This window comes from Labrus mixtus, chromosome 17 (genome assembly GCF_963584025.1).
Source record: "Labrus mixtus chromosome 17, fLabMix1.1, whole genome shotgun sequence".
NCBI classification, from domain to species: domain Eukaryota; kingdom Metazoa; phylum Chordata; class Actinopteri; order Labriformes; family Labridae; genus Labrus; species Labrus mixtus.
Window position 1 is genome coordinate 10,077,084 of NC_083628.1, and position 72,089 is coordinate 10,149,172.

A 72,089-nucleotide genomic window follows, 5' to 3' on the forward strand; every position below is an offset into this window, starting at 1 on the left:
GATTACATTATTTTCTGATGATGTACTGAAATACCTTTAGTTATGCCTTGATGTTTTATCTAGCTCCTTCATCAGGTCCATATTTTAATTCATCCATATCTTGGGTGTGGATCTTTTGGTGGTCTGGTGACAGGTTTTATTTAGCTGAAGATGTTCTTTGCGTGTGGTCATTGTTAGAAAATGTTAGCATGATTAGTTGCCTAACTTGATTTTGTGGATATGGTACACATCAAACTTGCCAAAAATTGCTACCATTGCGATGCTACCATTTCCCTAAAAGTATCCCAATCAGCCATAGCTGTTGTTGAATCAGAGAAACCGATATTTTAATCTATAGATGAGAGTTGGAAAAGAAACACATGTTTTGTTATTATTCGTATCAAGCATTTTATGTACAAAAATAATTGGATTTTTTTGCAGCAGTTTTCAGTGGACAAACAAGCCTGTAAGATTCTGTGTTTGTCTCATTTGACCCATATTCTTTAAACAGAAACTTTTTCATGCGTTTCTCTGTATCTACAGTATGAATTATTTGTGTCTCAGTTTCCATGAAATGTTTGGAGAAAAACAAACTTCCTGATCCTGCCTAAGAACTTTCATCACCAGACAATATCACAGAGCATAATCAATAGCATCATAAAAGGTTCCTACCATCATATTGATAGAGACATCGTCTCCGACTGATGAAAGGTTATAAAACAAAGCGTGTACTGGAATCAATTCAACACTGTCTTTGCTCCAATTATGCCAAGCCTTCTGGAGGTGTCACACCAGCATCTCCGAAGGCTTTGTTACTGAGTTTGTAGTATGCAGTTTGTGATAAGAAAAGAGACAAACTGAAACTGTGAGTGGCCTAATTAAACTGCCTCCCAGCTGTCAACTTCCTAAAGAAAAGTTTCCTTCTCCAACATGTCGAAGATACAATTAAACTCAAAACACAACGTGCCCTCCCTTTGTTTGTGCGGCTTTTTATTTCTATTCATAAGCTTATGGAATAAAACGATAATAATAATAAGATGTAATAGGAAGTGTGACTAAACACATCTTGGTAGATTCCATTCTTAAATTTCTGAACAACTGTGACATAGATTGCCTTAATACTTTCTACAACTATTCATGGTCCCCAGAGAGTGAATCCTACTTATTTGTGCAATCTTCTGCTTCCTCCTTTAGTGTCAACTTCAGGTTCACATTCGTGGTTTGAAGTGAATACTCTTGGCATCTACCCCTTATGTGTCATGCTGTGTTTTACAAGCATTCATGGTACCAAGAGGATGAACTGGACTGGTTGATGCCATGACTTTTACCTTGTAAATTGCTACCTGTAATCTAGGGTTTTTGCTTATTTTCAGTATAACAAAATGTCTACCAGATTGATTGGCAATTTTCTTTTATTGCTTGTGACAATTCCCATCGACTTAATTTACCCCCTGATGTTTTTTCAATGAGGTTAATATTTTTACTGGAAATGTCTAAAACTATCACATTTATTAAAATGAAGTTTTGGTAAAGCCATTTCATGTGCCTAGAGAATTAACTGGCTTTGGTAACTCCATGAAGCCTTTAGAATCACGATCACGTCAGAGTCATTGCATATCTTAATGTCTACCGAAGGCATTGCAAAGACTTTGTAAAGTGCTTTCCTTTTATTAAAAACTTCCCTGAGGTTACCATTTATTATTTTGGGTGACATGGGTGACTTTTTCATGTGATGCCATTTGCCATGAATCATCCATGTTCCCCTTGGGATGTGATAGAATTGATGGCTTCAGTATATTCAATACTATAGTTTATGGCTAAAATTGGCAAAATTAAGGTAATTTACATCAACCTAAACCTGAACTTTGTTAAATACAGCTCAGCAAATATGAACAATTTTACATGCTTGAGGTAAACATGCTAAAAAGTAAGTAATTAAAGTTTATTTGTATAGCACCTCACACACATTACATTTCATTAAAACGTATATATCTGCTGAGTCATTTTTGTTGTTGCTTTTTTATACATTATTAATTCAATTGCTGTAACATTCTGTACAAATATTGATGGTCCCTAGAGGATGAATCCAATTTACTCCTTTGCAATCTTCTGACTTCTCCTCCAGCATCAACTTGAGGTTCACAGTAATGATTTCAAGTGAATTAGCTCAACATCTTCAATTTCTAAGTTATGATGTTCCCAGAGCTTCTAGTCTAGCTGCATTGTATTGTTGTTATTGTTGGTTATTTTTCACCCAAAAGCATTACAACAATTCTCTGCAGTCTTTAAAAGTTTATTGCAGCTATTTGAACTTTTAACAGTAAGGTTATATTGGCTGAGCAAAATCATCTTAACCCTTACCTTAACCCTTACCCACCCACTGATTCAACGGTCAACAAATGCATCCTCCTGTACAGCAGCAGCAGCCCTGTGCTGTATAGAAATCTTCAACATGCCAACAGACTGAATATTGATTCAGAAATATGAATAAATGTGAGGACCTAGAGTCAATACGACATCTTAGACAGTTAATTTGCAGCCTGTTATATTCAAGCTCTGTCCGCATTGTGCATCAATACCGGAGGTACCTTTGAAGACTAATTCTGTATTTGAAGTTGTGCAAACAGCAACCTCGTGATGAATAATAAATCTGTCTTACAATCATTTATAGACGTTTTTTTAATTCTCTGTTAATACACCATCTACTTAATGTCATCACAATCACTCACAGAACAACTCCAGACCTCTATTAAAAACGTAATGGCGTTGAATTAAACATAACCAAGAGGCCATTACCATTAATATACCGAACTTAATTATCTCCACACTGCTTGAGATTATATTGAGTTTTTTTAATGACATTTTCTCAAAATGCCTTGTTCATTATTTGTTAATTAGGGTGTAAACATGGAATGGAAGTTGACAACATCCTTCATCCACTCATAGTAGCTTAGCTTCTCATATCTGTAAAATACTGATCTCAATGCTCGTGGCTCTGATGTTTGTGCCATGGCTAAATGCTCTTGTAAAATTATGCGGTAAATAAAGCTGAGATCCTCAGGCAGGAACCTCCTTACTGTTCCCACCTCAAACCTAAAAACCAAAGGAGATAGAGCATTTGCTGCTTTTTAATGTAGCAAGTACTGGGGCCAGAGGGAGTGATAAACAAAACTTCAGATTTGGAGCTGGTGAGCTGTAGATACTTTTTGACATCCAACCTTCTATTTTCTACTTGACAGGATATGTTATGTGAAAGATCAGCCAAGAGTTGAGTGACATTGGTGTAACAATGAAAGGCAATGCCGTGCCTACGTGGTATTAGACTCGGGGGCAGCATGTAAACTGAGAATAGGGACCAGAAAAAGCCCTCTGAGGGACCCAAAGAGGAGAACAAGAGAAATAAGCACCCCCAAGCATTACAGAAAATAAATGTTTGGCAGATAGGCCAGTGGTTCCAGCGGTTGGCCAAATAATAACATAAGGAGTGATTTTGTGGGTGATTCATTTAATAGATGTCTTAGCCTCATAACTGTACTTGAAATGTGAAACCAGAACCAGGAGGCGTTTAGCTTAGCTTAGCATTGAGGACTAAACAGCTAGCATTATTCTGTCTGGAGGGGAAAAATATAAACCCATTTGCAACACTTAAACTCACTGATGAACATGTTGGCAGTAACCAAACCAAAAGTTGTCTTGTAAAAATAACAATCTCTGGTTTTACTTGAGGTTTAGAACAATGGCTTCGTTTGATTCTTGTCACCATGAAGTTACAGGTTAGGGAAACCAGTCATATGGAAGTCAGTGCTACCAATAAAGAAACAGTCATGAGATGCTGTGTTAAGCTAACAGTACCCTGGCTCTAACTGCACATTTGGCGTACATACATGAGAAAGATTTATAAGGTGCTCAGAGAAACTCAGAGAGGAGAAGAAAAGTGACTACACAAAGTTAGCCAAGGTCCTGAGATTGTATAACAACGTGCAGACGTACGGGCACGAGAGACATCGAAACCAATTACATCAAGACTATTCCACAATGTTATTGGAGAACTTTGCTGAGGGCTATGATAGCAGAAGGTACTGCTGAAGTGAGCTGTGTTATATATCAAGGACTTCTGCTGCTGGAGTGGAGGGGGATGAAACAGGGGGCGTTGAGGGGCATTAAAGATTGATCATTTTTACTGTACATTCATTTTCCTCTTAAAACCAAAATCAGCACGCAGCAGAATACATGTTTGTGGTTATCTTCAACGTCAGTCACTCGAGCAAACACATTTGTCAATCCCTAAGAATATTACAGCAGAGCAGAGTGTAATACTGTAAGTGCTTTTTGTCCTCAGTCATTTTTCTTTGCCAACGTCATTGCAATGAATAACACCTGTTAGCGCAGCAATGTTTAATGCAGACAAAATGTGCTGCTGCCGCTTCCCTATATTTGCTTTGCCTTTTTTTTGTCATTGATCTCAAGATTGGCTTTCAAACCCAAATCTTTATTCTTTTGAGTGCACTGTACCACAGCTAATTCACAATGAAGCCCGTGCAAATCGTCAGTTCATTTCATGCTTTCTCTTACATTGTGTGGCTAACTTGGCAGAGATGCTGACAAGCTCTGTAATCACACATGTTGTTAGACGTTGCGCGCGCCATCTATTGTCAGATAAAGCAAATTTATGGATTTGATCCACTGTGACAAATGAAATGCGCACCAACAGGAGGGATTAAGCTGATCCCTACCAACAAGAAAAAGTAATGATCACAGGCATGAAAATCAAATTGGCCTACAGAACAGAAATCCCCATTTTCCCCCCGAGGCAAATCACACAAATACATGCTCACACATCACAAACTTCTATTGCTCACAACTATGATGGACCGCCCTGCACCTGCAGCTAGACTTGCTGTACTTAAGGAGGAACAGCAGCCTGTCAAAAGAGGCCATTTTGCTGCTGCCTTCCGGTCGTCTTTGCAGTTTCAGCGCATCCTCCCCCAGACACACTAGCCTTAATAACCCTCTAAGATGCTATGTAACGGCTCCTCCCATGAGAATTGGCTGCCAGTTCGAACTTGTGTGTGTGTGTGTGTGTGGGGGGGAGAGGGGAAAGGCCAGAGTATGTGTTCAGAGCAGAGATGTGCTTATCAGTACAGCAGAGATGCACTTCTCAGTAAGAGAGAACTTTCACAGAGAAAATACATTTTCTGCAAAACCTGTGTACCTGTCCGTGGATCAATCTAGCAACTTTATATCTAGGTATCTTCCAATCTGGCAAATTGTTATCTTCTTCTCTAACATTATAGATACCTATGTCATTGATACTTCTCGCTTTTTAGCTATAGCAACTTTTATCTAGCTATCTATATCCCTGTTCATCTATACCATTAAGATGTCGGGGTAGCTATCTTTTCAGTAATCTTGATATTCAGCTTACCTTCCATGTATCTGATAACAATCTATTTGATTAAGATGTTTTAGTTTTCAGGCCTTGTTTTCTTTATAGCATTAGCTGTTTGGCTATCTACCTTTAACATTTGGATTTCTAGGTCTAGGCCACTTCTATCTTTTTAGCTACCTTGGTATCTCGCTGTTAGGAGTGTAACGGTATTTGTATTCGTCACAGACCGCCACAATTCCGACATCACAGTTCAGTGCGTGCAGTCCATGATTAAGATGAATATGTCTGGGTGGGGAAAAAAGGCAATCACACATGACAGTATCCACATAACAATCAAGGTGGAGGTAATGTTTGTAACCCACCACTGTTAGACAATAAACGCAGAAGAAAAAGCAGATGCAACAGAACCACTAGAAATATTAGTAATATATTATGGTGACACATCAGAGCTGGAAGATTTGCCTGCTTCTTTAAATCAGTTGTGTTTGGGAAACTTTAGGTTAGCAGTTTGGTATGTCATTGGCAATACATCGAACACGCTTATGAATATTACTCAGCATCACACGGAGGTGCCAATCACTGGAAGAAGGAAAAAAGTAACAGGTTTTCCAACTATTTATTCCTGCCGTTTCTAAAAAGCTTTTGGGTGTGTAAGCAGAGAGTGTTGAACACTTTTGAGGCTATGCTCGCACATCCAGCAGTAGAAGACCTACCTCATTAGCACATGAACGAGTCCGTGGTCCCTGCCCTGTAATGGAATACAGGAACAGTGATTGAGCATGAGTTAGCCACTGTAGCCGCTGTTGCACCAACATCAAAGTGATGGACCTCGCGTGTCACTCAAAGCTCTCACATTGACCACACACTTCATCAACTTGAGGGATCATTGTGCGCCTTTTAAGAGGCGCATAATGATAAAAAAAAAATAACCTCACAGAAATCTGGAAATGTTACTCATTTCTGTGTTGCTGTTAATTTTGCATCATTTCATGTTTTGTTGTCCTCTCTGTAATGTTAAATACACTTCAGGCCGTAGCATCCATTGCAGATATAAACTATCTCTCTATCTCTATATCACTCAAGCTATCTCTGTAGCTTTCTTGCTATCTTTCGATTTACATTTTTCTACCTGATTCTCAAGGGAAACATTCATTTACATCGCCGAAGGGAAAATAAAACTCAAAATTAAGAACAGCAAAAGAATAACAAATGAATGCATTATTAAAACAGAGCTGTTCAGGGTTGCAGTATTACAAATAATATCTTGCTATCTTTCTTTTCTTTGTAGCTATCAAGGATTCTAAATTGTAGCTACCTTTCTGCACGTGTCTTTGCACCACACACATTTGAATCCAATTCAGTGGGGGGGGGGGGGGGAAATGACAAAAAACAACCAAATTAGAATCAACAGTTATTGTAACCAGTTCCTGTTTGTAGATGCACATTGATCATAATGATACAGAGATGCTTTACTCCAGCTAATGCACACACTTCACCGCCCCTTCAGACTTCAAAGAGAGCAGCTTCACACACCCCTGCAACCTCTCAATAATGGACCAGGGCCCCTTAAGTGATCTCTAATGGAAGCTCTTAGGGGAGGAGGCACTCATTCATATTCCACATTTCCTCCTGCAGTACCACCACTGCTGCAAATGGGTCAAAGAAAATGCCATTGCACAGAGGCTTTTTTACTCTCCAGGGAATTGTCGTGTCCAGAAGGGTAGATGAAGCTGCCAGTAATCCAGATTATATTGGGATTTTTTTTTTTTTACTCCCCCTCTGTCTTAATCTGCATTAATCCAAAACAAGCAATGTGTGGCATAAGAACATGCCAGTGTGTATGTGGCAGGAGTGACAAATATAGGTTTATAAATCATGCCCAGACGAGATGAGCTACTGTGAATCGTTTGACTTTAGGAAATACATTTCAATCATACCTCATGTTCATTCATAGCTGGTCTCTGTGCCAACTTGAATCCATTCATCTGGGTGACTCAAAGCGTGCTCCACAATTGGTGTATTATGCAAATCCTTTTTTATTCAGCATCAAACTGTAATTTTTGATGAAATACATCAACGTGGTTAGTGTGTAGCTAAAATCAGCTCATTGAGAATTATGACACGTGGGAATGGATCAGGGGAAGATTAGAGCAGAGATAAAGCTTTTCTAATTAGCCACCTGCAAACAGACTCACGTATCATCCTGCTATCGTTCCAACAATGTTGTGACTTGTTTCCCCCCATTAACCAGCGTGCCGAACATGATTCAAACCCTAATGCGTCATAATAGACAAAACCGCAGTGGCTGGTAGGCCAACATGACTTGCCAATGTCACCAGAATACAAACTATCAGAAAAGGGAAACATAGAGAGGGCATCAAATATTGATGCGCTTTACAACAACATCTGCTGTGTGCCATTTATGAAATATTCAGACATACACATGAAGGAAGGCAGTTACATGGTGGTTCGTCATGATCTGTTTGCTCCGTATTTTACAGTATATGTGCAGAACTGTGGAACAGAGCATGAACACAGGGCTACTGGAGTAGAAGAATGGAGGAGGAGGAGGGGGGGTGCTGTCGAAAATCCTCTTATTGCACACTGAATGTCTTGTGTGAGAGAAGAGCAGCAACAGACACATTAGCAGTAAGCTCTCAGAGGTAATTTGGGCCAAGAGTGTTGGCATTTCATCTGCACTTTAATGTGAACTTGGCTGAAGGCAGTGCTATAACAGTAAAGCCGGTAGTACAGTGACAAAAAGTCCAATATCTCTGTTGTGCTTTCGCCTGAAAATCCCTGTAACCCTTCTGTTTCTCTCCATTTCCCCTCATCCACCCTCCAGTCCCTCGTGCCTTCACTCCCTCCCCCACCTCCCTGGTTCCATCTTCCTCCTTCTCCCTCTCTCTTCCCTTCCCTTCAGAGTGTATTCTGGGACCCGTTAATCCAAAGACCGGAGCGGCACCTCATATCTGCGATCAGTCGGGTTTAGCCAAACTCCCTTAGCCTGTCGACACATCCCAAGTTCAAAGAAGACAAAAGGGAGAGTGGCTGTGGGAAGAGTCAGCACCCCCTCCCCTTCAACTCCCATGAATCTTTTAATCATGACACTGACAGAAACTATTTTTTCCCCTTCTATCTCCCTTGATTTGCCTGTAGTTTCTGCTATCCCGCCCTTTCTTCTCAAGTATTTAACATCCTCCTTGCGCTCCCTCTCCCTCGTTTTCTCTCTTCTCACGGACGTCTCACCAAATAGCCGCTCCCTCTTCTCCTTTGCCTCTCTGTTTGACAGCGCTTCCCCCTCTCCTCCCCTCCCCCAATTCGTTGTCTGCCTACTGTAGAGCCTTAATGAGTACACTGGCAAGCTCTGTAAATTATTCAATAACTGGGAGAAGAATCTCTGATTCAAACCCCCACCCCTGTTGTTATTCCTAAAATAGACCTTCTTCTGTTGGGAGTGAATCGTTCACAGCTATTAGGGATCCCGATGCCCGTTGTTCCACTTTGATGACGAGTAGAGCAGCAGAATTAACACGATATTGAAGGATGTTGGGGACGTCAATGATGATGTTACCTGGTATTTACTGACATTGGCATGCAATAGGAGAATGTGTTTTGGTGTTGATTGTTACATCCCCAGACATGGTAACGCATAGGCCTCTGTCTATCAAGATCAGTCTCTTGATATCTTTCTATCTTGATATATGTTTATTCTTGCCCATCTATTCATCTATCAATCTCTCTATATATTATATATATTGATATCAATCAAAGTCTATCTTAGTATCTCTCTACTGTAAAATCAATCTAAACTTATTCTAGCTAGATATCTATCCCTCTGTTTATCTTTTAGTCTAATCGTTATATCAATGTATCTTTGCAGATATCTATCTATCTTGATATCTGTGGACCTTTCTAGATACCATATAGTTCAACTAGATATATGTATCCATTATTATCAAAGTATTTTCAATGGAAAATAAATTGGCTTGTTACAATGCTGTCAAATATCACATGTTTACAGCCTCAGCTTTACTCACTTGGGAATAGCAGCATGCTCACACACCAATCGTTCTCCCTAAATATCAGCAGGTAAGAATTTTTATTGTCACATGTTTTCATATATGGAGCTAAATGATAATCTGTTGTCCTGTAGTTGCTACCATGACTGTAGACTCTTTTTTTTTAGAGAAAGCCAACCAACAGAAATACGTCTTCAATAACATCGCAGGAGGATAAAGGATGGTGTTGCATCATTTGGAATGTAGGACAGCAGAGTTTTTGGAGCTTGACTCTTACACGAAAGCAAAAGCGAGGATTTCTTTCCTCTGCTGCATTGATTTGTATCTTTTTATATTTTGAAATTGTGTCTTTTGACAGTCCACAAACGTCCAAGTGTAATGGTAAAGTGCTGCTGAACTCCCTTTGACTTTCAGGACTAATAAGCACGCAGATAAGATTGTTGGTGACCGGGGCAATCACACTTCCTCTTCGCTTCATTAAAGCTTCCTTATGCTTGATAGCACAAATATATTTAAATGCCCATTGTTGATCTATTCGCTGCTGCTCTACCTAGATTGTAAATTTTGTAAATGGACATAAAGTGTGCTGACTTTTCTGTTTACTTGTAGGTCTTTTTGCGGTCGTACACCTGAAGATTTGTTACTGTTTGAGTGTTGCTCCTTATTTCTGCTGCTTGATCTCTTAAAGGCAGCGCTCCTCAGTCAATTTGGATTACACCTGTAGTCACATGCTTTATGGTATTTATGGCTCCATTTCTTAATTGCACCTTTGTGAAACAGCAGAGATTTTTTTCTTTTTAATTTCTGGAACAAATTTAATGAAGCACATTATCTCATTATCTTAATGGATCATTTCAAACTGAAGTGGTCCAAAACGTCTTTCCTGATGAGTGTAAAATGATCTGGAGATTTAACGAATGATAATATGAGTAATTATGTGTGTATCTATTTCGGCTTTGCCTTTTAAGCGTGTTATTAAATAATCAAGATGTGCAGTATGACAATTTCATTCCTGGTCGATGGCAGCACTTGTGGTTCCGTTGGTAACATCAAGTGGGGTTAAGTACTGCAGAACAAGAGTAGAGGGGAATGTGATGAACTCATCAACAGCTGCTTTTTCAGAAACGTAAACAAATTACATATTCATCGACACTGCACTGCAAGCAAATTATGATTGTTTTTAGGTGTCATGCAGTATTTGGCGCCATTTTCCCACCAGTCCATGAGCAACTGTGATCTTATTTCCATTCAGCACATGGTGCAAGTCTGCCAACAGCAGGGCACCATGAAAGAGGTTGGCTAGCTTGCTGAGAAGCTGGAGGTGTGTAGCCCGTCGCCTGCAGCTCTTCATCTACAGCTCACCACGGAGACTCCTTCTTGTTCCATCTCTCCCAGCAGTCTTTCAAAAGGATTCACTGTCAAAAACAAAATGCTAAAAAAACGAACCTATGTTGTGGTCTTTGACGCATTTTTTGTGATTGATCACGATTAACGCTTACCAGACTGACACACATACTGTTTTTCTTCTGACTCAAGTCTTGTTTGAACGGATGTGATGATAAGCTTTAGTTGTATGACACGTTTGATTTGCAATAGCAGTAAATGAATACAGCAACACGTGGTTTAACGGCAAAGTGGGTGGACCAGGGTGTGAAGGTCAGTACTATTATACCTCACAATAATGATAGCAATGAAGGTGTTGAATGAATGCAGACAATGCATAGTATTAAGAGTATTAACATCAAAATGTTAACGATCATTAGTATTGTGGCGGTTTAGGATTGAAAAGTGCCGCACAGAGACTAAGTGGGTTTGTACATGTGACTCGTTCGTGTAACAATATAAAAAAGTCCAAAAGTCCAGATCTTTGAGGATTTATTAAACCAAATAGGGAAAAGGAAGTACATCTAAAGAAAAAGTCCAAAAATTCTGATTTTGGTGATGATGATTATATAACAAAGACGATGACGGTCAACAGAAAATATTTCAAACTCACTCACGCCCTTTGTCTAGCCTCCCGCCACCCCTATTGCACAGGTAAAAATAAAGTAAACCACACCCACTGCTATTACCCATATAAGGAGCAAAATATAACAAATAATCAACCGAGGTAAACCACACATAATGGCTCCTACAATAAGTAATACGACTTTTAATTTAGCAGTATAGCTGAGTCTGTAAGGGACTGTAAAGTATTTGTAAATGATGGTCCATTTAGAGTAGGATTCACATTGCTACTTCTAATTGACAAGTTGCTACCATGCACAGCCACAACCAGGACAGAGGTGTTGATGTTCCTATCAGTTTTATCTGGATTGGAGGATATTTCATCACTTAAGGAACATCAAAGATCTGTACTGCAGGCTTTTTTCTCTTTGGATGAGAGGCTTTCTGATGTCATATGCTCATTTTATCTGATTGGTTTAAGTTAGCCGTTGACAGACAGGGACAGACAGATGGTTCACCCAATCACCTGCCAAGTATTCTTTGAAAGTGCCTGCCCTTTTCCAAACCGTTTCCCAGGCTGACTTCTCAGATGGTTTTTTTTGTAAGCAACCATCTGGCAAGTCAGGTTAGCATACTGTTATCTTCAAGTGGAAAAATCTGGTGAACAAACTCCAGTCTTATGAAACAAATCATCGCTCTGCTATAAGACAGAAATGCCTCCCAGAAACCATGGCGCTAAAGATCACGTAGGGAATTGACATTTGTATGAGCTCAGCTTTATAATCTCTATCCATCCAGTAGTCTTTGTACACGCACGTACATGCACACACACCTCCCCAAGAAGCAAACACTCCATCATATGAGGTGTTGGAAGAGGATCAGAGACGATAAAAACGGCTTCATGTGCTCTATGAGACACTCTGCTTTTGATCAGACGCCCCTCCCCCATCCTCTCTTTCTCTCCCGCTGCTTCTCTTCTCCTTCCCCGCTGATGTGGGGAGGAAATGTGCCTTCTTGAAAATGAAACTGAACAAACAAATGTGATTGGGTTGTGTTGACCTCGCTTTGTAATCCTCCATTAAAAAAATGACTTTTGAAGGCAGTGTAAAAGTAGGTCTAAACTAAAGGCACACAGATTAGTCTTTCTTCTGGCTCTTTGGTGGAGGAAATGTAGCAGGGTTTTTATTTGCGGAGCAATAAAGAAAGAAGCCCATTATTTATAACTCTATGATACAATGTACGGGCTGGTAAATGATATGAGGGGAGCTCAGATGGGAGGAGATGAAGACAGAGATGTGGAGGAAGGGAAGGAGTCGGTGACGACAAAGAAGATGGATGACTCTAGGATGTGTCCAGAAGATTAGAAAATGTTGATTTCATTGTCAAAATTTTGCTTTTGTTTTTTACATTTGTTTATTTTTAATGCTCAATGTATGGCCAGCAAACCTCACCCACTTGGTGCAATTTGAAATTCTCTTTAAATGAATCTCCGGAGCCTCTTTTCGAGAGCCATTTGTTAGCAGTAAGTAAGTACAGTAAGTACTTCTTTGATTTTATACTAACACGGCTACATTTGTTCAATGGACAATTGGACTAAAGAGGCAAAAATCTAAATGTATTTTTAGATCGTCCAACGCATTCCTTGTCTTTTATTTTTTCTTTAAAGGTTTATTTTGGGGCTCTTGATGCCTTTATTTTAGAGATAGGACAGTGGATAGAATCAGAAACCAGGGAGGGAGAGAGAGAGGATGCGGGAAGAGAGCCACAGGTCGGATTTGAACCCGGGCTCCCCGCCATTGAAGACCACGGCCTCCATACACGGGATGCGCCCTCTAAACACTAGGCTATCAGCGCCCCTTACATTCCTCGTCTTAGTGATAATAGGGCACATACTTTTGCAACAATGTGACCCTATGTTGAATGTTTGTTCAGAGAATAACATGCATTAGCTAGAAGCGGTTCAGAATTGATTGACACTTCTTCAAACTCAAGACCCCAAGACATGGTTCACTGTCAATCTATCAGACATCTGTCCAAATTGAAACTGCTAAAAAATAGCAACATTTTATGAAATCTGCCAAAGTTTGCACTTGAGTAACAAAGTCTTAATTCAAATCTTTTCATGAATGCATTGGATGCTTCTCAATACTCATAAATAGAATTTGATGTGTTGTCGGAGTTGGTGGAGTTCCGCTTTAACGCAACACCTGCAAAAGTCAAATACTTTCAAATTAAGCAGAAGAATGCTTTGTCATCTGCAACAACCTGAATTGCAATGCCCCCGGCCACAAAGCACAAATAACACGACAGCTGTCTAATCAAGGACCAAATTAAACAGAGTTGAGTTTGACTGCTGATGCATTTAGTTTAATTTGAAATGTTTTCTGCCAACTCCATCTACTTGAGTGTAACAGGCAAGTTTCGGGGCTCTATGGTCAGACAACAAAAACGTTTTTTCAAAAGTTTGTACCTACGTAGATCATTTATTTTGTGGCTTTTGCTTTATGGAGTCACAATCTCATTCTGTGGTACTTTTGCTTCGCTGTGACCACCTGCATGCTTTCATCATTTTTACTCTTTTAACTACAACGTATTCTAAATGTATAACTTACTATGCCTGTGAAATAGAGTTCATCCATTGCTCTGCGCCAAGCTACAGTCTCCCAGATGAAACAGACATCAGGATAACCGACTGCTCATGTCCAGGACTTCTTTTTCTCTGTGTAAAGAGACATGGACGTGCTATTTCCCGACAGAAAACATGACCTTGTCTCACCATCGCTCTTTGTTTGTCAGCTGCTTTGTGTATATATCATTATGTCGTTCCAGGCCCCTGACTCAGAAATCCATATCCTGAAGTTGCAGCTGACAGCCGTATGGCTCCCTGGGGAGTAACAGACTAGCAATGCTTGATTTGTGTCTTTCTGACACTAATGCCATTACTCGTTGGAACATTTCAAACACTTTTTTTTCAATAAGCAAGGCAGAGACAGTTTTTCTAATAAAACAGGTTTCATCAATGAGGATATAATCATCCAAAGTGACATGGGGATGTTTCCTCAGACTGTTTTATCCAGATTTTTCTTTTTACGCTATAATTACATTTTATTATTATTATAATTTCAAAAACAGCAATTACTGAAAGTAAAGTACTGGTACTTTATTTCTGTTCAGATAATAACATTTTCAATGCAAAATATATAAAATTACATAACAATGTGAATACATAGTATTTGCAAAATGTGGCTTCACTCAACTCAGCTACGGGGTTCCCCTGTGACCGAGCAGGGGCTCTGCTGACATCTAGCACATGCTTAACCACTCTTTGCTCCAATGGATTTTATCCAGCTCAAAATGTAACCCTTACACTCTTTTGTCAAGGTCACATGTAATCGAGACGTGTTTCTCTTTTTCAAACAACAAAAAACGAAATCATCAGGGTAGAGATGCATCGATCCACTTTTTTTTTTCAGGTCTGATCCGGTTCCGATACACATGTTCAGATACTGGTACTGATTCCGATATTTTAAAATAAATAGTGTTATTGTTGTTGTTGGTATTATGTGTAAGGCTACATAAAGCTATAGTAAACTCAGCCTTGCATTGTGCTGGCTTCACATACAAACAGGATGACGTCAAATACTTCATGAACATGGACTTGTAAAGCAGTCGTCTGACTACTCAAAGAATACTCACTACACATGTCCTATTCACTGCAACATTCACACACTGATGGGGGAGGCTGCTTCATGAAGTGCACATCAGTATTAACTAATTGAATTCATATATATTCACATGCTTCTAGCGTAGCAGTGGGAGTAATTTGGGGTTCAGTGTCTTGCCTAAAGGACACTTCAACATGTGACTGCAGAAGATTGAACCCCAGACCTCCCAGTTGAGAGACGATCCACTCTACCACACTGACTGCAGCCGCCCCACTAACAACACTACATCCATGCTTTGTACAGTTTATGCAAATAACCTGATTTCCACAGGTGTGTGGGTGGAGACACAAACAACTGGACTCAGACTATCAGGTAAAGACGTCTTTGTGCATGCATGTGACGTTTAACAAAAGTTTGGAAACCTTTACTATCCTTTAATTCTCGTCACATCATTATAGACTACAGTATGAAGAACACTTTTCTTCTGCCTTACAACGGTCTATGAGCGCTTAATCTTTCAACTTGTTAGACTTTCTACTTTGTTACAGAATTTGTACCATTGGACACGCTTCATACGAAAGTCTCAATAAATGAGCAATTTAGATTGTGCACAGTTCTTTGTTTGGATTTGCATACCACAGCCGTTCTGGCGTCCATTAATGGGAAGATGAAATGTAGATCCCAGGATTTCTGTGTTGCTGATTAAAAAGGATGAAATAGAAAGGAAGAATTGAAGCAAAGCAAGAAAACTATGATTGTTCCACTTTGCATAAACCCCCATTGTAGCAGAAAAAAAAGGAAGCCTTTTGTGGCTCTTTCTGCTTTGTTAGTCTTTGAACGGTGCTAAAAAGAAAAATGAGATCCCACAGGAATAATGAATTTATATCTGTGGAGTCAATAACGTCACTGAGCCTGCACCTGTGCTTTTAAATCGCTCTAGTTTGCCTTTTAAAACAGTTTGTACTGTTTTTTTTCCCAGGTATATTGGTTATTGAGCTACTTCAGTTCACCCTCTTGATGTAACCTGATTCAATTAAACTCAGTGAAAGGTTTATAACGTGTTTTTTTAAGGATGTTCTGAGTATATTAGCTTTGGTTTAAAGCCTAATCCAGATGAGGTCATAAAACGGCACTGCCAATTTCCTGTCAGAGGTCGTTGGAGGTTTCAGTGGAGACGTTGGCTCCCAGCTATGTTCCACATTTATGTGCTTCTTCTTAGTGATTAGACCACTGTCTAGCTGTGGGTCCCCACAGAACAAGAGAGAAGGGCAACTGAAGATCACTGATCACAGGGGTTGAGATGAAAACGAAAAAAGAAATCCAGAGCTAGAAAAGCTACAAATTGACACCCATGGTCTGGTGCCCTTGAAAACCCAAAGGCATCGCTCATCAAGAATTACATTTGTGCTATAGCACTCATGGAAGTAATCATGAAAAGCAGCCCAACATTAGTTATCGTTAGTGTGTTAGCCGTCTGCTCGTTTCCTGTTTGAGTCCTCTGAGAGTTGTCTCGGTTTTTACACATCAGTCTGCAGATCTTCACGCTTACAAGTGATTCTTTTTATCTCGCTTGTGTTACTGTCACACACATTTTTCAAATATGGAAGTGTAAGGTGTTTTAATAAATTATTTAGAACATTTTTAAAGATTATCTTACTCTCTGAATTGCAGTAATTGTCTTGATAATTGGAAAAGAAAATCTACACACAGAGGTTATGAAATTCTCAATACACAACCCACTGATCTGAATCAAAAGCTGTTTTAATTACTGAACAAAAAGTGTTTGATATTTAGATTTTCACATCCCCATCATAGCGCTGTTAGTTTTTTGTTGTTGTTAGTAGTGTTGATTTCCCCCCAAGGCTGCATGCTTCCTTTATAGCAGCAAAACCACATCACTACAGGAGACCTTCCTGTTAAAGATTTTCTCCACCACAGTACCTGCTTTATGTGTGCAGCATCATCTGTTGCATCAGATTGTACATAATGTACTTCTTGTATTTTTTGCAACATCTCAGTCTTGCACTCTGAACCATGTATGTGACTGGAAAATCGGTTCCTCTCACTCAACGGTTAAAATGAGTGTCTCAGTTGAACGCCTTAACAAGCCTAACTCACCAAACTGTTCATACGATAAAATGTTTCTGTATATCTTTCATTTATAAACAACATGACCACAGTTGCCCATCAACTGGAATGCATATCGTAAAAACCCCTTTCATACCTCTACAATCCTACCAAAGGGATGGTCTTCCCTAGAACATGAACAATATCAGCTGTTCATTCTAAAACCTATATACTTACTTAAATTATATATTCAAATAGCAAAGCCTAATAATAGTAAGGATTTATAAGTTATGTGCTTCAGGAGCAAATTTGTAATTTGACCACAGAATGTGAGAATGAGAGAGGAGACCGTGGTGGTTGGCTCGGGAGTTGATTGTTTGTTTCCTTATTATATATTCCAGTTATAACTGTAACCATTAAAAAAATGTCTGCAAATTCTATGGACCTGAAAAAAGTTGCCTCAGAAAGGAAATCATTTTCAAGTTGGTTATGTTTAGGCATCAAGAGTAATTGGTTTAAAAGGAAAATTGAGCCGTATAGCATGAGGTGCATTTGAAACAATACATCTGGATGGTGTCCTAGTCCAGCTCAAACACTGTTGCCCACTTTTATTGCAAACACAATGTGTCCTGTCCTGGCTTGTTTGCCAAAGTTTATGGCATTGTCTCCTCTCTATTCCCTTCTGAGAACACCCCACCCTCCCAGATGAACCAGGACAGATGGGTTTCATCCTTGACTTTCATTATCTTTTATATAAAGAACCCAGCTAATTAAAGCAACTCACCACCCAGTTGCCTTCTTTTTTCCTCTTTAAACAGAGAGGTCGGAGCAGTTGCAGCTCTCAGCCCAGGGAGCAGCGTGTGGTGTCCCTGAACTCTCCTCAATTAAACATTGACAACAAATGCACCAACAGAGAGCGCATAGGGAACAGGAGGTTAAAAAGAAGCGTTTTCCTTCATTATATCTGGTCTGTTTAGTTTAAGCAGTAAAAGTCATCTGTAACCAAAGCTAAAAGTGTCCTCTCTAATTTTCTTGTTGTGTTGATGTAATTGGTGGCCCATTATGATGACACGTTTGTAAAGACGGTGACATCTGCAATCACTTCCCTCCTTAGAGGATATGAGCAATCAGATGGTGAGGGAGAAGAAATCCTCCCATCGAAGTCTCAAGCCAAATAAGACACAAACTGAAATCAATTCAGACCGATGGAACGTTTGGGATTAACTGAGCACAAAGGACTGTTTTTCTTCCCCGGTCTTGCAGCCATAACTTGGTTTGTGTGTGCCAAACACAGAGGGGGCTGCACGCCAACTCAGTCTGCCGTGAATTTAGGGGCAAGAGAAGTCCCTCCTGGAGTTTTCTGGGAATACTGCCTTACAAAGTGAAAGTCCCAGTGGGTCACAGGGTGACGCTCATAGTGCCTCAGCGGTAATAAACACATGCTCTGTCTTTTACAGTTGACTGCATTAGTAGTAAAGTTACACATTTCAATTAGCTGACACTTGCTATAATATTTTATACTATATTTACCATTTTAACAACTCTTTACTATATGTACCTTAGAACATGTCTGCTTAATGCATTCCCTTTATGTAGATACTCACAGAACCAGTAGAGTCGAGGTCAATTTAAAGGACTGTTTTTATAGAAATAGCCTTTCCATTCCATAAGGCTTTTTTTTTCCTCGCCATTATCACTGCCGGCCAGCTCAAAAAATACTGAGCCCAATCATTCAGGAAATTAATTAAAGCCAAAGCCTCGTCTGTCAGGGAGGATGCCAGGCACTCAGCAGAAGACCAGTGTGCAGTCGCTGCTGTTCAAAACACAAAGGGCCAGCTTTGTCTCATATATTACATACTCAAATGCTGCTGTGCCGCTTGAGTGCTGTAAGCCATAGGGTGGATAATGAAACCTGTGTATCACTAAGCTCAAAGTGAAAACTATTTCTGGGTTATTTTAGTGGAGTATTATTGTCAGAAACTGGCTTCTAACCATTGCTAGCCAGCTCAAACTACTACCCTACTTACCTCATTCTTCACATGATTGTGACCAAAGATGGGAAAGTTGCTTCTCTCTGCCATCATTATCTGACTCTGCATCAGTGGCTGACAAAATTTACAGGCCTAAATTGAAGCCTTTTAGTCAATGGCGGTGTAAAGTAGCTGCTTAGTTTTGAAGAGCCTTTGTTTATCAGGCCTAAAAAAAAATAGAGAGTATGGAAGTCTTGCAGCTTAAATTATACAGGAGACACATTTGTTGTACCAATCTCACGCTTTAATGTGAGCAATTTTTAATTTTACTATGCACTCTCTTAAAACAGATTGTTATAAATGAATGAAGGATATCTGAGTTTGAGTGTGGGAAGCGCTCTGCTTTCCATTTGTAGTCTAGGTAGTGTTGGCCCAGGTTCACAGATGAGTGGGCTCTGGGTTGATGCAGTAAAAATGTAAAAGGAGAAGCAAAAAATTCAGGATAAGGTCAAAATGCAATCATGGTAACCATATGATATCATTGGACCAGATTGCCTATTGAAACAGACATTTACAAACAGATACCTGTAGGCGAGTGCTGATAACAAATTGTGTCAAGGGAGCAGTTTCCTTAACGGTAAATCCATTCTCAAGTTGCTAGATTGTCTGACAGTATCGGTTTTCTGGATGTCCACTGGCTTCATGATGATCCCTGATACGTTGGCTGTCGACCCAGCCAATCAGTGATTGATTATGAGATTACCTGGATCCTGTTTTGGGTTTCACTGCTTGTATTAAACCAAAGTGACATGAAGATGCGTTCTAAAAGGATGGCGTGATGTCTACTCTCATCCTGTTTGCCGTGAGATACAAAATTGTTACCTGTATGAAACAAGATTGCACATCATTTCCTTGGCTCATAGAAGACAGAGGAAATTGCTAAAGAAAGAGAAAAATGTTTCCTTGACAGTTTGATGCCATTCTGCTTACTTTGTCGGATGTATTTACTAGCGTTGTAGTACTCGAAATTGGTCTTGGTCTCCAGACGGCTCTCGAGAGCACTTTTTGAAAGTTCTCAGACTGGGTGGAGATCAAGGCTATTTTTCCACATAATTACTGCAATTAAAAGAAAAACTCTTTCTAAAAGAACAAATGACTTAAATTCAGTTGTAGTTAGATTCGTATCCCTCAGTTACAGTTGCAACCTTCCCAGTTACGGCCTAAGTGAGTGACACGCTCCCAAAACACAAGTTGATGATTTTTTTCTGTGATATTTTTGGTCTTGGTCTTGTCTCGTCTCGGTCTGGGAGCACTCTGGTATCAGGTATGTTTTCGTCTCAGTAACTGTTGTGGGGTCTTGACTGCAAGGCAACGCAAGTTTATTTATATAGCTCATTTCAACAACAAGGCAATCCAAAGTGCTTCACACCAGACATCAAAAGCATCATGACAGAGGAAAAAAGAAACATTAAGATAGAAAATTTAAAAATCACTGAAACTATTCAATCTGAAAGTATACAGACAATGTCTTGGTCTTGTCTCGGTCTGGGAGCACTCTGGTCTCGGGTATGTCTTGGTCTCAGTAACTGTAGTGTGGTCTTGACTACAACACTAGTATTTACTGCTGACATTGTATTTGGAGTTAAATAAAATGCATATATGGAACATTTCAGGATTACCTTATAGAATACATCGAGGATGGCGGTTTAATTTTCAAAGAACTTAGATGTATTAAGGAAAATGTTTTGCCAGGAACAAATGTGATTGGATTTGTTTGCAATTACTTAGTGGAGGCGAACTGGACGATGATTCTTTATTGTGATTTTGCTCGTAGAAACTTCTTAAACAAGGATTTATCTCCAGCTTTTATATTCCCCTAAAAAGCCCATATCAAGCAGATCAGTCTTTCTGCTGGTGAAATGAAACCTATTGTTTCTTCCATTGTTTCTCTCACAACCGAGTTTGAGCTGCAACAAAATTTGAGATCTGAATGTATTTTTGTTTCCACCTCAAATGAAACCGTTGCAAAACAAAAACATCAAACAGCTGACATAAAAGATCCCTGTTGAGCTGCGATTTCCCATCCAAATTCTCTCTCTTTACAAACAAGCCAGGCGCATGTATTTTTCATAATGTGAATTAAATTTACACCTGTTCTGCACTAGTATAAAATAAAAGCCTTTCCAATGCATGCTGACTATTTGGGCTTTCACTAAATCCTCAGTGCACTTTCCTGTATCTGGCAGAGTTCTCCCTGCAGCCCCGGGCTAATGAAGCCTTTGCTTGCCTTCCCACATTTTGAACATCTTTCAATTTAGGAGAGTTTATCATCCCAACTGCTCTGATATCTCTGGCCAACCCCTAATTCTGTTTTTCTTATTTGTATGCAAAAGCAGCTTTCCTAAGTGGTCCCCTCTCTCCTGTTCTGTAGCTTTTCTTGAGCAAAATAGACTATTAACATATTTAAAGTGTACTTCAACACCTTGTGCAACAAAATCTAAATCAGGATATAATCTTGAGAAGCCCATAGCTACAGCTTAAGTGTTTATTGTCGACTACAGTCCTACAAAACCCCGAACACTCGCTGTCATCTCTTCTTAAGAGAATACTTGTGGCTTTAATTAAAACAGCTCCGGTGCTGCAGTTAGTTTACACAACCCAAATTGATGAAATGCTGATAAAATTTTAAACCAATAACAGTTAAAGCCTTGTCAGTCAACTTTATGACTTTAAAATCACACTGAAAACCAGCTGACTTCTAATGGATTACTGTTGTTATTGGAATCTCTCATTTTATTTTGTGACTTCTCAAAAGAAAGCCAAGCCATTTGCAAAGGCTCGACAGCGTTGAACCAAATAAAACTGACAAGAATTACATTTGATGCCACGTTTCTGGAGCCTGGCCTCGACAGTTCTGTCACACACAAAAGAAAAACTCAGAGTGTGGAGCGTTTACTTCAAAGTGCAGCTTTTTTATTGCAAATCCTCTGGCCTTCAAAATAAAAAGAGGCAGGGCTGTAAGGATGACACAATTTTTGAAGTTTGGCAAAACACAAGCAATTGACCTTTCACAGAGCCCCAGCCAACAACTGTTATTGTTTCTAAAGCTGTCTCTTGTTCCCTTCCTGTACTGCTCAGAAGAATTTTACAATTTCAACAGTTGAATATTTACCAATCAAAATTCTTATCCTAAAGTGGTCGTTAAAGGAGAGGTTTCAGATGTGTGTCATTCTAAATGAAAAGAAATACTCCTATTTTCAAGCTAGCCGTCTACACAGGCCCTATAACAGCTGATGTTTTAAAGGTTCTATGTGAGCATAACTGTTGTGTATATATGGTATTTTTATACTTCATGCTAATTTACTTCTGTTTTTGAGTGCTACCAATGTGTTGCTTACCAACACTCACTGCTTTCCCCAAACTTCTCCTGAGTTTTTTTTTTTTTTTTTTGCTGCTACTCTTCTATCGTGTTGCTTTTGCTAGGTGTCTCTGTCCGTGGTGCTGAATCGGTTGCTCCAATTCTGGGACATTCAGGGGAAAAAACCACTCCATTCCAGACTCACACACATACAGGATATACTTTAATGCAAATTAAAACCCTCGTTTATGTGCCGCTTACTCCAGTCCAAACCCTGACTACAATAACATTCAAATGTTCAAAATATTGGGGTCTCAGAAGTGGAGGTTGTTTTTCCACGATGAAGTGCTGTTTGATTAAGGGGCTTCTGTCCCTTGGGCCATTTTAGGACAACTGAAATTTCACAATGGGCATTCCCTTGGCCCTGCTGATAATAAAAAAACAATAACTGACACACACACACTTGGAAAACACAGCTGTAAACACAGGGTGGTTTAATTCTCTACTTTTTTTATGTGACCAGTAACTGAAGTTATCCTTTAATGGAATGCTCCCTTGTTTTTTTGTACAACCCTTAAACTACTGTGCATGGTACACTAGTAAGCTAAACATGTTAATAATTATAGAAGTGAATGTAAACTTGTGAGTTTGACAGTGGGGCAGTGTATGATATATTAAGAAGTCCTGCCTAGAGATTTTGAGATTGATAGAAACTTTCCACAGAGGTTACAGGCGGGATATAGGGAAGCTGACGCCAAGTCAAGACAGCCATTCCTGATGAAATACAGTACAGAGGGCTTAATGGAGTGCCAAGACTGAAAAGAGTTATAGACCTTATGCAGTTATAGTCACTGCATTGAAGTCTGAGGTCAGAAAGCATCTAATGCAAATGGCAAAAGCATATCTACCAGAACACTGAAGGCTGATAGCACCACTATTGCGTAATTTCTAAAGCCATAAAAAAGCTTTAAAATTAAAAAAAAGAGCACTAGAAGATAGAAAGATCATTCTTGTAGTCAGACCTTTGTAAGTTCTGCGTAAGAAATTTTATTTCTAAACTAAGTGTCCTTTAGATTACATAATTGGAACACTTTTACAGCACTTTTAGACTGCTCTAATAAGCAATTCACTTACTCTAAATCATAGGAGTGGATGTCCTTAAAAGGGCAACAGGTCACCTTATTAGCTGCATGGGAATTGTACTGCTGAATGAGAATGAGGGAAACCATGACTAGCCTGTCACAGAGGCCACTGAGGAGCACGGGGGGAGAGGTGGTGGGGGTGGGGAGGGACAGATCACGGCATAGAGATGTAGACTCGGGGAAAAGACGATGAGAGACAGTTGCTGTGTCGTGGTAATTTGTGTGGGAAAAGTAAGAGAGAGAACAGGTGAGAGAGGTGGTGAAAAGTGCGAGACAGTGTAGGATGGCGAGAGAGAGAGAGAGAGACAGAGAGAGATGCCTTCCTGAACTAAACGATTGGTGCTGTGCTCCCCTGTTGTATGCACCAGATGGTGTTCATTGATTATTCATTGCATGCGATGGATGTCACTGTCACCGCACACAGCTCTGCTCCATTCTGCTCTCATTCTGCCTCAATGCACCTGGGGCAGAGGAGGGGATGGGGGGGGGGGGGGGGGGATGTATAGGGTTGATGTTGCGGTAGTTTGGAAACAGCGTAATCTCTAAACTTGGCATATAAGAAGAAGATGTCCCAATTTATGCATGCACATTTGTACAGATGTACATACAGGGAAGAGTTGGATTTCAACTATGAAGGCGGTTGCTCAGGCATCAGTTGATAACCTGCCCTGTTCTGTATGATGTCAAGTTGATTTACTGTGCATCATGTATCATAATGACAATATGAGGATTGATGTTTGTCATGATTTGGAATAGAATCTGAGATTTATTCCCTAAAATTTTATGGATTTATGGATGACACATCACAAAATGACACACAATTGCAGACACCAAAGAGTTCAATCACTAACACTCAGCCTCCCACAGATCTTGGCCGAGCTTCACTCTGTCTTCCAGTGATGGAATTTACGATTGCTCTGTCACTCCCAATTTGCATTCTTGATGACTGAGGCGGCGGCGGCGGCGAGAGATGAAAACGAGGTTATGGGAGTCCACGATGGCAACAAGCGGCACAAATACGATTCGGCAATGGATGAGAAAGAGCAGCCCGAGTGGTTTATGCGTGGGTTATAACCTTTGGAGTGCAGGTCAGACTGTACATGTGATTGAGGTGAGGAGGCTGAGTGCATAATTATGTGTTGATGGTGCAAAAAGGGGGCAAAATACCGAGAGGTATTGATTGGGTTATGTCTAATGCAGTTCTGGCTGCTTGACTTCAGGTGTCAGAAGTAACAGAGTAATCAGGCTGTGCTGACAGGACTCCGGCAGCTGAGTTAAATAGAGGGACGCGTGCTGAATTGGTTTCCAAAGTAAAAAATATTGACAAAAGGTAGGCTGTGCATGTGAGCGCGCCGATATGGTAGTAAAGTAATTGTGATATTGACACCGATGAGAGTTGCCAGACAATCATGAATCAGAAGAGGCAGAAAATGCAGTGCTACAATTGACCCTTTTCACATCCAGTTCCAGAAAGTTCCAGTTGTGTTGATATGTTATGTAGCTCTACAAGCTCAAGCCCAAGTCCATATAAGGTTAGAGTAGCTGAGAAATTGTGAGCATATCACACCTTCATAATTGTATGGCGAGTGAAAAGAAAGCAGATGAAGACAATTCAAAACAGCTAATACTAGTATTTAACAGTCTGGATTTTTTTCTACCCATTGATTGTTCAATGGCTAATCAATCAGGAAGTGGTGTGATTCGCCAGGCGGCCTACATGATATAGTTTGCAGACTTTGAACTAAGCAGTTTTCCACAGGTGCAGAATCACAGTGTGACTCAGCTTGAAGTGCTTAATGAATAGCAGGCGGTGATTTTAGAAACACGTGACACTCTGTGGTCGGCTCAAGTGAGGGAGGGGGACTGTTCTTTGTCAATACTGCTCTTTGATTTTATTCAGCCACATCATTTTGATTTTCCGTCTCCTGGTTTTATTCCAGGTGAACAGCTGACACTGAATTATTCATTGTTCAGTAGCAGCCTTCCGTCAAATCACCTGGAAGCAGGGATTAGAAATGCCTGTAGTGAATCAGAACTCATGAGTCACTGCACACACAGGCTACTCTCGCTGATCACAGATCACTACTCTTAAGTCACAGAAGCTTTTCATCTCAAAGTTACAGCTAATTTTCATACAAAGACCAGGAAGTTATTATCATGGGGACTACAAGGCCACTTCGTTTTTTATTTGTATTTTAACAGCCAACAAACACAAATAATGTACTGGCCTGGTTAAAATGCAGGTTAGTGAATGTGTGATGAAAACACATTTAGTGTTTTCATTTAGTTTAGTGTATTAGAAAAATACACAAGAACCACTAAGAATCAATTACAATTCAAATCATAGTCACATTTAAAAACACCTAAAAGTTGCAAGCTTTGAGCAAAAAAACTGAAACCCTCGTAAAGTTCAATATGGTAGTCATCATTCATTGTATAACAACAGCAATACACAACTACAGCTAGCAGCTGCCTGCCAGTTGAAGCTTATATCAGCCCGTGGCACTCAGCACATGAAGAAGCTCACTTTCAGCTTTCAGCTTACTTAAACATTATGCAGGTCATTCAGATAGTCTTTTTCATTTCTCTCCTTATTGCCTCATTGTTCTTATAATCATTGTTCAGCAAGGTCACATAAGCATTATTGCTGCTGGAATTAGATGTCCTTGCCACCACCATCTCTCTTCCTTGGGTCTTAATCAACAATGCTAAAACTTCAAATCTAATACTGTGGTAACTCCTGGACAAGAAAATGCTTGGCTAATGTATCTTAACATCATTGTGACTTTGTTACTAATACAAACCAACCAATCAATTGATGAAAAAAACAGCCATTACCACTCCCTGTTTTGGAAAATCTACATTTGTTGCATGTTGAGGATTTTTGTATATTTAACATGTTGAAGTGTATTTATATCATTGTTACTTTTTAATTTATGTCTTTAGATTTTTTTAAAGTGCTGAAGAGAGGGGAGGCTCAGTGAGGATTAAGCCTTTTTTCAGGGGGAGCATAAGACCCTGCTAGCCCCTTCCCCAGCTACTTTCATGGTAGAGGCACCTGAACAGTATACCTCATTTACTAACACAAAATGTTGATACACTTTTCTTTACTTGCAAGCCAAAAACAAGAAAATACATTTCCTAAAATGAAAAACAAATACCTATTGTTAAGTTGATGGAACATTTTCAGACTGGAAAAAAATCAATGCCAGACTTCCACAAAGACGTACTAAGCACAAACAACACTTTCTCCCCACGTGGAGACCATTTATTATTGAAAATCAATGTGCAAACATGTGACTCTCTACACAGGCTGGAGCTTGTTGCTTTTTACTTCCCTGTGATGATTGGCGAGCGTCCCTGATGAGAATACTGGCACAACTCAAACACGAACAAGAGTGTGAAATCTCCTGTGTGCACAGATGGCACACATTTTGTCACCACAGCTTGTTAGAAATACAGACCCACACTCAAGTACACACACATGTGCAAGGACACATGAACACACACACACTGCATACATGGGGCTTGCTTGACCCTTGGCAAAAACACCACCCATATTGTCGGAGCGAAATGCTGCATGCGGCATAACTGTCATCCCTGCATGTGGCCACTTAAGTATAAAAAGCAAGGGTACTGCATGCTTGATGAAGCACTTTTATGGTTAGTTACACACCCTCATATGAACACAATGTATGCACCCATAAATATACAAACACACATTGCCCAGAGGCTTTTCACTGAGGTATAGAAATGGTAGGAAATACGAGCTGTGTTCTGCTCGTTAAGCCCGCAGGCAGGCAGAGGTTTAAAAGTTTAAAGCTGACTATTTTCCACATCTCAAAGAATTAAGATCCAAATAATGATGTATAATAGAGCAGAATTTATGAGCATTTTAGATTGTCATTTAAAAGGTCATCTTGTAGACTTGGATCCTTTTTGGAAAGAAATGCCCAGAATGATCCTCAGGTCTGATTCAAACCTGGGTCGCCTGCTTGGAGGACTCTAGTCTCCTTACATGTCGCCAAGTGGATTGCGCGCCATACTCTGACTTTTAATAAGAAAAAAGTGCCCATTTTATCCTCCATCTACATGCTGAAAAACTTTCCCTGTACCAGATATCTTTGCATGTACAATTTCCTAGGTTAACTAGTGCCAACCTCTGAATGCTATAAGTACAACTTTCCGACAGAAAGCCCTGAGGGCAAACTTCTTCCCATAACTTTGGTATTCTCAGTATGGACGGTGTGGCAGAGGCAAAGTGGTTTAAATGGTGGAGGCTAGAAGAGAGAAAGATAGGGACAAAGCAAGAGTAAGTCTCTGCCTGGCTGTTCAGCTGTTGCCTGAGAGTATTACGTACCCACAGTGTAGGACAAAACCGACCAATGCTGTCAAAATGTTGCTTTGTACAAAAAATACAAATCATCACAGTTTACTTTTACTTACTGAGTGGTGCAGGTGGGTAAAAAAGAACAGAGCTTCATAGTCCAATGTGAGACTAAAATTCAATGTTGAAATATTTATTTCCGGTCACCTGTGTGACCAAACTATAACTTTCACTACAACCATCTTTGTAAACCCTAAAGAAACGCTCTGTTGCCTACACCTCAACAAACGGTGTGATGTTTAATTTGGGCTACCTGTAAGAAAGGTGCTCTTCTTTTGTGTAGTACACGTTGCATTTGCATTGTTTCCGTGTTGCTAGCACATAACTGTAAAAACATTCAACACCACCGTTATGTTCTGCTGTATACAAAGGTTGAGGTCATTTCTTTTTCTTCTCTATGAATATTCATAATGCCTTTTACCTGCTCTGTGTGCAAATGCATTAGGGTTACTGTGATGATTAAGTTTACCTTTGGACTGAATTATACAGTGTCCATTTTTTTGCAGCTCGAGAACTAAATGTCAGTTAATACAAGTTTCAATCATTGAAAAATGTCTGAATCTGTGCCTGGAAATGCAAATTTTTCTGTTAAAAATTGACATTCCTCTTACAAAATGTGGACACAAACCTTAGCCTATGGTGTCAAAGTCTTTGCTTTGTGTGCACGACCACCCTGACGCCTATTTAGGGAAAAGAATAAAAGCCTGCAGATTGGTCAAAAGCGTCGCTCTTGAGTGTTATCCAGGCGACATTAGTCTTTTGGCAAAAGAAACTAATGAATTTACAAGTTTGCTTTGCCAAAACCACCTGGATTCTTTATCTGTACACAGTTGATAAACAACTGCTTTGTTTTGGATTCTTTATGAGATAGCTGTGTTGTGTTAGCATGCATGCACCCTTATGAGAGCAGTGCATTAAAGGAAATGCTAATTAAGGGTTGCATTTTGTTACAGAGCAGGTGTTTGATTCGCTGACAAGGACACATTTGTATACCAAACCAGTGCACTGAGAATCACAAAGGGGACAACTCGTCTCTACTTTGCCTTTTTATTGCGCCATAATTAAAATGAATTGTCTTTATTGCCGTTGTTTTTCTCTCTCAGTCCTATTCTTTATGGTTCTATTGATTTATTATTGGCTGTTATTCCAACCCGCACCGGGCTTGTAATAGTTTGAGCTTGGAGATTGCTCCCAGCTACAATGAAAATGTGAAACCTCGACTTTATTTCTGTTTAGTTCCCCAGCCAGGGTGATGAATCTGAATGGAAAATTTTGTAATGGAACAGGGAAAAAAGGGAAAGTGATCGAGAAGTTGTCGTTATGTGTCGTCTTGCATTAAATATAAAAGGGCTCACAGTAATTGCTGGAGTGCAGGGCAGGTCCTACGCCATGGAAATGTTATTACTGCTGTGGTGCTCTTGACAGTCAGGGATTAATCAGGTTTTTATATCTTTTCAATAAAACTTTTTGGCTGGATTGCAGATCACAAGCGGGAAACCAAACCAAGTGTTTCTGGTACAAATTGAATTCAATATTGAAATAATGAGAGATAAAACCTTGGGATTTTTTTGTACTTTGCAGCAGCGTCATTGAAACTTTATAATTTATGGATTGGTCTGACCTTTTGCGAGTCGTGTTCTTGGCACCAGCAATCGGAGTGAAGGTCACTGAACAGACAGTCACCTGGTTCAAAGTCTGAATTTTGATGGATTGAATCTAAACTGGATCTGATGTGCTCAAAGTGAAGAGAGTATTTGCATGCATGTGTGTGCTCATGGTCATGCAAAAACCGAGGCATAACCAATCTGACAAGAGTTTTTTTTTCAGGAAAGTCAGGGGAGTTGATAACATACATTGGACATTTTTGATCTTTAGTCAGGGATGTTCAGTTTTAGCTCTGCTAAATGAACTTTATACAAACATTAGGCTACTCCTAATAGAAGTGATCTACCCCTTAAATCAGCTGTAAGGCCGAGCATTATGTGAATTGAGGCAAAACCTGGCTCAATCAGCTGCTCCCGACTGGTTGGATGAATTCTGGCATTTCAGAAACTTTGGTTGTATAACTGCATTAACTCACAAAGTGAAAACAGATCTTCAAGCAGGGCTTTTTATCCTGATTGGGCATAAGTTCATGTAAGAGGTTTTCAAACATGAAAGTGTCTGAAAGCTGGTTTCTAAATCCGTTTACAAAAACAACTTCATCCCCTTCTTATCTGACTCCTACTTCAATCTGTGGGAGTACTCAAAGATAACTCTGAATTTCAATTAAATTACAATTGCCAATTCCTCGTCTCCATGTAACACATACAGTGTTAACACTCAGATCGGGCATGACAATCAGTGTGAGCGCACATCATTTGTGAGTTTTGGTTCCACCACAGATTCCACAACAGATTTATATTATCCTACAGTTTATGTCCGGCCATAGGGACTTTTGGGACAGTTTGCCTCCCATTTAGTCGATAGCAGGAGGCCTTGACTTATACAGATTTTGATTTTGATAGCGTGTGCTTTTGTTAAAGATGGAGGTAAATGAAGAGGCATCTTTTTCTTCAATGGTTTTTAACACAACTGTTTAAAGGATGCAGGGCAATGACATAATGGCTGTATTTTTGGCTCAGAAATGGGACATAATTATAATTTAACTCTGTTAACTCCATACTGTATATCGTTCAGCAATCAACTTATAGATTTATTGGCTTGTTGATGGACATTATATTGATGAAGCTTTAGTTTAGTTTATTAATACAAGGTCTTCGAAATAACAGACCAGCAGCCATGTAAAGCTATACAAAGTGGCCAAATTAAATTATACATTATAAGCCAGTGTAACAGTCCACATAGACCTCAATACCGGTCAGGATAGGATCAACTACTGACCAAGTTTGACTCAAGTATTTCCTTTTCCTTATCTCAGTCTATTTTTTCAGCTAATTCCCTTTTGTCTCTTTGTCAATCCTGCCCTTGTACACCTGACATCTGATATAAAGGCATTAAATATGACTTTATAGAAATAGTTATCCTCCAGCTGTTGCTGTGGTTTGCTTTTGTAGAACATAAAAAGGCAATAAGGATTTAATTGAGACTGTTTCAAATCCAATAAAACTCTGTATAGCCTGTTTATACCCACACATATTTCAGTAATATCAAGGGATATCTGTTGTCTTAAATACAGGTTGTACACCTGACTGAATATGGTTGGAAGTCATCTGATGGCCAAGCAGATGATGAATGAGCTGCTGATGGTGAAATATGATTTAAGCAGCTGATGCCAATCAATCGATCAATCAATCAATGCAGGCAGTGTTCTGCTTGAATTATTACTGCTTTTCATAAAATACCAGGCAAATATCCTGTCATCTGTTTTTAAATCAACTGTTTCTCTTGCCCTTTTTTCAGTTTATTATTGTGACAATTTGAGACATTTCCCCTGGCAGGATTATATAAATTCAATAAACACTTGTAGCATTTCTTAAGTGCAAAAACACTTCAGACGTGGCTTATTAAGTTGAATATCAATAGGGGCCTAGCTGTAGTGTCAGATTTAATTAGTGCCTGACAGTCAGTTTCAAGGTTACATAACTCAACCTTCTAAAAGCACAAAGACGCCGTAGAGACACTGCCTCAGCGTCAATAGCAGATGTAAATTACGTAACACGCCAAAGGGAGCGGTCTTAAATCTTGAAAACATGCCTTTAGATTCTGTGCAACAATATAAAAGTGTAAAATGCAGTGCAATGCAACATTTATGCAAGCCTTGTTGGCACGTACGCACACACTTTCTATCACTGATAAGTGGTTTTGTCCCTGGGGGAATGATGCACCTTACAGCTGGCCTGAGCAAGGTCAAACCTCTCACAGTGTCCGTTCTATAATCCCAGAAGTGCTGCTGCAGTAGCGGTGGCATTTAGAGTGCAAAGCATACACAAGACAATTAGTCCTATACACCTATTTAAGGGCTGAAGTAAACAAAACAGTGGCGCAGACATGAAAAGACAGAGCGTACAAGCAAAAATGATGAAATGAAATGCAACTGTCAGGTTCACAGGAGTATGAGTGTGTTGGGATTTGGGGTACTGGAACTAGAGGGGAGTGCTGATGTGTCTCTTGATGAGTCAATCCCCACTTATAGATGTTAATATATTCACTTCCTGACTGACAGTTCATCGTGTCATATGCTGCGAGACCTACCAATGCAAATGTTTCTAACCCCCCCCCATTAGGTCTTTCTGCCTGTCTCCCAAAAACTCAAACTCTTTCTGGGGAGCAAAGCGGCATGTGTTGGCCAAGCACTCGGAGTGAAAATAGAAGTAATCATTTATTCATCGATTGAAACATCAGAGGACTAAGAGGCAGTGAGGGACCAACAAAGAGCGGGAAAGATAGACTGGCTGGAGGGTAAGTGAGGCACACAAAAAAAAACAAGAGGGTGGCGGTGGAGGTTTGGGTAAGTGAAGTTGATGGAGAACAAAGAAGGAGAGAAAATTGTTGAGTGTACAAAAAGTGAAGCGTTTTGCCTAGATGAGAAGACATCAAAACAAAGAAATGAAAGAAACGTCAAGTGATGGAAAGGGGTGATGTAAACACTTTTTATAGTGCGATGGATGAAAGACTGTCGATGAAAAATAAACATTTAGCCACCAATAGTACGAAGGATAAAAGTGTTGTTAGCTATTTAATGCTGCCAGTCATTATTAAGGTGATTGAGGCAAAAGTACCAATGAAACATCTGTCGTTGACCAGTTTAAGAGCCACTACAGTGTATGGATGTTTTTTTAAACCAGGAAAAGTGTAGCAAGTTAGCAAGCTAACAAGGAATTAAAGCAGTGAGTATCTAGTTGATAGAGTGCATAATATATTTTGTATTAGTTTTACAAAGTCAAATATATTTTGTGATGTGTAAGCCCTTACATATAGCCTGTGGCCAGCATGGAGCTAACAAGGTTGCCAGCATTGGTAAACTTTGGCATGCTTCTACTAATAGCAGACTCAGTAGCCTAAGGCTTTAGCAATTAAACCATTGATGTAGTGACCCAACCAGCAGTGAATTCAACTGCTTATTAAACTTCTATTTGATACAGAAAGATTTTTTGGTTTCAAAAGGAAGACCACAAGACCTCTAAAAAGGATTATATTCAAAATTGACACCCATAGCACAAATTAGCAATGAAGCTATGGTTGCTTGCATTAGCTAACTTTGGCCAACAAGATACTTACTGATCATAACAAACCCAGTAAGGCTGAAGCGGCAAATGTTGTGAGTGTTACTCTCATTACCTGCTAATTCTTTTTTTTTCATTTATGAGCGGAAAGTATTTTGAAAACTTACAAACCTTGCTTTAAAAGAAGCAAATAGTTAATAAAGAAGGCTACTGCAATGTCCTGTAGAAAAATGGCAAAAGTGTGGGGAGGCGAATCAGGAAAGACGTTTGTTAAATAACCAAAAGTGTACAATGTCAGATCGTATAAGTGTTCTTAAAACTCTTTTCCAACTAGCAAAGACGATGCTCTAGAGCTAACTGCTAGCTGCAGGGGACACAGAAACAGTGGTTTGCCAGATTATTTTGTCATTCAATGCAATATGAAGTCTTACTTTAAGACTTTATCAAATGTAAATGCTAAATACTCTTTTTCCTACAACTCAAGTCCGCGCTTTGTAATCCTCTGAAGGATAGGCTAAACCAAAAGGACAGAAATAAGAGCATTAGTTTGAAAGTTAACATGATCTCCTTACCAACACACTTAGCACTAAGTGAGCTGTCACATGACAGCCTGTAGCTTTTTAAGGCAACAATCGCAGCATCAGATTTCTCTGTTTTATTGACACGAATCATTAACTATCTCATCTCAGATACAACACATGTCCAGCAAAGCGCAAAAAGAGTGAAAAGCTTTTGTCCTCGGCAAGGGTATACATTTAAACAGCATTATCCTTCACTAGCAGTGGGGGAGAATCCTGACATGAGACAGGATTATCCTTTCAAAGAAAAACTCTCCCTACTACAGGCGCATGATGTGAATTGGAGATACCAGGACCAGGATCCTGGGATACAATACTTGATACATTCTGTTTTTTTTTTTTTTCTTCAGAGAGATGTGAGCTAGATAGATTCCTCCTACACAGTCCAAATAAATAAACACAGAGGCGAAACCGGTGCCAACAGTTACAGTGATACAAGAACATTTGAAAAATCAACAATTGCAAAAGAATAAAAATAAACAAAACAAGGACTAAATAGAACGAAGCAGGATAAAAAGTAAACATCATTTAAAATGCTCAAATCCCAAAGGTATTTTACCTTATTCCCCCTCCCTCCCTCTTTTTTTTTTTTTTATAGTATCATACAGCAAAAGACATTCAGAAGAGCAGACCGGAGTGATAGAAAACACTCATGCAAAGAAAGCCTTTTTCACACACAGTCACTAACACAGGAAAATCATCTCAAACAACAGCGCTGTCAACAGTCAGTGCCTTCAGGTCTTTTATAGTGGATGTTGTTATTGTATGCTGTTTCTCTACAGACTTTTGATTTGCTACTGTACTTGATAAAAAGGATATGACAGGCTTCACCCATTAGGCTAACAAGTCTTCTGACAAGAATCACGTCCCATTTTCCTGTCTGTTCATGGGAATGGGAAGGGTCCAACAGTTTATTAAGAGTCTTTGTTTCAGGACCCCCCCACCCCCACCCCTTGACTAAAAGAAAAAGTTCAGTTAGGAGGATTTCCGCAGAAGCACCGCAGCCACAGGTTGATATTCTGTTATATAAAAAGAAAAGGCGTGATGTTATTTTTTTGGCATCTGTTCTTATTCTTTTAACTCTTATATATTTATCTACTTTTACAATCATTTTCTATGCAGTAAACAATTGAAGAGTTTCATTCCAAAATCAAAACACTTCCAAAAAAGGATGGCATCTATCAAAATAAAGTCCACTATGGGAAAATATTAAAGTTAGAAGTTGTGTTAAGACCTTTTATTTACAAAAACAGTTCTGTTTTTTTTTTTCTCCAAGCAACTCTGAACTTGTGATATTAACATATAAAGCTTTGTTTTCCTTATAACAAATATATCACATTTTGGAATGAAACTCTTCTTATTTTATTTTTTTCAGTCTCATGTATATGCACATTCAATCCAGTTTGCATTCTCTGATGATTCAGTCTTTCGGTAAAAGTTCCTTGATATTATAAATAGAATGGTCTTGCGATAAAGTCTTTTTCTTTCGCAGATATATTTTTGTATATATAGGGAGATCTCTACACAGACAATATGTATTAATGTACGTAATCCCATTTTCCGTGGTTACAGTTCTTCTGAGCGGATAACGTGAAACAGCGTGACATTGTAGAGCACCTGGTGGCCATTGTTCCAAGCATAGAGGGCTCTGTCACGCGGGTTGTAGTCCAGCATGGAAATATGCGAGTACTTATTCTGGAAGGCAATGTCAATGTACTCGTATGTGGAGGAGTTGGTGGAGTAGGCATAGTACACCTTGGTACCTCCTGAATAGCCATTGGTGACATAGAGCGTGCCGCAGATCATAAAAGACTCTCCTGCACTCCTTTTGGGGTGGTTTGTGGTCCAGCTCTTGACGATCTGCAGTGTGTTGGGGTTCAGCTTGCTTAACACAATATTTCCGGCATTCTGGTTGGTTGCGTAGACAGCCCACAGGCCCCCTTCGTCCACCATCAGGTCAATGTCAGAGTGGCCGCCCCAGGCATAGTGATATGCATTGTTGAAGCCGGCATAGTCGAGCTGCCGGGACTTGCTGATGGACGAGGTGCGGAAGTCGAACTTGATGATGACATGGCTCTGGAATTTGTTGAAGTAGATGGAGCCGTTGTAGACCACCTGACCTGTTCCCGACCACGGATGGGGCAGCCGATGGGATGTGAAGTTGTCCGACGTCATGAAGTCCTGCATCGACCTGTACTCCCGAACGAAGCGGTTGTTGTGGTAGCCATCCATGTACCAGACCTAAACAGGAGGGAGGGGAAAAGAAGAATAAGAAACAAACATAGCAGAGATACTACCACAGGTTGTCCAATACTGAAACACCTGTAGGAGCTGTTGGATCAGCAACCCTTATCATCAACCCTTCTGATACTCTGATGCTTTGAGTTCCAGAATCTTGCATTCCAATCATACAGAGAATAAATCAAATCACACCGTCTACAAGCGTCCCAATTAAGTTCACGCTGGGAATTCCTCAAGGAGTGGACGAAGCCGAGATTCAGCAGCTTCTGAAGTCAGTGCAATACAAACAGTCAGGATGACAGCCGCAAGGTGGCATGAGCTGGGCCCTACGGGGGTAATGCCCACCATTCCACATAAAAAGGCCCGTCTCAGCTGCTTCAACCCGGCTTCCTGCTGGCCCCTGTGGTGGTGGGCAGAGAGCTCTTATTCCGGAGCTGCCAGCGGCTCAAACACTTCCTCCGTCTCACCGGGACTGAGACACCTGAAGCCTTTCCTTTACCTGCTTCCTCGTGCTGCTGTGATTGACTAAAAAATGATTCATATAAAAGGAAGCAGGTCTCTGGGGGTTCCAGAGAGAGAAAAAAACTGAGTAAGGAAACGGCAAGATAAAAAGAAATAGAGCAGACCTGTCTGCTCTTGTCAATTACATTCACTCTTCCTTTTCTGGCCTTTTGATAACACACTGCATCTTTTATGCGCTCTGTTCAAAAAGTATTAGTTCCTACAAAAAAGTAGCCTGAACAGTATGCTAAATATAGTCCTAGGCAGAATGAAGCATCACTCTTGTAGTATTGTCGAATACACAAACATTATACAGCTGTGTTGTCCCAACAATTAGCCTCCAGGAAGCAAAGCACAAATGTACACTTTTTACCATTATTTCTTTTTTACTCCCATATGACCTCGACAGTCCTTCCTGTTATGAATAGTCCACATAAAGCCGGTGCACAGAGACGGTGTTATCATTTAGCCATCAAATAAACATTCTTTATTTCCAACTCCTTTCCTTTCATGTCCTCTCGGCAGCTTCTCTGTATAGATTTATTCCTGGCCTTTCATTTTAATGTATTTTAGTGATGAAAGCATCAGACCTGTTTATTGAGCCAACAGAAGCCACTCAGATGCAATCAACTGATTAAAAAGAACACTGACCAATTAACACAGACTCTCCAATTCTCTATTTGTAGGCTGCCTAAACGATCATGGTTTCCTCTTCATTTAAAGTCATTGGAGAACAATTTGTTGCAGATTTTCAATGACTTGTCTCTTGATTAAAGAAGTGTGTAGGACTAATATTGCTTGGCTGCTGTTATTATTTTTGTGCAGGATTAATCTGTAGATTATAATAAACCCAAAGCATAAACTGTGTTTATTGTTTGACCAACAGTTTAAAACCCAATGGTGTTTCTACTTCCGTCTCAAAAATGTCTATCACTTTGTTCAACTACGCATAAAGTGTGCAAAAAAAACAGTGAAAGTTTTGGACTGAAACAAATATATTCACTGTTTTTGTTTTTCGACTATGCACCTGCATGGTCCAATTAGGCATTTGATCGCAAAGTCCAACATGGAGGATAAAAACAAACAAGATTCTGTTAGTGCCAGCTGCTGATTTAGAATGTTACATTTTTTGGGTAAAAACTAAGGTTTGTTAAAATTTTTAATATAGCTTTGTGGAAACACCTTTAATAAAAAATATGTTTTTGCTCACGCTTACCAAACGTTATTGGAAATCACACAAGAAATGGCCATATATAATGTGATTATTACAGCATTATGAAAGCTAAAGGATCATGTGACACATTGGTACCTTAAGCCTGCAGTAACTTGTATTTTCAGCCACTTGAAGCAACACATTACATGTAGATAATATGAGCAAGAAGTGACATTCTTATACATCCTGCAGACTGAGAGCATCATAAGTTTCCCTTTTTTAATCATCTTTTTGGAAACACGAGAAGTGTGTTTGAAATGATCAGTTTGTGGCTCAGATTGCTTTTCCTGCAGGAAATATTCATTAATTTAGCAGCACAATGTTCCATTGTGTTCTCTAACTAGCGGCTAACGTTTTCTGAATTCTCTTACAATGTCTGAAGTTTGGGCTTTACAACCAAAACACTGAGCTGAAAGACAGCAACATATGCTCCATAAATCTGAGTGGAAGTGAGTGTGAAGGCTTTCAACTTTCCAATAACACATTGTCATTTGATCTTGGCATATCTAAAGACATTAGAGGTCACATATTCTTCTTCTTTTTGCACAGTTTGAATAAGTCTCAGAGCTACCCAAAACATGTCTGTGAAGACTTTCTTATTAAATTTAAGAACAGGCTGTTTCTGTATCTATAGCTTAAATGATGGGGAGATGTGTTCAACCACGCCCCTCTCTGGGACGGGCTTGGGTGACTCAGGCTTTCTTGCACAATGCCCAATTGTTTACAGTGGAAACACAGACTCAGAGGGTAGAACAAACACCTAGCAACCCCTCCCCCTGGGGTTACTGCCCTTTGTGATGTCACGAAGGGAACATTTCCAAAAGGCCTGTTTGAGCACACATTTTCTGAGAAAGTGGAGCAGGCAAAAGGTGGAGAGGGTGGACTTTTCTCATAATTGGGGGGTTTGTAGTCAGGCTAGGGACACATATTAATGTTAGAAAACCATTATAAAGTATATTTTGCATAATATGTGACCTTTAAGAATTAGACTTGGTACTATTTGACATTTTCTCCAACTAGTACTGAAGAAATACATACACTTTAGACCACTAAAGCCATCTTTTGATACCTTTCTTTGAAAAAAATAAAATATTTTTGTCTACAGCATCCTTATTTATTCAGCAAAAAGAGATCCAACATCCAACATTTGATGTTGTCTCTGCACAAGCAGCTATATAAGAACTTAGCCTGAATGAAAAACAGACTCAAATTACAAACTAATGTCTTCAACTGCCTAATTAAGTGAAGAGGAGAAAAATCTGAGCGGGAACGTCAGCATGTGTTACTGATGATTCCCATTCAATCTGTGCGACTGTACGTACCCTTGTGTCCCCTTCAGGCGCCAGGGGGTCGGTCATCCAGGAGCCGAACCTGGATCCTGAGGTCTTGATGGTGATCGGTTCGCTGATGCCCGTCAGTTTGCCGCATGCTGCAAGGAAAAGAAGCGAGATGGAAACATCTACAGCGACACCTATTCAAGGTATTTAGAATAATTCAAAATCTATTACCAGGGATTCACTTTCATTTACTTCAAATCCGAATGAGTTTGCCTGAAGGCTGAGGGACTTTGCTGTCCAGCCTGCCTCTGCCTGTCTCTTTGTGTGATGCACTGTGCAGAGCGGTGCTTATTATTCAGTTCACACATGCTAATGTCTGTTTCCCCCTCTCTGTGTGGATGTGTGAGAAAGTGAGAGGAACGGGGAATAGGAAAAGGGAGGGCCTCTGTGTGTTCAGCTCCTGTGTGCTGCTTGTAAGCTGCTGTAGTGTTAATTAGTGTTGATTGAGGTGTTAATGTGGATTTGACAAACCTAACGCTGGGCTGTGCGGCCCTCGTGACTAAGAGCCGTCCCGGCTAATGTTCCCTTTCTAATGAGCACAGACGCAAAATAGAGACACGATTTTGTCCAAATAACGACACCACTGCAGCACATGGATACATTTCTGTGAGGTTATTTCTGCAGGATGGAGGTCAATTACATGATTCCGATGATTTCATTCCATCCCATGAATGTAATGAGTCCTTCCATTATGATAATTCAAAATGTGCTACTGTGGCGATGGCTCATTTCTGGTTTTCATTAGCGTCTTTCTCTGCCAGGCGATGCATCCATTAACCTCTGACTGTAACACTCATCATCACTCTTTTCTTTGCCGCAACTACCATGTTTCTTGTTCTTTTCTGTTGTTGTTGTGAAATGTCATTCTACTTTGCAGTCATTTCATTTTCTTTCCCTTTGTGAACTCAGTTTGTTTTCTCATGCACTCGCATTTCTTTCAATGACATAATAGGAATCGTGAGTTTGGGGCGTTTGTTCGGTCTCCATGTGCAACATATGGCGTGCCTGTGAGTTTGTGAGTTTTTGTGGGCCTCACACCTCGGCGGCAGCTGAGACAAACATTCGGTCACATGAGCACCATCTTCCTACTCCAGAGGGGGTTGAGTTGGTTACATAACCCCACAGTGGGATTAGAGACTCGTCGTAATACACTGGACATTGATTTATTTATTTTCCTCTCTAATCGTGCCTCTATCTTTAGATGACACTACTTTTCACAGCTGCCGGGGAGCCAGCTGATGGATCTGCGTCCTGGAGATTCAGACAGGGTCTAATCCCCTTTTGGCCTGAATTTGGCGAGGCTGACGTGGAGGGCAGAGAGAATGAAAAATCTAATGGGAACTTTATGCTGAAATGTAAGGATTAAGATACCGAATAAAAACTCCAATTCCTGAGGAGTATGGTTGTTTTTAGAGGGTAATTTAGGTTTATGCCCAAGAGGATCCAATTTTTTTTCTAGTTCTGACTTTATATTTACTGGTTCTGATAAAATAGTACTCACCAAATGGAGAATAGTTGCAATAATAATGTATTGGTGAGCCCAAAGTGTGGCAGTTAAGACCATAATCATGAGTGGTCTGACGATCAGGAGGCTTGTAAATCCAACAATCTATATCGCTTACTTCTGAGGTAAAACACAAAGCACAAAAATCGTTCTAAAGTAGAGCTGTGACCTTACATATTTTCACTTTACGTCCCATTCGAGTTGATTTATTTTCGAAGACGTCAGAAAGAAAGAAAATCTGCACATTGTTTTTTACAACGTCAAACATATTGATTCCTGTTGCACTTTCCCACAGCCTCGGTTGACAAGTTCAATTGTTTCATTTTGTTCGATTATAAGTCCCAAAGCTAAATATATTCATCTCAGTCGTCCGTTTAATGAATGAAAAAAAGAAGGACTTACATCTTAGAAGCTGCAACAAGAAGTCACTCTCAGTAAAACTATCAGATTAATTTCTGACAATGGATTCATTGTCACCTTAGGTCAATAGTAGGGACTCAAAGCACCCATAAAAAAACGAGTGCACACAAGAGAGACGCCCAAGTTGAATCAGGAAGTGAATCTGTAAACTGTTATAGATGTTTACATTTTACAAATGGTGGCGCCTTCAAGTTGTGTTCCACATAAGTTTGTCTAATGCCCGTTTTGTTTAAAAAACCTTAAAAATGGACTTGGCCTTAGAGCTTCTGACTATGAGTGACGGGCTTCTGCATGAACACACTAATCCCCGTCAGAGCATTGTTTATATCACATTTCCAAAAATCTCTGGTTTGAAGTGGGCGGGGCTCAGTTGGAAAAGGTGATGACACGTATTAATATTAAGCATTGTTCCCTTTTTGCCATATTAAACTTTCCCTTTTCACCACAGTCCTTCTTGCAGCTGCCCCTACATGCAGTATAACAAACACACTGCATACAGTTGGTATACAATCAGGTCGACTACACCGTCATTACATTGAGCCGTGACCTATAATCCCGTTGCTTATACATCTGTTGCAGCCTGGAGCACATCTGGCCATGCTCTCTCTCTCTGCAGCTCAGTCAATGTGACAGATCTTCTGTTTTGCAGACAGTAGGTAGTATAATATAGTATCACTGGGCATCCAGCAAACATGTATTTTGTCTTTTTTTTTGAACAGATGTTGGAACACAGCCAGAAACTTTCATACTCACCACACCCACACATGACTGCCTCAGTAAGCTGAATTTGCTAATATATAGTCAATTATATTTAACGTTGTTGAGAAATATGGTTATTTATTTTAAAATAGTGTTTATCTTATTGCCTGACTGCTTTTTTATGTTTTCTTTTTCTTTTTCAATCTTTACATCTCCCTGTTCTTGGAAATTAGCAGAAAAATGAAAGTAAAGAGAAAATACATTAAATGGAAAAATGATTCTTTGGTAAAACTTGCCAAATGTCAATTTTAAGAAAAAAGATAATATGTGTGTGGGATTTTTGTAAAGGGGAAAAGTTTAGGGCTGTCGTCTGTGAACTACAATATTACATTACACCTTGTAATAGGATTCTCTATGGGGGAAATTAAAGGTGAAAAACAATGGTTGCAGGGCAGGTAACAGAGGTTTTTATGTGCTGGTATGACTTTCCCTGCTCCATTCATCAGTACTTTGGCATAAAGGGTCTGGATTTGCCTGAAGCCCTCTGTGCCTCCATGTTGCTGGGGCATGACGCGGCGTGATTTATTTATTTGATTATTGCCCAGCAAGCTGGCATGTCCTCTTGATCGATGGCCATTGTGTCCCAGCAGCCGCCGGGCCTGTTAGTCTCTCCGGCACAAAACAGCTTGAAGGACAGCTCTGCAGGGACTCCAGTTACTCTCTTTCACTTTCCCTGCTCGCCTTTACTTTATCACTCCTTCTCATTCTCCCCTCGACGCCTTCTATCAATTCCTCCTGTCGCTCCTTTTCTATTACCCAATACTCAAGTTTGTGCTGCCCTCTCTGTTTTTCCTCTTGTTTTCGCCCTGTTGTTGATCTACCGATGCAAATTTTTCCAGAGTGACCTTCGCAAGTTTCATCTCAATAAGGGGCGTGTACAGGAGTGTGTTTGTGTGCACGATGCATCAGTGCCTCTGCAGTTGAGTGAAGATGAAAGGAGTTGCCACTCTCTGTTCTGCCTCAGCCAGTCCCATGCTGAGTGACCTCGCCTTTATCTTGTCTGATCACACACACACATACACGTTGAAGTCACTCCTAAAGTCCCCTCTCACGTTATTAGCATTGAACTGAAAGTGAAAAAAAAGACCTGACACGACTCCTGCTCAAGTCCAGCAGGCGAGTATCTCAGTTTCGATTGGGTTTCTTAAGAATCCCGTTTTTGTGTTGTTAATGTAAACATCATATCCCGATTTCAGAAAACCGGGATAAGTCCTTATCCTGGTTTTGAGAAACCCGATTTTGACACTGTGGCATGTACACACCTTACTTGGTTACTGACAGCAGCCGGCTAGCTGCGCAGGCACGGCCAGGTGACGTCCCCGCAAAACAAACATGACGGCAGCAATGAGAGCGCCTTATTATGGAGCGACAAAGAAACTGAGTTTTGTGTTTCGCTGATTAAAAAAAAAGAATTTTATACAATTGGAGGTTTAGTGACACAGCGTATTAATATGCTGACCTTTTAAGTCTGTGGTGAAAAGGCAGCAGGATGCCGTTTTCCCATCATGAGCGATAGAGCAAGTCAGGCCACATTGGACAGTAGCCTACTTAAGAAATATTACAACGGCCCTGTCTCACCAGCCACGACTAGGTATCATCACCCGTTGCTCCCTTGTCCTATGTGGTGGCAGTGACAGGTTCACTACCAGTCGCTGAGCCCGCAATATAAGCCACAGTGGTCTCATTTTTCTCAGATTTCTAAATTTCAGCGGTTTGTGTAGTAGTTTATGTAAATGCAATATCCCGAATATGATCAAAACTGGGATAAGGCTCAAAACCAGAATACTCAAGTCCATGTAAAAAGCACTCATTGAGAGCGGCTATAAAATAAACATGTAAGCATTGTTGAAAGAAATAATAACGGAAGCTCTCTAAAGCAAAGGCTATGTCATTTTTTTCTCACCATCACACTCTTGACCGGCTTTACAAAAAGAACACAAAGCTTTGTAACCGAAAAGCTTTTTTCGCAACTTCTTTCTGTCATCTTGACTGTGAATAATTCCAAACAGGAACACAATATACCCGTGATGTGCTGCATGGAAGTGTTTGTGCTCTTGTAATACGTCTTAGTCAGTCTGGTGTGGGTGTGCATCTATTAGCACTGTGGACTGTGACAGAGGTGTGAAGAGACAGAGACAAGGGCTAAAAGCACAGATAAGACTCGGATGGGAAGTAGCAGGATGAGAAGGATGTTGATTCTCTCTCCCTCTGTGCGCTGTCAATTTGTGTCTGCATGTCTGTACCACGCTAAACCCCTGCCTTATTATGAACATCGCCTCTAATCCATAAGGGGAGGTTTGTTTGTGGTACAGGCCTCTGCATTTGTTCTTACACTTCTGCATAACCAATTAGATGAAGAGTTAAAGGATAATTCCACTATTTTTAACCCTTCTACTTTTGCATTTTTTGTTGTGACAAAAACTTTTGAATTGCTCCATTAGATCCCTTCAGCTGGCGGCTGCAAAGTAAACTGCGATTGCTGCATTTACATCCTTTGGGACAAGTGTTCCAGACCAAAGTGGCTCCACAAAAAGTGCCTCTTTTTGCCACTGACAGGCTCCAAGTGTCAACCAACATTAGGTAAAGGATCCCTTCAGAGACACACTATTCTAAGACCAAAGAAGTTTGTTTTCTGACTGGAAACAGCCTTTAAAGTGCTCTGCTCGAATCCACCTGACTAAAGCAACCTCGCAAAATGCCGAGGATTTTTGTCTACTTCTGATTGATGGTTCGTTTTTCAGTGTTCCAATAATAACAGGTTGTATATGGACTAACAATTAAAAACACCAAAGTCACAAAATAACACAATCAACCTGACTTCAAGGTGTAACGGTAGATCAGCAGCTAAATGTTCTTCAGGGTTAAATTCCTTTTTTTGTCAAAAGAGTCTGGTAGCTTTAAAGGTATGTTACTGGTTAGGAATAAAAAAGTTTAAAAAAAGGATCTCACCATTACAAGAAGGTCGATCTTTATGGGGTTCGTTTCATTAGTATAGACAGATACTATGAATTACAATCTCAGCCCATCAGTGTCAGAAAAGAGCCCTTTAGTGGGCGTACTTTGAAGTGGAACATTTTCCATCAAAAGGGATTTTTGTACCTTTGAGCCATTTTTACTCATATATATTTAAAATTAGAGCCCAGGTTTAAAATACCAATATGATGCCTCAAAAGTTCCTTTTTAGGACTGTCACTGATGAATATGCATTATAGATGAACATTTCAATCATGAATGATTCTACAACATTTCAGAAAGAATTTTGAATCCCTCATTTTCCAGATTTGAGACATTTACTTTGTCACTAAATGTTTTAAAAAATAAATTCCAAACTCAAATTTGACTAAGTGTAACCAAATCAGCATTTAGCTTTTGAATCAATAAATCACTTGAATGGATGAACTGATGGATTATTACACTTTTTCACCATTCGCCAATCACAGATGGTTTGGCACCATTGCCTTGTTTTTTGGTTTTAATCAGAAAAGTACAAATTATCAGGACTAGAAGTCAAAGAATGGAAATCCAGTTATATGAATACTTAACTAGCCCTCTATTTAACTTCATTCTTTATAATAGTGGGATTTAAGATAGCTACTGCAAAAACAAGTTTGTTTGAGAGGGAACACGTACCAATATAAAGACAGAAACAGTGTAAATGATCAGTGTGTTATAAGACTGTACGATGCATTAGAGGCGTGGAGTATTGCAGCTACACATAATGACCCTGTGATGTTCTGAATCATGTAAATGTGCCTGAGCATCTCTCTCTTCTCAGTCAGAATGGAAATGTTGCATGCCCGTGTTTGCAGCAGAGTGTGTGCCAACAACTTTCTGTGCCTACCTAATTTTTGCATGCATGCTCGGAGTCTCTCCTCAAGATTTGACACTCTGTTGTGGAGCTCCTCGTAGTCATAGGCCCCCATCTCCTCCTGAAGTTCGTTTAGAACTGACGTCAGCTCCTGGACCTCCTCCTTAAACTGCAATACCAATTTGGCATCGGCTTTGTACTCCTCCAACACTGGTATCAACGGTCTAATCTCGTCCATTTTCGTTTTTATGGCCTGAAAGGATTAGAATGAGCTCGGTTGAGTGTCATGCGCGACAAAAGGAGACTGTCCATAAAAGAAAAAAGAGCTGAAAATAAAATCAAACACCTGTCTGAACCTGACTACTCTGATTCTATCCTGCCTCTCCACTGACATGAAGACCCCCTGTTTGTGGCAATGTTCAGTGTTTGTGTGTCAACAGCTGTGGTGCAGGTGTTTGTGTCTGAGCAGACAAACCCGGGGAATATTCTCCGCCCGCTGGACGAGCAGAGCAGGTGGCTCCGTCCCGGCAGTGAGCAGCCGTTAAAAAGCAAGCCCTCGGTACACCGACAACAATTGGGAAAGCTCTTTATTGGTCATCATCGTTTAAAATGCAACATTGTAGTAAGGGTTACATGCTTTTACATGTCACACACAACAAAGTGTCTCGAATTGTACGTCTATAGTTTTACGTAGAGATTTGTTGAGTAACCAAATATGCATAGACAAAAGCCAAAGGAAAATAAAATGAATAACAGCCATTAATAATAATAATAATAATAATAATAATAATGTATTTACGTTTAATAAAAAGCTTTTAAATGGAAAACTTTGACAGCAGTAACATGCAGGAAGAGATCAGTGGTGGGTTGGTTTGGGAGAGGGGTGGGGTTTCTTAGTCTTAATGGTGCTAGAAAGGTAAAATTAACTGTTTGACGCCCAAATGCTCTCAGTACTGTGGCCCAGTTCAGGGGAATCTGGAATTGACCTGCCTCTTCTTCCCTGTGGTTCTCTTTACATGTCTTAAAGTTAGCCCTGCAAGCAAGAAAATGACAAACTGTTGACAGGGGCTGGAGCTTGCTAACCTAGCTAACAGACACACAAACAAACAACTGCACACACACTTTGTATTTGCACTTAGGACAGGTTACAGACAATTGCGAGCATGCGCTGAATGTGGAGTTGGATGCATGGGGGGTTGTTGAGCATGCAAGGGTGACAGGATTCCTAAGTACAATGCACGATACAAACATGAAGCTGCTTTAATGTAAAAGTCAAAATACAGGTAAACTAAAGCAATGCTTGAGTTGCTGTTTGGCAACTCCAAATATGGAAAGGTATCATTTACTGTATACAAGAAGATCATGACCACCATCATGTCAGCCATTGGTTGGTGGTCTACCATTTCAAACCTCAATTTTGTTGTTTTGCCCATCGCCATCTTTGTTTCCTTTTTTTTTTTTGGAATAACTATTGATTATAATTGAACAATGGGGTGGATAGGCATTACTAGGTCTCAATTGATGTTGCTGGGGAAGCAACTTGTCAATTAAAAGTAGCCAAGCCCTGAAAGAGAAACAGTTTTTTTGGTCTATTTTACATCAATTTCAATACATCCATCTTCTCCTTTGAAAGAAGACTTTGAACTATCGATGGAGACTGTAAAGTCATTACAAAAATAATTTCTACCATGATAAATCAACAAAGGGTAGGTTTTTTTATCTGGTTGCAAACAAGCATTGCTTCTTGTTTCAACCAGTGGGGTCACCACTTGCGGGCCATTGGACAGAGTGCATTGCTTTACTTTACAAAGCATGAGGCTATGCTTACTTTTTGTATACAGTTCATGCAAATAAGAAAATATAGTGAAGTGCTAATAGGTGGCATCAAATATCTTGTCATATCCAAACTTGATTTCTTGTCTTTTTTTCCACTACATTTATTTTATAGCTGCTTTAAAAGACAACATTTAGCATGTACTATGCTACACCTAAAACCTAAAAATCTTAAATCGAGGGCTGAAACAAGTAGTTGACTAATAAGTCAGTTTATTGATTGGGAAATAATTGTCAATTATTTTGAAGAGTCCCTATCCTGAATACTTATCATTTCATATTGAAAGCTCTCGTGTACATGCTTGAGTTTTGGTACCATTAAGCATGCTAACGCTAGCAGTTAGCCCTAACCATGATCCCTGAACTTGAGAGCAATCAAGCAGTCTATAAACTGGTCAGTTAATTGAAATTATTATTATCATCAAAAATGTTGATAACTGGTTCAGTTCAGTCATTTTCCAGTAAATTCTTTATTTACAGCTTTGCAACTGTTTCCTGCATTCCCTGACTTTGAATGTCTTTTTGGATGGAACAAGTAATTTGATGATGTCATTTGATGATCATGATTTAGGCCATTTTGAACATGGTCACTATGGGATCACAACAAAAGGCCATGTCTGATGGGCTACAGAGCAGCTATGATTCAATGGGCGGTTGGAGTTAATGGCCGGTTGTCTGTCTCCGTACCTTGTATTGCTTGGCGATGTTCTGCTTATGGTTCTCCTCCACCTGCCTGAACTTGGTCTCCAGACCACGGAGCTGCACCTCCATCTTCTCCACGTATTGCAAATCCCTCTGGGTTCGCTGGTCAAGGACCTGGATGGACTGGGTCATGTTCTGGACCTGAGGCGCCATATGGACAAATTGGACATAGTTGTGGAATCAGTACTACTAATGCTGTAATTAGAGCACTGAGAGTGAGAGAATGCAACAGATTTTCATTATGTCGTTTTGGCTCCACTTTCTCCTCGCAATGATTCACAAACTCTGACATGAGGCCAACTAGTCAGGGGCCTCACACGCATGGTGGAGGTGTAGAGTGCATACTGTTAAGACATTTGGTTTCTCCAAAACTGTTACAACCCAGACACTCCCAAAGACACGGCACTTCTTGATTTTGTTCATTATGTTTGAAGGAAATCATCATGGACATTTACAGTGTCTGGTGATTATCTCCATCTTAATGTGCTTAGTTTTCCTTTTCGTAAATGTGGTTGGCATAGCTTCAAGTCGACTGGTATTGAGCTGTGTTGCATCATTACATGTGCTACTTTGGATGTTTGCGGAAAAATAGAAACTCAGGCAATGTGAGCGTATAGCTGCATCCCATGATGCCAGTTGGGTTTCCAGGGAGCTCATTAGAGCATGATTCCTATTCTTGTCCGACGGGCAGAAGGAGAATTGAAAGACCAAAAACATGGGTAAGCCTGTACTGTGTATGTGTGCAGTGTGCAGATTTTTGTTTCTGTGTGAAATAACTGCGTGTATTGTGCGACTTTGATTGGCAGGGTGAGCTGATGTTAAGCTGTACTTACCTTCTCTAACAGCTGCCTCAGTTGTTTGGTGCGGGCATCCCGTGAGCACATGGACTGCTGGGGCGCCACCACCGTGCAGACACACCTTCCCTCGCTATCTTGGGCCGAACTGTACACCTGCCATGACTCCTCAGGGATGGCTGGCAACACCTGAGGACATAGACAGGATAAATAGGAGGGAAAAGGGGCCAAGGGGCGCAAAATGTGAGCAGCAAAAGTGGCCGAAAACCACAAAAATTAAAAAAAAAAGTATACATTTGCAGCTATTGTCACAGTAAGTGCATCGACCCAATCTCTCTAAGGCTGTATTTCATTTATCAGGCTACACCTGTTTCACAACATTTTTTTTTTAAAAGCCACACAAAGGAAAAATACAACCAATGTGGACTGAAGCTACAGATTCTCCCATTATTCAATGAGCTGGGTGTGTGAAAGCTCAGAGTAAAACTGTGTAGAGTATGACGTCAGAAAAGAGGGATTTGTTCCCCCCCTTTTCCAAGAGGGCGACAACTCCAGTTACCAACCTGCTGACAGACTTGGAAAGAGAAAGATATACATGAAAGCATCAGCATTTAATATAAGTGCTGATTAATTCTGTAAGTGAGAAGGAGTGACTTCACAAAATGCGGAGAAAAAAGGAGCAATTGCAGCAGCTGTCAGTCAGCTGCACTGTTTTCTACAACAGGATGTGCTGACAGGACAAAGAAAATCACTATCAAGCACCTGGCTGCTGTCTCAGATTTCCGCTCTGCTAATCAGTCAAGGCTTTCACACAGGATACTGGTAAATATGCCAAATTAAATTCGAGGTATTTTCACAATACCTTGCAGACACGGCAAATAAGGAGTAGAAAACACCTCTCTACATCCACTTTATAACATGTTTTCCTTCATCTTCTACACCTTTTGTTCTCCATTCTAGTGCAAACATCCACTTGACAGATCGCTCATGTCATCCTGGCACAGGAGCAGCTCAGGAAGTGCCAGCATCCTGACAGAGAAACAAAGAAACGCTTCATCTCGACTCTACAACAGTATCTTGGCTTTGAGCGCCTCTCTCATTCACACAGACCCGTGAGAGGACTCCTGCTGTTTCAGATGCAAAGAAAAACCTAGATTGCCTTGAGATTTGAGGTGTCAATCCTAGTTTTCCAACATGTATCACTCTTTTATATCACTGTGAGAGGAAATAAAACCCGACTGATAACTTTCCACTTAGTGCAGGAGGCTCATATCACAGAAAGAGCAACAAGAAGCGGCTGGAGCGACATCAAACGCAGGAGGAGGATATCTAAAATGCGTTTCCAAATCGTTTCTACTTTCGCACCCAATTTCACCTCTTAAATTGCGCACCAAAAGCGCACACGTGATGCCTATCTTGGTAGTTATTCAACCACAAAATTCATTCAGAAAAAAAAAGCCAAGCAGGTGCAGGAATTACGCGCGCACTTACTCCTGTGCTCCGGTCTGGGTACCCTCCTTGCGCCGCCGTCAGCTTGGTAGTATTTAGCCCCACCAGAGAGGGGAGGGTCTGCGACATCCAGTTGGTTATCATCGCCATGGTGCTGAGCACGACGCCGATCTTCAGCAAAGGCACCGACATCTTTGCTTTGCTTGGGACAGCTCTGACTTTTCTTCTTCTTCTTCTTCTTTTTTTTTTTCAAGCCGTCTTCATTCTACCGAATCCGGAGAGAAACAAGGGCGGAGAGGCATGGTGCAGCCCAGAGCAGCTTGCTGTTTCACCCGGGACTCCGGCTCGGCGGGTCGTTTTTTGGACATCTCCAAGGAAGCTGTGGCGGTGGACGCGACGTGGGGAGAGACGACCGTGAACAAGAGGGTCGAGAGGGAGGTAAATATGCAACACTTGCTCCAGTTTGGCAAAAAAAAGTGGGTAAAAAGCAGAGGGATTCTGCTGGAAACGTCCTTTGGATAAGCTCCTCTGTCTGCGTTGTCCTGCACACTGCTGCCTCACTGCTTCACAGTTACTATTTCGTTCACGCCCGTCGGTCCGCCTCCTGCCTCTGCGCTCTGTGATTAAGTGCCACCGACTCCACACACAGGCTGCTGCTCCAAGTGGATGAGAGGAGGAAGGAGGAGGTACTACGGATCTATCTGTACCGCCAGACGCAATGATGTCAGCCAGGTTGGAGTTGGTTCGTGGTGTTATCTGGGATTGCGCTTGAGTCGCTCATATAGCTGCCCAACTCTGGCTCTTTGTCCCCAGAGACATTGACAATGAGCAGTGTGGCTGATACTGACTCTTAAGGGATTATTTAGCGCGCACAATGACATTTCTTGTTTTGCTGGCCTAAGAAGGCTCGCCTTACTTCTTCGGACCTATCCGGTTAAAACTAACTAACCCTCATTTTAACCACAAAAACCACCACAATGCATGGCTACACAATGTGAGAATAAACACACGTTCCTGCAGCATGTCTCAGTTCAAAGACAGCTAGCTCTCAGTTCATGTTTAATTGACGGGGGCTTCAGATGCCTCGAGCGTTCCAAGCTGAGCTCGAGCTGTTCATTCTTTAGACTCTGGCGCCATCGTGTAGCTGATTGTGGCGTTGCTGACATCAAAAGTGAACGGCTATAGAATAAGAGAAGGAATCATCAACCATGCGAAAAATGTGTTTCATTAAATCAAAAAATAGATTTCAGTATTCGTGGGACAACTGATTGACTTGCATTTACCCTATATTGTAATGTTTATGCACTAAATATATGCGCATATGTGCAGTAGGCCTTTATAGTGTAGATTTGTTTTCTGTATGTGTATTCTCTTGTTAAGAGTTTATTCTAGTACCTTTTAATCTGTATTCAATGGGACATGTGCATAACTATATTTAATGTATTTTAATTAATAATGTCACTTCTTAACGTTTTGTCTATACATTTCTTCAAGATTACGTGTATTTCTTTCTCTTTTATTAATCCTGCACAATAATTCAATCCATCCATCTTCCCAGTTCTCTAGCTTTTACGGTGTATTCATATCCATCCCCTTTTGAACTTCCCATACATTGCCATGTTTCAACTGAAAATTAAAATGGATTGTTTGGAGTTACATGCGACGGACCAACACAAAATTGTCCTTTATTTTGAGGGGCAAGGGGATATTACCCTGTGTTTAAATGTTAAATTACACAGACAAATATGAAGAGCTTTGAGAGCTTTGCAGTGGAACCCATAACTGAGATCAGGTGAAACCATCACCTTCATCACCTTCATGTTGACCTGGGAACCATTTATTCCTCTTGTTTGTCTATCAAATGGCTAAAAAAGAAAAAAAAAGCCCCAAAAAGTCTATTGGAATCCCAGGATGTGACATCACATGTAGAAAAACACGAGGAATGAGGATGGAAGGCATTGTAAAGGGTGGTTAAATGGATGTTTAGAATTAGATCTCGCAGACATAACTCATAATGTGTGCTCATGTCATCAGCATGCTTAGAGGCTAATGCTGCAGCCTATGGGCTAAACTGCAGCACTGCATGATACATGAGGTCCCCAGAATAGCGGCGAGTGGCTCTGTGTCCACTGTTATTTCTGTCAGCGCCATAATGCATTTCCCTGGTAAAGTGAAAGATAGAAGAGAGTGAAGTTTGCACTCACTGCACATCTATATTTCACCCCCTCTAACCCCCCCAACCCCCATGTGTCTCTCTTATCTCTCCCACTTGTTTATGACCTTTGAGGTGAGAGCTCACAGGGCCAATGGCTCCAACACATTGCTGTGAAGTATCGACAGAGGGCTCAGCTCGTCGCTTTGAACCGCTGCTGCCTAGAGTCCAGTCTAGTCTGGTCTTGTCTGCTCTCCGTGCAGCACAGCAGTTCTAATGAAAAAAATACAAATTTTACAAAAAGATGAATGTATAGATCCTTTTCATGTTCCTCATTAGAGGTGAGCAAAACATCAATAAGTATAGGTCAAGTCTGTCATATAGAGTCCTGAGTATCATACACACTGCAGGAGAATTACCGCAGATGCACAGATTGAAGACGATTGATTCAACGGAAAAAGCAATCATTCATTTTGACTATTTATCTGTAGTAATTAAAGAGACATTTGCACATTAAAAAACACCATCTTTCAGTTGCATTGTGCAATGTCTGTAAATTGCATCTTTAGTCAAACCAACAGTTCGGTCATCATAATCAGCCAGTTAAGAAATCAGAGAATCATCAAAATCATACATCCATTATCAAAATACTCGAAGGTTATTTTCTTTTGACTAAGTCGTTGACAAATCAATTCAAAGCTGAATCTCTCACCTTATCACGGAAGGGTTGGTAAATAATTCTGTGTACATGATCTCACTGTGAATACATAATGAGTTTGTGTAAGGGAGGTTTGATCCAATTACATGATAATCGTTTATGTTTCGGTGCTGTGTACTGTCAGCGTCCCTTCAAAGTTATGTTCCATTAAAAATAAAGGGCACACATTAAACTAAAGGCGGATAAAAAGAGTAAATGTGACCGGAGGAAAAAAAACAAGAGGGTGTATCTCCCAAGGTAATTCAATAGGATAAAAAAACAAAATAAAACGGAACACAGCAGCCTCAGATTGAAACATTACACATTAAACACTGTAAGATTAAAGCTTAATAAAAGTGGTATTTCAGATTCAGCTATCAAGCCTTACTGTGTTAGACTGAACAGGTGTTTCTATTATACTTCTCCAATGTACGTGAACCACACTTGCACCCTCGAAATCCAAAGTAATAAATGGTCATAAAGTGGTGAAAAATCCCATTTCCAGCCTGCAAGTGAACTACAAAATGCACCGTGTCTCCACCTACTCCTCTTCTGCTCGCCTTCTTTCACTCTCTCTCACTGCTTCCTCACTCAACCAGCCATACTGAATAATAAATAGCTTCAACCCCAGCTGCCAATCACACCACGCATATTGCAATTCAGCTCAACTCCGTCTCAGTTTCTCACATAAAACCGGACTGATTTTCTTATTTAAAAAAAAACCCCGACTTGTTAAAATGTTCCCCTGCTGGAGCCCTTACAGCTTAGATAGCCGTGAGCCTGACATAGACATCCTTACTCATGCCCGCATGTAAAACCCTAACATGTGCAGGTGTTTGCATGGTGGCTGTTTGTAGGATGGTATGTAGGTTGCATGGTGTCAAAGGGGGCAATGGCATGGTAGCGCCATCTGTTCAGTCAGGTGTCTGAGACATGCTTAAGGATGTGGGCCTGAAGCCGAGGGGGAGCCACTAGGTGAGGAACAGATGCCGCTTCTCAGGCTGCTTACTATTCTTCTCTGTGTGAACACCAGGCAGCAGCCAAATCCTTAGGCCGAGGGGATAGAGGTGAATAAATGCGGGCGGAATTGGAGGAGGAGAGTGAACTACTAATCAGGTGTCTACCTGCTCCTGCAGCCAGATGTTAATAAAAAAAAGAGTCACAGATGCCCAGAGCTATCTCAAACTGTGTGAGACTTTTGAAGCAAGCTGGTTAACGTGGTCATTAAGAGAGAGCAGCATTGTTCGGCATCAAAGGTCAAGGCCAGACTGCCTTGAAGGCTTTTTTCACCCCCTCATGTGTTGTGATACAGAGGCCAAACGGTATAGTACTATCAAAATAATCTAGCAACATTCCATACAATACCATACCATGCCTTTCAATACCATACCATACCATACCATACCACACCACACTATACCTTTCAATACCACACGATACCATACCATACCACAAGATACCACACCACACCACACCATACCATACTATACCTTTCAGTATATTCCATACCATACCATGCCATGCCATCTTTAGTCATGATTTCATATATCATCACAATATTCTAGTGACATCACAATACAATACTAGTCATTTTTCAGAGGAAATTTTATAACAATACTTTAGCCCTGATATGATATTTTTTTTATTTTAAACATTTCACCATATACCGAGAAGTAGGCTAACGTACGTATAATGTGGTGTATTCCCTTTTTGTAACTGCAGATTGCATCCTTACAGGTAAACTCCGGCTTCTTTTAAGTTTTCGTTTACAGTTCACAAAACTAAACTTGCATTATATCATGTACAGACCAACTCAGCTGAATGCACATTGTTAGGGACTTATTAAATACTAGATATGTAATAATTTATTACATACAAGATTCATAGCTTTATCAATACAATATTACATGCTGTATCACCCACCTCAACCCCTTTCCCTGTGCACCACAGGCGGTGGGTTAACATCATTACACTTTTCATACCAGCCTAGTTCTCTTTTTACTAGCCTAATGGAATCATTAGAGGCCTGATGATACGATATTATGGCAATGGTATTATGACATCATGACAGAACATGATTTAATATTATTACCATTGCTATATTGAGTATGGAAAAAAAACACAGATTGTGGTTTACTGCCTTTATTTAACTGTTCGCTATGCATAGTGCATTTAAAAGTCGTTGTGTTTATTATCATGGCACCAAAAAGTGTCATTTGTTACAATAATAACGGATAACAAGGCTGTGTTATCTAATGAGAAAAGGTTTTTAGACAATGTTAAGTTCAGATGATTGACTGAACTATTATAATTATTTTTGAACAGTGCAGCTTGAAAATGAAAAGACCAGCGGTTGTAAACTGGACATGATTTATGAAGTAATGATGCCTTCATTTGCTATTTTATAAACCCTCTGGCCTCTGCTGACTCCCCCAGAGATAAACTCAGCCACATCTACTGTACTGACAAAGAAACGTGGTGTTCATGTACAGTGTTGCCAATAATTATTTTGTTATGGCAATATTGTTATGCATGTGTTGTGATGTGTGTCATATTGTTTATTGCCTTCTTTCAACTGCAAACTACATCCCAAAGTAAAAAAGCTGTCAATGCCAGTTAGTGGGATAACAAAAAAGTTTTCATTCAAAGTAAAGTTCAGATGCTACTGAGCTGTTCCAGGTATTTTGAACGACAAAGATTAGCTTGCATTTACATATTTCTCTTCATAGTCATAAAAAATCAACGCATTATCAATACAATATCGTCTGCCAAAATAGCTCATACTTTGATGTATGTTTTTTTCTTTCACCCACCCCTACTTATGAGCAACCTGGCGATACAAAAGCCTCACTATTTCTAGCTACACCTCTCACTCTTTATATCTGTGTTCAAACAGATATGTGCGGAGGCCTGGTGGTGTTTGAGGTTTCTATAGCAAGGGCAGTATAAATAGAGCCTGTCAGTGTCTCGTGTGTTTCTGTTCTCCTGGAAGAGAGCAGACTAATATCGACTTACCTTCAAACAGATGTCACACCACTCTCAGTCCATCAGACCAACACTGTCACCGTAACACGGGCCCTGACCCGCACGGTGCAGGGCTCGACTGTCATGAAAACCCAAAGTGAAACACGCTCTTCTTCCCTCCCTCTCTTCCTCCGGACTGATGGCTTCCATCAATCAGTGCAAACAGCCCCATTGTTCAATTGTGTCAGCATCTTTGTGCACTCTGCAGCTGCACTGTGTGTGTTGTTCAGATTATTGGCTGCACATTTTGATGCTTCAGTAAAGGGAGGTTCCAGCTTTGATTTAATTACAAATTAGGCTACACACGTGAATGTCAAAACCGAGCTGTTGCGCCATGAATAAACAATGTCCCACGTACAGCACACTGACATTCCTCATAAATTTTGCGGGAAATCAATTGCCCGGCATTTTTCCACCATGGCAATATTACATCAATATTGTTCTAACACATGGGTTATCAGGGCCAGCCGGGTTTGTCAGCAACCTACTTTCCAACACATCTTATTGAGTTTGTCACTTGCAGTGGAGTATATTACAGAAACACAGGGGACAAAGATTCATTTATTGATAGTACCTAAGTGGCATATTTGATTTTTGTTTTTTTTCTTTTCGCCTCCAATTACACACCACAATTGGATTCACGCAAGAGTGAAGAACATGAAATATGACTCAAGCAAGGGCAATTAAATCATCAGATTCTTCAATCTAGTGTTGGCAGGGCCTGGCAATAAACAAACCCCCTCCCTCACACACACTCTCTCTCTCTCTCTCTCTCTTTCTCCCAACCTTGAGGATTTATAATGGCAACAGTTTTAATGCAACTGTTATATGTATTGCAGCAAATTGCCTTTTTAGACAGCAGGAAGTAATTCCAGTTCCTGTAAGAAATCACTGTTTACTACTGCTGAGTTGATTTGCATTGCTGGACTAAATGTCCTCTTTCCTCCTCACACACACAGAGTCAACAGTCACTCACACACACTGTGGTCACTGAGCATGCCCAAAACCCCTTCTTTGAGACACTGCATTTGATTGAGGCGCTTTGATTTAAGAGCAACAGCCCTCAATCAAACAACGGCCTGTTTTACAGAGAAATCTACAGGCTGCTTTGTATTTGAATAACCGTGCAGTTGATTGATGTGGCTATTTGCTAATGAGGAATTTGACAGATCGAGCATTATATTCCCCCAATATCTGGTGGAAAGACAAAACAGGGCTCTCTGGATCTCCCCGTTAAGCACAATGTATTCACATCATGTAATCCCACCCGTTAATCTGTCTAAGCAGGGTAGAGGGCTAATTCACCGGGGCTTTTTATGCGAGGTTACCGGGTAATCTCTCACAGGATCTGGAGCCAATTAATACACGATTTAAGCTTTTTGTTTATTTTTTAATCAGGAGGTGGAAAATGGCGTTAAAGTAAGAACCTACTTGGGTGAGTTCTGTGCCCATGATGATGAGGAGAGTCAGAGTCAGGAGCTTGCTCGCAGGCTGCATCTCTTGCCTCCGGTGTTGGTGGACCAGCGGTCTCACATGCAGATCGAGTCCCTTTGAGTCCCCCCGCGCGCAGCAGTCCTTTCCTCCTCTCGTGCGTTTCTTTTTTTGTTTATCGCTATTGTTAATATTACAACTATTTATCCCTCAGAAACCCAGAATCCGGCAGCGGTAGATGTGTTTCGCGGACTCGTTCCTGTGCATATTCATTTCATATCGGGAGCCCTCTATCTTCCCTCGATGCCTCTCCCCTCCGCTCCGTCCCTTCTGCGTGGCCGCACTTATTTCTCGCTGCGTCGGGCTGGGATGAACATTGGGGCTTGAAGACGCGCAAACACTGTCGTATGCACGGCTATAAACCTTCACTCCCGGTATCGCCAAAAGTTTACCTCCCCGCCTCAAGCTGCCGTATAAGCTCTCGATGAAAAAATGAGAGAGTGACGGCGCTGTACATGGTGCTGAAAACGGAAGTTGCATCGTCGGGAGAGGGAGATTTAAAATTGGCAACAACACAGGAGGGAGAGCGCCCTTCCAATGTGATATGCATTACGTTATCCTATGGAATATATCACTGCTCATCATTTTTTCCCTCATTGGACTGAATTTGATGTTTATTGAATTACTGGTTAAATAAACTATTTCTGACAGTAAATATCAGCAGCAGCCTATGTCCCTTATGTATTTTATGTATCTCATTATATTTTAGTGGCTCATGCATCACTGCATTATTCTCACTTTGGGGAACTTTGTTTCGGGTTCTTATCATTTTATCTTACTGCATGCATACCAGTGTTTGCGTGGCATCACAGTTTTATTCACCAACACATTTTAAAACTCCTGTGAGGAGTTACTAACTGGTCTCACTGAAGTCACACTGAATTTGATGGGGATGCTTTGTTGTGACCCGAACAAGCAAAAAAACGCCATCAGCGACAAAACTGACTGTTTATATGGTTCTTTTACGTGCCTGTTACTTCACCCTGTAGGGGGTAGGTGTCAGACATTAAGAATAACAGCACCACATCCTTTTTTTTTTCTTTTACATTTTCAACAGCAGATTTTGCAGAAAGTGATATGTTTATTGCTAAAAGAATATTTCTGGTTAGAAAACTTTACTTACACAGGTGCAAGGAGAAAATCAGCAAATTGACAAGACATTACTTTGTCCAGAGGGGGTGCCCAAATCATCAAGTACTTAAGGTTACCCACAGTGTGTCATCCCCAAATATTTTCATCATGTCTGAAAAAAATGGAAGCTAAAAAACTGAATTAAAAACACATATCTTTACTCTTAGGAAGCAAAGTATAGAAATGTTGATTTTCTAGAAGTATTGAGGGCTTATACTGAGGGAATAGTACAAATACAAACATGCAGAGGTAAGAAAATATAAGCAGTAAACGTTCTTTAAACAAAAAAACTATTCATCAAGCAACAGCATCAAACCTGAAATGTTTTATAATTTGGATTTTAAACTTTCCACAATTAACCTCAACATGTTCAAAGGTTAAATCAGCGTTCTTAAATGTTAACACCCATGGAGCTAAGCAGGACCTTTAAATCTAAGTACTTGGGTTACAAGCACATGAATTAACCCTGTGAACAAGGACACACTTTCCCCCTCTTGAACCAGTCGGCCTGTCACTATGCTTTGTTCCTTTAACTATATGCAGAACAGCACTTTGATACTTTAACACTGGGTCTCTGTGTGGGCAGTCTACACAGTTGTTAATGTCAGTGCCTATTGTTTGAATGTCAAGCAAAAGGCACTTAATTGGGTGGTCATGTGGTTCTTAAACTGCTCTGCCTCTGCCTGCCACATTGGGGACCATTGTATTCTCTGTTAGATTGGTAGTTTATGGATTGCCTACCTGAGATTCATTCTCTTTTTGGAATATATTTCAGGTAAAAGGGAAAACAACTTCAAACTGTGAGGAGATTCAAGCTGCAGCTGTCACGATTTCAGGTTGGTGATTGAAATTGAACAAAACCACTTGTGCCTCTAAATTTAGCATCCATGGTGCTCTGGAAGTTTTAAATTATGTTTATACTGAACCAAACAAGTTTTTAATACAGTTTGTGAAATAATTACAAAATCTTGATCTATATATATTTCAACATGGACACAAGAATTTATTTTTTTGGCCTCAGTCAATCAAATGTGTTTCCATTGGATATATTATACTGTGATAATTGTTATATTGCTAAAGGAAAGCCTTTAGGATTTTGAGTGACGTGGTGTAAGAAGTCTTTTATGGAGGAGACCAAACTTTGTATAGTTTAAGATCGTGCTTAAATAGCACATCAGTGTTGCCTTTTTTTCTTTTCTTTTTTTGGCGCATTAACAGTGAGCCCCTTGATTAAATATTTCTGCAGATGCATGCAATTCATGCCATGGGAACCTCCAGTGTTGAAAAAAGAAGCCATTGCAGAAGTGCAAAAACCTTCAGTTTCCTAAGGGTCCACTTCAGAAGTCCTCATGAGGGTCATATTTTAAAATGTCCAATTTTAGAGCAGTGATAATTGATGCAATAATGATTAATAATATTTAGGCAAAGATGTATGCATGCATCTGTATTACTCGGGGATGGCTGGGTTGCCTGACATGCAGGTGCATTGTAGCTTTTTGGATGCATAAGGCCCACCTCAACTTCAATCCGTTGTCCGTTGCTAAAATGATCTAAAGCTACGTTGAGATAGTATTTCCAATAGTGTGACCGCTTTGGTTGGTCTTCAAAATGCCTCTCCAGAGACGCAAAGATGACGCCACTGGGACGACGTCCATGTTTTATACAGTCTATGTTCATGCCATCAGAACACAATGTGATCATGGCTACTTACACAAAAAGGCTCTTGTGTTGTAGTCACAAAATATACTTCTTAATAAATACATCAGTTGAAATTCATACTGACTGGCTGAACTCAAATCTGTGAACATTTACACAAAAAATATTGAATAAAAATTCAGGACTATTTTACAAACTGATACTGTCTCAGTTCTGAAGTGTTCCATCAGGACTTTCTAATGCGGTGCAGGGGAATGAGCTTGGTGGGAAGTGGAAGTGGACTACTCCCCACATAAAGAGGAACATTTGTTTGGCAGCACACACAGCCCACACACAGGCCAGCAGGAGGTACATCTCACTGGCACATTGGCCAACATTAAAGTTTGTTGGGAGGCATGAAGCCACAGTAGATAGGACTAAGCACAGCGGACACTTTAATCATGCCTGATGAAATGCTCTGTTATTAAGAATCGTAAAGGAAGACAGAGGAGGCACTGTGCCTTTGTCTGTTTCTCCTTGGATGTGTGTTAAAGAAGACACAAAGCTTCAGTTGGATCACTTCAAGCACAGCGGTCTCTGGCACATTCTTAGCTTGTAAAAACAAAAACTTAATTACAACGACAGCTTTGATTATTCTTGGCACCCTGGTTAGTGTGAAGTATAAGGGCAGGATAATGTGTCTCTTCACTTCATAAGGGATTGTGATAAGGGCAGTGGTGAAGGAGTGATAAATGGGAAAACAATAAGTGATTGAAGAACGCCAAGGGAGGAAATAGGAGATGATGGAGCACTGCTGTGATTTGGAAGAAGTTGAAGAAAAGGCAGTTCAAACGGAGCTGAAAACTGAACGGGGATGTTGATTTAATGTGGCTGCACGGATATTACTCCTCAAGATTTATTCCCTGCCCATTGAGCTCAAAATGCAAATAGCTGCCCTGCCTTGTTTGCATGTAAATGTATGTAAAATGTCTTTATTGCAGGTGCATTGAAAGGGGAAGTCAATCTGAGCTGAAGGCATAAATCACTCTGTTTCTCTCAGTCACTTTACTTTTTTGTTCTCTTTGTGCAGAAAGAATACCTGAAAAGCTGCGATTAGGCATAGATATCCACAGGAAAAAACCTGCCAAATTGTGTCCTCATTTGAAATAAGGCACAGCTATTTTGCCAGTTGAGCTTCTTTTTTTTTTTCTTTTTTTTTTTTTTCATTTTTGTTGCAAAATGTGCGAAAGAGAGTGGGAGCGAGAGACGGAGAGAAAGTGAGTAAAAGAGCTTCAGTTTAAATTTAGGTCCTAATACAATTTGTGTCTTTCCTCTCAGGCGTACTGCCATTACTTCCCCTTTTCATCACTTTTGCTCTGTGTGCTCTCTGCAGGCTTGATGCTACAGATAGCTATCAAAGCTTTTTCTTGCCTGTCAATTAGGTCATGGTAATGCTCTGTACATAACCTGTGCTGCAACCTCGTCTGGACCTTGAACAGTTTTTCTGCACTTGAAGGGGAGAGCTTGATAAAAGTATAAAAGCATGATTTAACAGTGCCCTGTGAGATGAACTTGAATAAGTGTTGATGCCTTAGATAATCATTCAGCAATCAGCATTTAGCCCTGAGACCTTGGGAGGATAAGCGAGAGCATGCTCAAGGTCTGTAAAGAAATTTAGAATGGAAGAGGAGCAGCTGATAAAAGCAAAAAGAGGAAATGAAACCGAGGAAAACGGAGATGAAAAATTATATTTTTTGCTCAAGACAAAATGACAAGTTGGTCCATAGATCATTACTGATTACCAATAGGTCTGACCTTGTCAAACAAAAGATTTCACATATTGCATGGCATGCTGATTATGGCATAGCTGACTTTCAGGACAAGGCCATAGCACAAAGATTAATATTTGGCACAAACGGCATGAATTCCACATTCCTGCTATTGGAAAAGCGTGGTCTGATTAATTATTTTTTTCACTAATTAATTTCCATCCAGGCAGACTGGTGTAACCATAAAGTAAATGGATTTTATACTCAGCTTCAGATCTTAGCTGTGAAACATGTTTTCAGCCTGGAGAGATAAAGACAGCCATCTACTTCAAAAGGTCCAATTCGATGATTGCTTTACATGATTGTGCACTATAGCAGAAGGATATTAGACTGTGTTTATAGCATCAGGTGCACACAGCAAGGCGAATATATTTCCCTCATGCTGCTCTCACACCGATGGTAATGTCAGCAGACACACTACAGGAGTAATCCAGGAGTGTCGCGATGAAGTCAACTACATGATACGACCTCTCCCATCACCACTTCCAAAAATCATTAATGCTTTATGGCAAGTTCAGAATCACAGAGATGAATTAGATCATTAACATCAAACCTCTGTGATCTGACCTGCTTCATTAAACTAATAAAAAAAAAAAGAACTGGAGAGTGTCCGCCTTTCACACAGGACTTAAATCACACTTAATACAGCTGGCGACTTTTCAGAACGCGGAGACAGTTTCTGCATTTGACATTTTTCTAGACCCACCGTGTAGAAGCAGGTTTTGGATGCTATTTCAACAAGCTGTGTAAATATCAGGTATATATATCCCACCAGAGTTCAGGGAAATGTTAGCATCTTTCCTAATTTAGAATGTTTATACTGCAGCAACCCCAGCCTGTAAGCCGAAATAGCATTAAAGAGCTCTGCTATGATAATGCGTTAGGAGGATTCACTTCAGTGTCTTTAGCGGCCTTAGAGTCAGGCTCAAGGATAGCATTTTGAAACAGGACCTTGCCAGGTAACTTACACGGTGGACAGAATATACTAGCGACCACTGACATTTAAATCGATGGCTAGAAACATAAGCCCTTCTTTTGTCTAGCATGATGTTATCATGAATCCATCATGTTCAAGAATGACTAAGATTTTCATGTGGCAAATCCGCCATGTTTATTCGGATATAAAATAGTGAATAACTCAGGGGGTGTGTGACATTTATGGGCTGATTGTTTTTTTGGGGGGGTTGTGTGGGCTGCTGTGTGTGCTCCTGAACCCACAGTTTGCTTCGGTAAACACAGGCAACACTAGGCCCCTGGGCAGAGAAGCCTACAGGCCAGCCCTCGGGCCCTGCCTTTGATTCACTGACTAAGCACTGTGATTTGACTAATGCCGACATTTACAGCAACAGCAACAAATCCTAAATAGACAAATATATGCTTCCCACGCATACATCCTGAGCCACAAATGCACCCAGTCCTTACACATTTTACGATGCAACATGCTTACTGTAGATGCTCTTTTATTTAGTACTTCCAGTCTAATAAACAGATGGCATGTGCTGCTAAGAACCACATTGTCAAAACATCTTTACAGTTGACTGACTGAATGGGTTTAAAGGGTTTCAGTGTGTCTATATTTGTTTCCCTGTATTTTCCGCTAGCATGCTTCAACCCTCTTCTTAGATCAACGTTCGTGTGTGTCCCTCTTTGTGTCTTAATTATCCGTTCCATTTATTTCTTTATTCATTTCATCCCGAGTCTGGGCTGAGATATTATCGTCCCCACTCAGACTGTGCAGTCAGTTCTCCATGTTTCTCTGCCCCTGAATAGGCTGCAGTGCTGTTTTTCGAGTGTGTTGTTGCTGGAGGGCTTATGTCAGCGAACGACTGCTGTGGCTCTGATTTGTGTGTGTGTGTGTGTTAGCGCGTGTGAGTGACATGGCACTGCTCACCGCCCCTGATGGGACCTTTCTGCCATCGAGATCCATGCATCATAATACATCAGTAATACAAAATTGATGACCGGAGGTTATGTAGGTCAGGCAGGAATGATGCAGCACACACACATGGAGGGACGTTGACGGACAATGGGACACAGGAGGAGGCAGAGTAGACTGAGGACATTATGGATAAGCAAAACAAAAAAAAAAACTGTTGGGAACTATTCAGCAGGAGAAGGACAGATGGACGAGGAAAGCAAGATGCTGAAGAGAACAGAGCAGCGGCGAGCTCTCAGTTGTTCTTGATGTTAGTGTTTCTGTCATACGGTACCATCCTTTGTTTGCTCATCACACACATCATCTCTGCGTGGCTCTTGTATTCATGTCAGAGCTAATTACAGGACGATGCCGCTAGTTGCCAGATCAGTAGTTAAGAGGACGGAGCTGCTTCTCAGCAATGTGCTTTCCACCCTACTGGGTGGCCAGATTTGTGTGTCTTAATTACGCTGTAAACGCTCGAAGCCATGCCTCACCTTCTGCGTCCTCAAATAATAGCGTTGCTAGGATCCAGATTTCTGCAGTATGTTTGCCTTGAAGGTCAACGCAGTGTATATCAGCATTCATTGAAATGCTTCTTACTGTATATGAGAAGTATACAGCAGCTGCATGGGCAATGTTTTGTTTAAGCCTTTGCCAAATGGAAAATGTGTCTCTACAATGAAGTAGTGACAAATAAAGGTTTTTTGGCTCAACTTATCTATTTTAGAATTTTATTAGCTTTTGCTGCAATTAAAGAAATTGCAATGAATAGTGTACACAATGGATCAAATTATGACATACTCAATTATCCCAGAGCTTCTATTTTTGGCATATTTACCTCATGGTTGTTTAACATGCCAGAGACATATTTTTTTCTGGTTTACTCTCAACACTCTTTTCAGCATTTTAACTGGATAATTTTCAGCAAAAATGCAATAAAAAAAACCAAAAACATTCCTAATGTCAAATTGCAGACGAACCCAATGACTGGTTGATGAAGGAGGTCATCCATATAATTCCTGAATCCAGGGCATTTCTGTTGAAGTCATAGACTGTACACATTAATGGAGCCAAGCCTGATGACGTCACACAAGCCAAGCTGGAAATGCTGTCTCAACCTACCTTGACAAACCGTTACACCACCCCCCGTACAGTGTTTGCTGACTGACACATGAGCTAATCAGACTGATTTTTTTTTTTTTTAACCAAATGGTAAATGGACTTGAGCTCTCCTGACTTCTCAAAGCGCTTTTACACCTCATGTCACACCTACCCATTCAGACCGTGATGGCAGAGGCTGCTATGTAAAGTGACCATCAGAAGATCAGAAGTAACTTATCCCATTCATACACACTCATTAGCTTCTGACGAGGCAGTGGGAGCAATTCGGTTGTAAGGACACATTGGACATGTTGCTGCAGGAGCTGGGGATCGAACCCCCAAACTTCCATTTTAGAGACGAACGACTCTACCAACTGAGCCACAGCCGCCCACCAGGCTGTAAACATTTTAATTCCTGCTGTAAAAACTATCTTTTTTGACTAGGTGTGTAACATCCAGTGCTTCTGCAGCCAGCCTCTCACTTGGTGAACTGCAGGGTTTAGCACTTCCACAACTGCTTCATTATTCAACACAGAAGGGTTGCCACTTTGTTCAAATGCTTAAAAAGTGACAGTGTAGATGTTACTGTTTCAATGGAACTTGAATTCAAGGTTACTGCAGTGCCTGCAAGTTTGAGGTTTCAAAGAGAATGCTAGGACTTCTGACAGAGGGGAAAAAACTTCATATATAACACCTTGAAAATGTCTCATATGTCAAATTAAATAGGGACAAATCTGTAACAAACGACCCTAAGAGCATAAATACTCTCTTGTTGTGAACACGATGGAGCATTTAGCATCTAAAGGTATGTCTTTAAGCCCATGGTAAAATAAAAAGTCAGTCAGCGAAAGAAAGTCAATTTTGAAAACATGACTAAACAGCTTAATGTGAATGTCTTGGATGTGTACATACATCTTTTTTCCCTTACATGTAAGCTGTAGGGTATCTGCTGCTTCAAATGGGTAAGTTAAACAGGTAATACACTACTACTATCCCCTTTTAGCTAATTCCAATGAAAACAATTCCAGTAATATTTCACACTAGTATGATGTATGAGGGGTGAGTCGTTTTGGCAGTACAATTGATTTGCTTGATATCTCACAGCAAATTATATCTCACTGGTCATTAATACACGTATCTGGAAATTGGATTTTCAAGTCTGACACTGTTTCAGTTTCATACATAAATTGTACAATTATGCAACACGAGTGAAATTGGTTGAACAGCACACAAGAAAATGAACGCCCTCATGAGTAGACAGGAAAAGTAACTTAGTATTCAAAGTCAGACCTTGGTAAACTTTGCTGAAGCTGCTTGTGGTGATTTATGAGAATAAATGTGTGTGATTATTTCTTGAGGGAAAAAAAAAAATCCATCCCTATAGATTCAAATGCTGCTCAGGTTTTAAACGTGAGCATTACACCCTAGCAGCGTTGAGTTCAGATAAACAACATTTCAAAGCTCATCAAAGGGAGCGTTGGATAACAGTGATGTATTTGCTACTCCGAGACATCACAGTGTGAGTGTTACAACTTCAAAGCAGCGACTGAAAGTTCCTTTGCTTTGACACTGGGTTACCTTAGAAACAAAACAACCCTTCTGTGATAAAATGACGAGAGCCCTTAAATCAGACTTGAATATCCTCCAAGTGTTGTACAAGGATGATCTTTCTTCCATCCAAATGTCTGACGTCTTTTATCTGCATACTCGTTAAGGGCTGTTATACCTGTGTCATAGAACACGGCTGCACCTCACGCTGACGACTTGACTCTGTGTAGTGTGAATAAAGATGAAAGTGAGACTTCCTGCGCTGTTTATCAAATAACATGAAAAGAAAATGTAATATTAAGGTATACAGTTGGCTGACTACAGGCAGGAACAGCAGACGGACTGCACACCAGTTTTAGTACAGAGGGTGGCTTGCTAGCTAGCAAATCCTGGAAGCTATTAGCCAACATCTGACCATGTCAACAATGTAACCTCTTGAAGCAACTATTCATTTTGGGGGCTTCTAGTTAAGTCAGCTGTTACTTTATTTTTCTGTGCGCTGATTCCTAAAAGAAAACTTGCAAGTACAGTTATGAAGCAGCATCTACAACAATCTGCTCTGGTATGTAATGGTCTGTTATTGAGTTTCATAAAATGCTGCATACAAATTGTTGTCAGATGATATTGCTGCGCCCAAACAGTTTTTCTGCTTACAACCATTGCTGGCCAATACCAAGCGGCAACCTCTGGTGTTAAAAAATTAAGACAATGCTTAATTGAAAATACTACAGTTACTTGAGTATCCACTTGAGACTGGCAGCAAAATACCTTAAAGTCTCATTAACACCCATGTACAAATACCCATTTTGTCAGCAATAATAAATATGGTTTTGTTCATGTCTTTGCATGAAAACACTTCAGGGGGCTGAATGCTTTATGAAACTTTTATATTACTTTTATAACTCATCATTACATGGAGGCTAAGAGTTTTCCATAAGTAGGGGCGTGTCTTTGTCGACCGACAGGTGGATGCGTTTTAGCCATTTGTCAGGAGGCTTAGTTCCTGCCTCAGCGCTGCCTCTTTGCAAGTTGTTTTGTTGACAGAAAGTTAGTCTAAGACAACATTTCCGATATGACCACCGCCATCATTGGGCTTCAAAATACCTCAGTGACGTCACTGAGCAGAATATGTTGTCCCTTGCCCACAAATTCATAATCTCTATTTATATTCGTGAAATTACAACAACCCACTCTTACTGATCTCATCAATATCTCCAACAATTTAAAAAAATATATATCAAACGTGGATGTGGAATTATTATGCTTCATAAACTTTGACCTGCTGTGAGTATAATGTTTCTTAATTGTAACGTTTAAGGCTGGAATACATTGCAAACTGCTTTAATAACAGAACTGTATATGTTGTCCAACCTTCCTGTCAGTGCATCTTTAATCACGTTTACACACCGAGTAGAAAACCTGGTGGTTCCCATTTTTTTAATATCTCAATCTTATCCCCCTTTTATTCTTTTACTCTTTCTCTGTGTGTGACAAAGTTTTCATTTTTTTGTGCTGTATCTGGAGGCTGCCCAGGCAGGGGAATTCATCATCCTAATACACCGTGTATAAGCACTTGTTAAAAGCCCCACACTGCATTTTTTCGATATTCATCATGCTTGTAATATTTCTGCTTGGTGGGCCTGAGGCAACTTCTGCAGCCGGTCAAAGAGCATCATTGAAAAGAGTGAATTCAAGCAATATCATGTGGAACTCCCAGATATGACAGCCATGGCTATTCAGTAACGTTGTTTTGGCTGGAGAAGTCCAAAACACTCTGACAGAGCATGTCGTAAACACTCACAAGCTATTTACTGCAAAGATTTAGAGGACTTTTAGACATTTTCCAAGCTCTTAAAAAGTATGCTTGCATATTACAAATAAGTCATTAAGATGTGAAATCACTCCAGTATTGACAAGCTATTTGCAAAACAACGACATAGAGTTGGTGTATGCATACGCATACGTATGTATCTACTATTAGATTAATTGGCTCTCCCTGTAAAAAAAAGTTCTGGGTACACATGCATACAAACGTCGACATGCATGTTTATTACATAAATTACACTACACACTCAAGTGGACCACCGCACACACAGTCACATTAAAAGCCTGCCGCTTGCCTATCTATGTGTAATTTCCTTTGACTTGTTTATTGCCTGTGAGCCGCACACAAACAGAGACACACCGTCCTACGTTAAAATGAAATGAGTTTGCCTTGCTGCTCTATGGATGATAATGATGCTGTTTAACTGTTGGCTTTTGTCGATTACCCCCCAGGCAGTGCAGTCCTCTGAGTTCTGTGAATGCCATTAAAGCCAAGTAAATGTCATTGAGGGGGGAAAAATAACACTAAGTTCCAAATAGCTGCATGGCTGTGTGTTTTTTTTCTTTATAACGGAATACACAATATAAACAAGAAGCAGTTGTCCAAATGTCGAAGCTAGCATTGGTTCTCTGTTGCAACATCCACATTTCAATCCTTGGGAGTGACCCTATTTTCCTATATATTGTCTTTAGTTTGCACTCAGTTTTAGAATTATTGGACTGAGTAAGCAATAGGGTATGCTATAATTACTCCCACAAAAGGATAGTTTAGTTTATTAGACACAATTTTTGGAAGGTCTTTGTTTCAAGACTCATCAAGACTACATATGTAGTATTTCCTCTTTAGGTCTTTACATTTAGTCACGATAATCTAGTGTCTTGGCCCTGCTTTGGTCTTGACTACAACATTGCTGTCGACTTATGCTGTCCTGAAGGCTCTACCGGCACACCATTGTTTTGCATGCGCGATTATGAATTATTAAGAGAGTCACCACACAGAAATCAAATGGTGGAGAGTGACATTTTGAATTGTTGGCACTGTACCAAATCTGAAATTCACTGTAAATTCACTATAATTTGGTGAGTCCCTGCAAATGACCTATTTCCATAGATCAACCCTAGAAATTGTGTTTCATATTCATTGAAATTTCACCCAATTTAGTCTGATACATTTCCGCTCATTCTTAATCAGCCTTGAAATGTCGATATGCCGCAACACGAATGAAGCAGAATGTCAACACACAATTTCATTGATTTCGTTTGAACATCAAAAAAGCTTAACTGCATGTATGAGTGTCTCTCTTAGGGTTGAATCTGCACTGAGTGAAGACCTATTGAAAGGAATAGTTGAGCCCCAGTTAGTCAGTCCATCATGCACCACCACAGATTAATGTTGATCACATGTGTTCCAAGACTCATGATCAATTTGAGGGGAAAATCAATGGGAGCTCAGTCTCCATGCTCTGGCTCCTTAAAAATTAGGGCCTGCAGGGGGAAGAGATCAATGGCCGCACTAGAGGATGGTGCATGATCCAATTACACCTGTGTAGCAGCAGGAATCCATCTTGCTTGTTGGCATTCACAGAGGAGCATTAACCCCTTGAAAAATCTCACACAAATACTCCAGTACAGTTGAGACACAATCAGTCTCACCCCTCCCCCATTCCTGGAGGCTAACACACACAGGAGGATGTCCTCTTCACTGATTTAGAAAGATGCTAGTCAGCTAACAAGCAGCTACAGTAAAATGATGTTAATTAAATCAACATATCAGTAAAAAATAAAATCAATAGGGGTTATATAGATCATGTTTTAGCTTAAGTGTGCGTGTAAAAAATCAGTTTGTCATCAAGATTTTATGTCGGTACCATTTTGGCACAGTGACGGCAATCACTGTGCCAAAATGGTACCGACATCAATTCAAATCAATTCACTTGGATTGATGGAAGTTTACTACCAAATATAAATAAAGGAAGCAAATTTTACAATTGCACACTTTTTTTATCGAACAGATTATGATTGCTGAATGACTCTTGTTTTATATTGAACACATCCACTGCACAATGTTATTTTGGTGATACATCATTCTGTGTAATATATATCCTCTATTCGGAGGAGCTAAAGTAACACATAACCATATACATATAGGAATAAAATTCATGTTGTACCAAAAAAATAATTTGTTGCATTTGTAACGTGTGATAATCAGTGTAGCAATACCGGTTGTAAGTCTACATGAAAAATGGTATTAAAATATGGCTATTCGCACTGTGGTGAGTAAAAACAAAAGTATAATAAACATGAAACCTGTTTTATTTTACCTGTTTAGGAAAATTAAAAAAACATTACACAAACTGAAGGCTCCACTCTGGCCAATTAGGCTTCTTTATGCTATTTGTGCAGCTCCTTTGTGCTTGGTGTATAAGCACACTAATCCACCGGGCACATTTTGATAAAGAAAATCATTGGTTTGCACAAAATCTTCTCAGTTCGCCCACTTTTGACTGGTAGGGTCCAAAGCAATAAAAAGGCATCTTAATTCAGCAGCAAGTAGATATACAGTCATCTGGCTTGAGGCAACAAACCGTTACAATTACTTCATAAAGTCACTGCCTCTCTATTATTTTCAGGAGGCTGAGTAGTGAACGGGCCAAATCATCATAACCCTGCAGAGCCTTTTGACAAGCCTTTCTTTCTTACAGACATCTTTATTCATCAGTGATGCCAGTGAACAGAGTGCATGCCTGAGTCAGATTTGTGTTCAGAGATCCACATCTTGTAAGTGTTCTCTGATGTGCAGCTGGCAGGGAATAGAAATTTAAAATAGCTTTCTCTCCAACTGGACACCACAACGTACTTATTTTACCATTAAAAACACTTTTCTTTTGCATGGGATTTTATTTTATTTTATTTTATTTTATTTTATTTTCTTTTATTTGATGTGTCTGCAGAAAAAAAGCAGTAAATAACTGATTTTGATTGAACAGTTTGCACACGCATACACAGCCCAGCCCTAACACAATGTGCAAAGCATGTAATATTAAACCACATCAACACCCTTCTGAATGAACCTCATCATTTTCAGCCCTTTCAAAAAAGGCATGGGGAGCTAAATTGTCAGCGTGATGATGAGCAGGCCTGGGCGCTGGAGACAGCTCATATTGAAATAGAATTTCTAATGAAATTTGAGCAAGCATCCGCAGGCTTCAACCGGATTCCTTTCTGTGTTTGATTTAGTTGCAATGATCCAGGAAAAGATATTGTGTTTGCAAATTAATTTGAGCTTTAATGCAGAACAGAGATCCCATCCAAACATCATTAGGTCTGAGTTTTTCCCTCAATCTATTCTAGTCGAAGCCAGGCAGAGGCTATGAATGAGTAATTTGCATCACATTGAGCATCATTAGCAGCCTTTACCAATCTTAAGACAGTGAGAGTGTTGCTTCTTTTTCTGATGAGCCAAAAAGTGTCTTTCCCCTCAAACACTGCAGGCAGGGGAAGATGCAATA

The 72,089-nt window shown here is 40.2% G+C and overlaps 1 protein-coding gene across 2 annotated transcripts; it reads right to left on the minus strand.

Annotated features, from left to right (window-relative positions):
* Positions 1-33,731: 33,731 nt before the first annotated feature.
* Positions 33,732-58,103, minus strand: olfm1b (olfactomedin 1b). Of its 2 annotated transcripts, none has more exons than XM_061061051.1 (6): positions 57,535-58,103; positions 48,821-48,970; positions 47,973-48,128; positions 45,486-45,705; positions 38,947-39,053; positions 33,732-35,910 (listed from the first exon to the last, which is right to left on the minus strand). In XM_061061051.1, exons 1-6 carry the CDS (start codon positions 57,598-57,600, stop codon positions 35,236-35,238), a joined length of 1,374 nt encoding a protein of 457 aa, XP_060917034.1. In that variant the 5' UTR covers positions 57,601-58,103; the 3' UTR covers positions 33,732-35,235. The 2 variants fall into 2 exon arrangements, with proteins under 2 accessions (XP_060917034.1, XP_060917033.1); XM_061061050.1 differs by lacking the exon at positions 57,535-58,103 and adding an exon at positions 50,273-50,852.
* Positions 58,104-72,089: the final 13,986 nt, after the last annotated feature.

Bases quoted from the DNA above. Each gene is read 5' to 3' on its own strand.
- olfm1b (XM_061061050.1), bottom strand. From the start codon at position 50,422: ATGTCGGTGCCTTTGCTGAAGATCGGCGTCGTGCTCAGCACCATGGCG. The intron at 45,706-47,972 runs GTACGGAGACAG...TAATCCTTTCAG, and splicing joins ACATCGCCAAGCAATACAAG to GCCATAAAAACGAAAATGGA. The intron at 35,911-38,946 runs GTACGTACAGTC...CCTCCTGTTTAG, and splicing joins CGCCTGAAGGGGACACAAGG to GTCTGGTACATGGATGGCTA.